The 72,089-nt window shown below is 41.6% G+C and overlaps 1 protein-coding gene across 8 annotated transcripts; it reads right to left on the minus strand.

Moving 5' to 3' along the window:
• Positions 1 to 10,447: 10,447 nt before the first annotated feature.
• ST6GALNAC6 (ST6 N-acetylgalactosaminide alpha-2,6-sialyltransferase 6) lies at positions 10,448 to 45,037 on the minus strand. Of its 8 annotated transcripts, XM_056812461.1 has the most exons (9): positions 44,817 to 45,037; positions 38,607 to 38,665; positions 35,832 to 35,966; positions 31,186 to 31,263; positions 22,537 to 22,620; positions 19,216 to 19,395; positions 15,822 to 16,228; positions 13,503 to 13,610; positions 10,448 to 12,663 (listed from the first exon to the last, which is right to left on the minus strand). In XM_056812461.1, the coding sequence occupies exons 5-9, from the start codon at positions 22,549 to 22,551 to the stop codon at positions 12,474 to 12,476; spliced, it is 900 nt and encodes a 299-aa protein (XP_056668439.1). In that variant the 5' UTR covers positions 22,552 to 22,620; positions 31,186 to 31,263; positions 35,832 to 35,966; positions 38,607 to 38,665; positions 44,817 to 45,037; the 3' UTR covers positions 10,448 to 12,473. The 8 variants fall into 8 exon arrangements, with proteins under 8 accessions (XP_056668439.1, XP_016283694.1, XP_016283695.1 ...); XM_016428208.2 differs by lacking the exon at positions 31,186 to 31,263; XM_016428209.2 differs by lacking the exons at positions 31,186 to 31,263; positions 35,832 to 35,966.
• Positions 45,038 to 72,089: the final 27,052 nt, after the last annotated feature.

Consider the following 72,089-nt stretch of genomic DNA (forward strand, 5'->3'; position numbering starts at 1 on the left):
GGGCTCTCGGAAAAGAGAATCAGTATTCACACTCTTCCACTCCCAAGGTCTAAAAATACTGCATTCATTCATTCATTCATTCATTCATTCATTCACAATTACATCTGGAGATGCCTGGTTGAACAAGTCAGGTCTGGGAAACAACTTGGAATAGAGATTGTTAGAGCTGGAAGAGTATTTAGAGAATATATATGTGGTCCAACTCCCTCATTTTATGGATTAGGGAAACAGGATCAGAAAGAGGAAATAACATTTCTCAAATCACAAAGCAAGTTGGTATTAGAACTCAGGTCTCCTCATCCTCCAGGGCAGTGTGAACTTACTTCCTAGAATTATGACTGTAATATTGTTAATGATGCTGATACTGGGACAAAATAGGATACTAGTCAAACCATTAATTCTCAGTCCTAACCAGAAACAAAAAATTCTAGCAGACCTAAGCTTCCAGGCTTGGAGCCTTGTCCTCTGACTAGGCTGAAAACAGCCTCATGAAAGAGTTTCCCTTTGAATTTTTAAAGAATTCTGCCTTTTCTGTTTCCCTAGCAATGGATCACCTCTACCATTCCACTTCTCCTCCCCTCCCTCCTTTCTGTGGGAGGAAAGAAGAATGAACAGGGTTAGAGAGGGGCATTCTGGGGCAAGGGAGGGAAATGGAATCCCATAATCCTTTCCTGAAACTCAAATTCCCAGATGCCTTTATAGGCTTGTCTTGGGAAGAGTTACTGGAGGTGTGCAGTCAGCCAAGTTCCCATTGTAATTGTTAGTGTATCGCCCTATCATGGCAAAGCACAATGTCAGAGAGCTAGCCTAACTTCTTCATTTGGCAGATGGGGAAATTGAGGCCCAGAGTGTATATGAGTGACCAGAGCAGCAAGGATTCAGATCTGATCTTCTTGACTTTAAATCCAAATCTCCTTCCATTATATCCTGGTACATTTCCCCTTCCCCCAAATAATGGCTCTTAAAGACCCTCATCAAGCTCTACTTACTGTTTCTGTCACCAGTGGGCCTCTGCCACAGCACAGATGGGGAGTATTATGGATTTCTCTAATGCCTGGGCTTCCATTCAATCCTCTGTCTGTGTGTCCCTTCTGTTTGTCCCTGTCACAAAGGCCTGGCTGATCTAAGACTCAAAAGCAGAGGGATTATCACTATCCTATATTCAGGGCTCTATTCTGTGCTCAGGGCTGAGTTTCCTTATCACATCACACAGGATCTGTTGCTCCTAATTGGATTCCCCATTGCCATTCTCTCTTCCAATCCATCCTGTCCAGGCTATCTGGTTATCTTCTTCCAGCCCAGCTTCCATCACGCCCCTTGCCCCTGCCTCAATCTGAGGCTTCCTATCGGCTCCAGGATATACTTCAGAACTGGTTTGTTCAAGACCTTCCAAAATTTGATCCCCAGTCTACTTCTACAGACTTACCCTCACCCCCAAATCCTGCACTAGACAAATACTATACTTCACCCAACTGGTCTCTCACTTTTGGTTTTTGTCTTTGTAGCCCTAGCATCTGGCACATAGCAGATTTTTAATAAATGCTCAAATTGATTTAAAACCCCCCCCAAGTATGTCTATGTGCCTTTGTTTGCCCTCTATTGGAATTGAATCTACCCATCCTTCGAGGCCTCACTCAAATCCTTCCACTTCTATGAAGCTATCTTGACTCCTGCCACCCTCACCCTCATGTCCCACTACCACACTGATCTGGTGTGCCCTGTGGCAAAGTGCTTAGGATCCTAGATATAAGAATCACGGGGACCTGAATTCAAATTATACCTTGGAACTTACTAGCCATGTGACCCTGGGCAAGCCACTTCTCACCTCAGTTTCCTTTTCTGTAAAATGGGGATAATAGTCTGTACTTCCCAGGGCTATAGTAAGGATTGAATTAAGATAAGGTATATAAAGTGCTTCGCAAATGATGACTAACCATATCCATGCTCACTTTTTTTCCATTTGAATAAGTTTATTTAGTCAATTTAGAACATTATTCCTTGGTTACAATAATCACATTATTTCCCTCCCTCCCCTCCACCTACTCTTCCCGTAGCCAATGTGCAATTTCATTGGGTATTACTTGTGTCCTTGATCAGAACCTATTTCCATGTTGTGGTTTACACTAGGATGTTCATTTAGAGTCTACATTCCCAACCATATCCCCTTGACCCATGTATTCAAGCAATTGTTCTTTGGTGTTTTTACTCCCGAAGTATTTCCTCTGGATGTGGATAGTGGTTTTTCTCATAGGTTCCTCCAAGTTGTTCTGGGTCATTGCATTGCCACTAATGGAGAAGTCCATTACATTCAATTGTACCACAGAGATCAGTCTCTGTGTACAATATTCTTCTGGTTCTGCTCCTTTCGTTCTGCATCACTTCCTGGAGGTCAGTCCAGTTCACATGGAATTCCTCCATTTTATTATTCCTTTGAGCACAAAACAATTCTATCACCAACATATACCACAATTTGTTCAGCCATTCCCCAATTGAGAGACATCCTTTCAATTTCCAATTTTTGGCCACCACAAAGAGTACGGCTATGAATATTCTTGTACAAGTCTTTTTCCTTATTATCTCTTTGGGGTACAAACCCAGCAGTGCTATGACTGGATCAAAGGGCAGACAGTCTTTTATCGCCCTTTGGGCATAGTTCCAAATTGCCCTCCAGAATGGTTGGATCAATTCACAACTCCACCAGCAATGAATGAATGTCCTAGCTTTGCCACATCCCCTCCAGCATTCATTACTTTCCTTTGCTGTCATGTTAGCCAATCTGCTAGGTGTGAGGTGGTACCTCAAAGTTGTTTTGATTTGCATTTCTCTGATTATAAGAGATTTAGAACACTTTTTCATGTGCTTATTAATAGTTTTGATTTCTTTATCTGAGAACTGCCTATCCATTTCCCTTGCCCATTTATCAATTGGAGAATGGCTTGATTTTTTGTACAATTGATTTAGCTCTTTATAAATTTGAGTAATTAAACCTTTGTCAGAGGTTTCTATGAAGATTGTTTCCCAATTTGTTGTTTCCCTTCTGATTTTAGTTACATTGGTTTTGTTTGTACAAAAGCTTTTTAATTTGATGTAGTCAAAATTATTTATTTTTTATTTTACATTTTGTGATTCTTTCTATGTCTTGCTTGGTTTTAAAGCCTTTCCCCTCCCAAAGGTCTGACATGTAGACTATTCTGTGTTTACCCAATTTACTTATGGTTTCTTTCTTTATGTTTAAGTCATTCACCCATTTTGAATTTATCTTGGTGTAGGGTGTGAGGTGTTGATCTATTCCTAGTCTCTCCCATACTGTCTTCCAATTTTCCCAGCAGTTTTTATCGAATAGTGGATTTTTGTCCCAAAAGCTGGGATCTTTGGGTTTATCATATACTGTCTTGCTGAGGTTGCTTTCCCCCAGTCTATTCCACTGATCTTCCTTTCTGTTTCTTAGCCAGTACCAAATTGTTTTGATAACCACTGCTTTATAGTATAGTTTGAGATCTGGACCTGCAAGTCCTCCTTCCTTTGTATTTTTTTTTCATGATTTCCCTGAATATCCTTGATCTTTTGTTCTTCCAAATGAACTTTGTTATGGTTTTTTTCTAATTCAGTAAAAAAATTTTTGGTAGTTCAATGGGTATGGCACTAAATAAGTAGATTAATTTGGGTAGGATTGTCATTTTTATTATGTTAGCTTGTCCCACCCATGAGCAATCAATGTTTTTCCAATTGTTTAGATCTAGTTTTAATTGTGTGGAGAGTGTTTTGTAGTTGTGTTCATATAGTTCCTGTGTTTGTCAGTAGATAGATTCCTAAGTATTTTATTTTGTCTAGGGTGATTTTAAATGGAATTCCACTTTCTAATTCTTGCTGCTGAAATGGGTTAAATATATATAGAAATGCTGATGACTTATGAGGATTTATTTTGTATCCTGCAACTTTGCTAAAATTGTTGATTGTTTCGATTAGTTTTTTGGTTGATTCTCTAGGATTCTTTAAGTAAACCATCATATCATCCCCAAAGAGTGATAGATTGGTCTCCTCATTGCCAATTCTAATACCTTCAATTTCCTTTTCTTCTCTAATTGCTACTGCTAATGTCTCTAGTACAAGGTTAAATAATAGAGGTGATAATGGGCATCCTTGTTTCACTCTTGATCTTATTGGGAAGACTTCTAGTTTATCCCCATTGCAGATGATGTTTGCTGAAGGTTCTAGATATATACTGTTTATTATTTTTAGGAAAGGCTCTTCTATTTCTATACTTTCTAGTGTTTTCAATGGGAATGGGTGTTGTATTTTATCAAAGGCTTTTTCTACATCTATTGAGATAATCATGGATTTCTGTTGGTTTGCTTGTTGATATAGTCAATTATGTGGATGGTTTTCCTAATATTGAACCATTCTTGCATTCCTGGTATGAATCCTACCTGGTCATAATGAATAACCCTCCTGATCACTTGCTGGAGTCTTTTTGCTAGTATTCTATTTAAGATTTTTGTATCTATATTCATTAAGGAGATTGGTCTATAGTTTTCTTTCTCTGTTCTTGACCTGCCTGGCTTTGGGATCAGTACCATGTTTATGTCGTAAAATGAATTTGGCAGAACTCCTTCTTGGCTTATTCTGTCAAATAGTTTGTATAATATTGAGATTAGTTGTTCTTTGAATGTGTGATAGAATTCATTTGTGAATCCATCTGGACCTGGGGGTTTTTTCTTAGGGAGTTCTTTGATGCCTTGTTCAATTTCTTTTTCTGATATGGGGTTGTTTAGGTAGTCTATTTCTTCTTCTGTTAGGCTAGGCAATTTATATTTTTGTAAGTATTCATCCATATCGCCTAGATTGCCATATTTTTTGCTGTATAATTGGGCATAATAGTTTTTAATGATTGCCTTAATTTCCTCTTCATTTGAGGTGTCAATTTGGTTTTCTTCTTTCCATTTTTTAATTAAACTGACTAGTACTTTGTCTATTTTATTTGTTTTTTCAAAGTACCAGCTTCTAGTCTTACTTATTAAATCAATAGTTCTTTGACTTTCAATTTTATTAATTTCTCCTTTGATTTTTTGGATCTCTAATTTAGTCTTCATCTGAGGATTTTTAGTTTGTTTGCTTTCTAGTTTTTTAATTTGCATGCCCAATTCATTGACCTCTGCCCTTCTTAATTTGTTAATATATGAACTCAAGGATATAAATTTCCCCCTGAGTACTGCTTTGGCTACATCCCATAGGTTTTGAAAGGATGTCTCATCACTGTCATTTTCTTCAATGAAGTTATTAATTGTTTCTATGATTTGTTCTTTAACTAACTGGTTTTGGAGAATAGTATTGTTTAATTTCCAATTCATTTTTGATTTACCTCTCCATGTACCCTTACTAATTATTATTTTCATTGCACTGTGATCTGAGAAGGTTGCATTTATTATTTCTGCTCTTTTGCACTTGTTTGCAATGTTTTTATGCACTTAATACATGGTCAATTTTTGTGAATGTACCATGTGCTATTAAAAAGAAGGTATATTCCTTTTTGTACCTATTTATTTTTCTCCACATGTCTACTAACTCTAATTTTTCTAAAATTTCATTCACTTCTCTTACCTCTTTCTTATTTATTTTTTGGTTTGATTTATCTAGTTCAGATAGAGGAAGGTTCAGGTCTCCCACTAGTATAGTTTTTCTATCTATTTCATCCTTGAGCTCCACTAGTTTCTCCTTTAGAAATTTGGATGCTATGCCATTTGTCACATACATGTTGAGTACAGATATTTCCTCATTGTCTATACTACCTTTTATCAGGATGTAATTACCTTCCCTATCTCTTTTAACTAGATTTATTTTTACTTTGGCTTTGTCAGATATCATGATTGCGACTCCTATCTTCTTTTTATCAGTTGATGCCCAATAGATTTGGATCCAACCTCTTACTTTCACCCTATGCTTCCTTATGAGTGTTTCTTGAAGACAGCATATGGTAGGGTTTTGGATTCTAATCCACTCTGCTATTTGCTTGCGTTTTATGGGTGAGTTCATTCCATTCACATTCAGAGTTATGATTACTAGCTGTGTATTTCCCAGCATTTTGATTTCTACTCCTGATCCTGCCTTTTCTTCTTTCACTATTTCCTTCTACACTAATGTTTGTTTTTAATCAGTCCCCCTAGTTCCCAACCTTATTTTACTTCCCTTTCTACCCCCCTCCCTTCTAATTTCCCCCCTTATTTTCCCTGTAGTCTTTCTAAAATTACCCCCCCCCACGCTCTCCCTCCCTTGTACTGCTTCCCTCCCTACCAGTCCATTTATTACCCTTCTACTCCCCTATAGGGTGCAAATCTATTCTCTGCCCCAATGGACTGGATTGTTCTTCCCTCTTTGGGTCAATTTCAATGCACGTAAGAGTTGAGTATTTCCTATCTCCAACCTCTTTACCATTCCAGTGTATTGATGTTCTACTCCTTCCCTCCATGAGCTTCTTTGTGACATATGAATTTACCCCCATTTGTTTCTTTTTCCATTTCTTTTAGTATTAACCTTTTTTTAAGCTCTAGTTGTATATATATATACATATATATGTATATATATATATACACACATGTATATGTATTTATGCATGTGTATATATATGTGTATATATATATATATATATATATATATATATATATATATATATATATATACCTATTTATGTCTTGTCCTTTCTTTCATCCTATACAGTTTGTCACTGTTCCCTCTAAGTATAATTCTTCTAGCTGCCCAGGTGATAACAACAGTTTTTAAGAGTTACCAATGACCTCTTTTCTTATAGGGATACATATCATTTTAACTTATTGAGTCTCTTAAAATTTTTGTTTTGTTTTGTTTTTCTTTTTTCCCTCTTTTTTAATTACCTTTTGATGATTCTCTTGAGTTCTGTGCATGGACATCAAATTTTCTGTTCAAGTCTGGTCTTTTCTTTGCAAATTCTTGGAATTCTTCTATTTTGTTGAATGACCATACTTTCCCCTGTAAGAATATAGTCAGTTTTGCTGGGTAGTTGATTCTTGGTTGTAAACCTAGTTCCCTTGCTTTCCAGAATATCATATTCCATGCCTTTCGGTCCTTCAGTGTGGATGCAGCCAGATCCTGCATTATCCTCACTGTGGTTCCATGGTATCTGAATGACTTCTTGGCAGCTTGTAATATTTTTTCCTTGGTCTGATAGTTCTTGAATTTGGCTATAACATTCCTGGGTGTTGTCAGTTGGGGATTAAGTACAGGAGGTGATCTGTGGATTCTTTCAATCTCCACTTTTCCCTCTTGTTCTAGAATATTGGGGCAGGTTTCTTGAATAATTTCCTATAGTATTGTGTCCAGGCTTTTTCTTTTGTCATGGTCTTCTGGTAGACCAGTGATTCTTAAATTGTCTCTCCTTGAACGATTTTCTAAATCCTCTGTTTTGTGAATGAGATGCTTCATGTTTTCCTCAATTTTTTCATTCTTTTGGTTTTGTTTTATAGTGTCCTGCTGCCTTGTGAGGTCACTTAATTCTAGTTGTTGTATTCTGGTTCTTAAAAACTGGATTTCATCCCTGGCTTTTTGGTCATCCTTTTCTTTCTGGTCTGATTCTCTATGGAGGTCATCTTTCATCCTCTCTACCTCATCTTTTATCTCCTTTATCTCATCTTTCATCTCCTTTGCCTCATCTTTCATCTCCTTTGCCTCATTTTCCAACTAATTAATTTTGGCTTTCAAGACACTGTTTTCTGTTTCCAGATGACTTATATCTTGCTGTTAAAGTTGTCTTCAGCCTCTCTTAATTGTGTTTTGAATTTCATTTTGAGTTCTTCCAAAGCCTGTATCTAATTCGCTGGGATTTCTGATTTATCGTTTGCTGATCCCTCCCCCTCTGTTCCATTTGCTGTATAAGCTATCTATTGTAATTTCTTTCTTCTTTTTCTGTTGTTTGCTCATATCCACTCCTTCCTTGCTCCCCGTATTTGTCTGTGCTCTTACTCCTCTCATTTTTTTGGTTTCGAGGGCTTCTGTCAGTCTTCCCTCTTGGAGCTTTGACAGAAGATATCTCTGTGCAGTCTCTGGGGGAGGGTTGTTGGGGGTTTGAGCTTCCCTGTCCTCTGGAGGCTTTTGATTGGATTAAAGTCCAGCAGTCCAGGAGGGAGGGGTATGGAGCCTGGACTTCCCTGAATTCTGAAGATTTTTGATGGGATTAAGTTCAGCTTGGTCGGGCTGGGTGTGCTCTGAGGCCAACACCTCCTGTAAGGCTGGAACAAATATGGAGTATCTCCACAGCTCTGGCCAGGCTGCCAGCTCTATTCTCCCTCTCTAGCTCCTTCCCTGCCATCTGTGTTCGATGCTCTGAGCTTGGCACAGCCCTGCCCACAAGGTACACCCTCCAGACCAGCACCTTTGCCTGCCCAGAAGTTCCCACTGCCACTGGAGTCTCAGTGCTCTAGGTGGGCAGGGGGAGAGGTCCAGGGACCTTCCTTCTTCCTTCCCCTTAAATCTAAGTGTTCTCCAATTCTGGCTTGGGGGGGGGGGCGTACCTTTTGAATTGAGTCCAGCAGGAGGGTTACTTGGCTCTGTCTTGTTGTTAGGTTTGGTTTTCAGTCCCCTAGGAGCATTCAATTTGTGATTGGTAAGGAAGGGTATTCAGAGGTCTGAACTGTTGCTCCTTCTAGGCTGCCATCTTGACTCCGCACCCCATGCTCACTTTTTTGCCAGCATTAATGAAGAAGTCAAAAGAAGCCTGGAGAGGAGGAACCCCAGTTCTATTGCCTTCCAACAGCTCTATCTTGAAATATTTCTGAACTCCTATAAAACTCTAACTGGATTTTATGATTGTTGCCCCTGCCCTTTTTCCTGTTGCCCCAAGACCTTTACAGGCCTAAGGGATGGAAATAACTGGAAGAATGTTAGCTGGTTCTCCAGTGGCTGGAGGACAACATCCCTGGGATCCAGGGTGGCAGGAACTGGCCAAGACCAAGACTTGTCCCAGGGTCCTGGGGTGAGGGAGGTTACACCAGTTTGAACCTCTGCTTTTTACAAGTGGGCACAGTATTGCCACTGGGCAGTCTGTATCTCCAGTCAGAATGGGAAACTGCTTAAGGACAGAGAGACACATAGTCTGCAAGGTTTGTTCCATGGCAACTAGCAAAAGGCTGGGCATACAATAGGTATGTAATAAATGTTTGTTGATGGATAATTTTGGGGATGATCACTGATCTAGAGCTAGAAGGGACACAAGAGAACACCTAGGCCATCTTCTTCAAATGATAGTTGAGGAAATCAAGGCCCAGGGGGTTCAAGACCTTAGGCCAAGACCAAGACTTGCCCAGGGTCACATGAAAAGTAATCATCAGAGAGAGGATTTGAACCCAGATCTGATTCCAAATACAGTGCTTTTCCCTATCTGCCTGAAGATAGTTCAGTGGTACAGTAGATAGAGTACTAGGCTTGAAGTCAGGAAGATGAGTTCAGAACTGGCTTCAGACCCTTACTAACTGTGTGATCCTAGCTAGGCAAGTGATTTAACTTCTGTTTGTCTCAGTTCCCTCAACTGTAAAATGGGGATAATAATGGCACCTTATCTCCACGGTTGTTGGGAGTACCAATGAGATATTTGTAATGCACTTAGCCCAGTGCCTACACATAGTAGGCACTATAAGTATTAGCTATTATTAAAGCGTTTAGTCCAAAATCTAGCACACAGTAGGTGCTATATTAATTTTTGTTTCCTAACTTTTCATCTACACCTGTTGTCCCTGGGGCAGAATTCTACTGTGTATGAGAATTCTGTTCCTGTCTGTGAAGCAACACTTTTTTTTTTAATGACTTTAAGTATATAAACTGAATGTTGAGCTGGAAAGGATCTCAGGACACAGGATATCGGGGCTGGAGGGGATCTTAAAATATTGAACTTCAGAGCTGGGAAGTCTTAGAAAACAGAACTGAGAAGTGAGAGAAGACTTAGATGCTATCTGGTCCAACTCCCTCATTTTCCAGATGAGAAACAGTTCTAGAGAAGAAGGCAAGAGGCAGATTTTAACATCCAATTCCTTGTTAAATTTGAACACCACTGACTAACAACCACATTTTTAAGTAACAGTCCAAGGTTCTAAGGTGGTATGTTAGAATGGAAAGGGAACTGGACTTGAAGACAGAGAAACTGGGTTCCAATCTTGTCTCTATCACCTGGTTGATTTTTGGCAAGTCATTTAACTTCTTGGTGCCTCTGACTCCTCATCTGTAAAAAGAGGGGGGTTGGACTATATGGTTTCTAACATCCTTTTTTTCAAGTTCTAGATCTTGGCCTGAGGACACTGTTCTAAGATTTACCTAATGTCGAGGTATTGGAGAGTTCCTAGTTCTAAGGACTGGAGCCCAGAGAGACCACCCAGAGACCCCACTGGGATTAAGCCTTGATTGAGTTTTCAGACACAAGAAAAAAAGATAGTGAGAGCTTAGTAATATTTATTCCTATACAAACCATTACAAAACCACCTTTCAGGGCTGCGGGAATTGGGGGGTGGGGATGGGGATGAGGGGAAGGCTCGTGCTGACACCCAAGAGCAGAATGAAGACCCGCTGTCCCAAGCACTAGCCTGACCTCTGTCCTCGACTTGCCTTGTGCTACATGTCACTCCCAGATAGCCCGGAAAGAGACTGGTCCAAGAATGCTTTATCACATATCCTAAGTCCTTCAGCTTGAGGCTTGGGAACAAGAAGGCATACTGAGTAGCTAAGGACACCCACTCTATCCTCACCAGCTCCTTTGGGGCTGCTCTCTTAGGGAAGAAACCTGGTCAGCAATGAAGTGACAGGTCAGAAGGGAGGGAACCTAGAACCCAAGGGTTCTCACTCCTCGTTCCCCCCTCTGCTACTTCAGCAGCCAGTCGGTTTTTTGGTTAGTAGGGCTCTTAGCCCTTTCATATAGAAGGGACATATAAAATTCCAATGCAGTTAGAATCCCCATTTCCTTTTTCTGGAATCTGGGTATCAGTAGAGCCTACTGCCACAAGATCCATTCCAAGCTAGTGGAAAACCACTCAGCAGGTGGGAAGGGACCTCACTTAGGCAAGACTGAGACATCACTGAATTGGGGGAGTGGGTGGGGAATAAACAGAGAAGAGGAAAAAGAGGCACTGTCGATTTAATTTTCAAGGAGATTAGCAGCTGTGAAGGGGCATGGAGGAGGGGATGAATACAGGTTGGATTTTTTTTATCCACTCAGGAATGGGGTACTCTCCCCTTCTCTGCCAATCACAGCCTTGGGAAAAGGGAGATATTGGAAGGCCAGGGGAACAGGGGGTTGGGAGAGGTCTTTGCCTATCCCGATAGGGCAGAGTTCTTTAGTCCTTAGGTGCCAACCCATGCCTGCCCAGAACCAGAAATAGAATGAGAACTGAAGAAGGGAAGGAGACTAAAGGGCATGGGGTCAAAAATAGAATCCTAAAATGTCTGGGCTGGAAAAGACCTAGGGAAATCATTGAGTCCAAACTTTTCATTTTATAGAGGAAGAAAATGAGATCCCATAGAGGGAAAGTCACAAGTGCCCAAGGTCCAATGATGAATTAGCAGCAAAGTTGAGACTAGAACCCAGGGTCCCCTGACCTTCGGGCCAAGAATCCTCTATGGCATACAACGATTTCTCTCTCTTCTTTTCTTCCCAATTTGAGTGCCAGGGGATGGGGCAAAGCAGATGCTTCCAAGCTCTAGGGAGTAAAGAAAAAGCCCCCTGGAAAGCACAGGACCACAGAAATGCTAAGGACTATCTATACTCCGTTTTCTCAACAATCTAGGACAAAACTAGAAACCAGCTATTGGAGAGAAGGGAAGACTAGGCCCTGTTTCACTTAGAGGACTTGCTGAGAGAGTAAGCCCAGGCTTTAGTGGGCAGGGGCACTGAGACCATTCAAAGTGATTGTTTATGCCTGGTGGCACAGGGCATGTTTGTGCCTCCCTTCCCAGGTCTTGGTCTAAGCCCCCAGTGTCTCTGGGCCCAGGACCTCTATCAAAGTCAACTGGAAAAAAACTGGAAGTTTTTTTTTTGTTGTTGTTTGTGTTTGTTTTTGTTTCTGGTGCCTCTTTAGGGAGAAACACCTCAGGGCCAAAGAAATCAGAACTAAGGCCTCATGAGGAGCATATGTCCTTGTCCTCTAACTCAGAAATGGGATCGTAACTCAAGTTGGCTAGAGGATACCCCAAGACCCTGATCATTAGGAAATGCACCCCAGACCCTGTTTAGCTAAGATATGCCTCCAAGACCCTGATTGGGCAAAAGATACCCTCAAAAGTGTCAAATAACCTGAAGATCCTGCCCTCCAGGCCTTGACTGACTGGAAGAGGCTCCCAGGACTGATTAGATGAGATACTGATTGGTCAGTAGAATTCTCCTGAGTCCTGATTGGCCAGGACCTACCCCCTACACCCTGATTGTCCAGAAACCTACCCTCTGAGCCCTTATTGGCCAAAAGATACCCTTATGTCCAGGAGGGATGGGAGAAGGTGATGTTGTAGGCCCTAGACCAGGAGGAGAAAACCCTCTTCTCAGTGATGAAGCGGTGGTGATTCCCCTTGCGGCTACGCTCATTCTGGATGTAGGTGACGCATTCATCTGGCCCTTTGGGCTCATAGTAGTGATAGGGCATCCGGTGGGGCTGGGGCCGCTGGCTATAGAGGGGACAAAGAAAAGAGCATGCTGCTGAAAGATGGCACGCCTCAAGGCCCTACCTGGAGAAAAGAGATGCTCCCCAGACCCTGACCGGATTGTTCCCCCTTCTAATAGGATAAAACCTGCCCCTAAAGTTCTGATTAGCCCCAAACACATCCCATCCCACTCCTAAACTGATCTAGTGAACTCTTGGTTGGCCCAGTCGATGGGGTCAAAATGAATCTAAAGGCAAGGTCAAATAGCTAGTTCATGGTAGAGATAGGAGAGAATGTGGGACTAGTGTTCTTGGACGTGTAACTGTTTCCTCCTCTTTAAAATAAGAGAGGAAGGGGCAACTAGTTGGCTCAGTGGATTGAGAACCAGGAAGTCCTGGGTTCAAATCTGACCCTGGATACTCCCTAGCTGTGTGACCCTGGGCAAGTCACTTAATCCCCATTGCCTAAGCTCTCACCGCTCTTCTGCCTTGGAACCAATACACAGTATTGATTCTAAAATGAGAGGGGAGGTTGGACTGGCTGACCCAGTAAGGTCCCTTCCAACTCAACATTCTGACTATCATCTACTGATTCATCTATTCAACAAACATTTATTGAATATTTTATCATGCCTAGGGAACACACAAGTTTAGGTTTCTACCCTCAGGAAGCTTCTAGTCTAGAAGAGGGATAATGGTGAAACGGTTCTGGGTTTGGGATAAGCTGCCTGCTGGGTTGGGTGAGGGCCATCATGGTGAGGCTACCAAGGCAGTTTAATATGCCCATTAATGAGATCATATAGGGGCATTTGGTCAGTCCCCGTAGACTCTAGCCAAGGGGTCAGGGAAGAGTAGACATCTCACCTGCAGTAGTTGGGTGGCACCATCCCATAGACATGGACCCGGTCGCAGAGCTCCACGGCAATTACCATGGTGAACCAGCCTGTGCTCAGCCAGGATCGAGACTTCTCCCTATGGGTCAGGTAGCAGAGAGTTAGGCAGGGGGAAGGGAGTCAGAGATCCAAGTGGGAAGAAGAGAGAGGCCATGCATTGTTGTCTACCATGTCTACACAACCACCTATTCTTCCACCTAAAACCTGCCCCACCCTTTCTCTGGCCAGTCACTTTCAGCCCAGAACCATCCAGAGAAACAAATTTGAAAAAATGTCCTTCCCTTAATACTCATGAGACCTTTCTTATACACACACACACACACACACACACACACACACAGAGCACCCAGGAGGGAAGGACAGGAGAGAAGGATTTACCCCCGAGCCCCCAGATCTTTCCCCACAAAAAGAAGTATGGCCTCATGGAAAGTGTGTTGAATTAAGTCCAAAGACCAAGATTCAGATCTTGGCTGTTTCTACCTGTGGAATCTCAGGCAATCAGTTTAACCTCAGCTGCTCATCAGTAAAAGGAAGGGATAGGATTAGATGATGTGTCTTGAGATTCTTTCTAAAACTGATGAGAATCCTAGGATTTCTTAGTCCCTAATAGGCACGAACAAATCCCACATTTATTCTTCTTCCTGAATACCAATTTCTCTTCCTAAATCTATTCTTCCTAAATACCAATTTCTCCCTCTCCTCAGGGGTACAAGAATTCCCCAAACCCTCCCCTGATCGAGCAAACATAGCCAGAGAGGATTACCCTCTTCAGCCTGGCCCTCTGAACTGGCCTTTTTTTCCTTTTTAATATCAAAGTGCTTCAGTCGAAAGAGAGCTGACCTTGAATTCAAGTGAATTCAATTGAATTCAAATTCAATTTACATTCAGAACTAATTTTGCCACTTACTACCTGTGTGACCTTAGACAAGGCACTTCAACTTTTCTTTATCAGCAAAATGAGGGAGCTAGATTAGAGGTCCTCTAAGGTTCCTTCTAAATCTATAACCCAACATCCAATTTTTCCCATGATTACTCGATAAACTTTGGTATTTAAACCAACAGTCATGTTGGATTATGGTTCAGTGGGTGGAAAGGACATACAGACTTTTCTGGCAGATCCTCCCAGACTCAGCCGTCCTCTGTACTTCCCTATTTGGCTTAAGGGCACCACTATCCTTCCAGTCACCCTGATCTGCAATTAGAGTCACCCTCAACTCCTCACTCTCCCTCAGTCCTCCCTAACTAAGTCATTGCCAAGCCTTGTCCAGTCTATCTCTACAAAATCTCTTATGTCCAACCCCTTCTTTCCAGGCATGCGGTTACCAGCCTTATCACCTCTTCTCCAGACCTAGAGTCTCCTACTGGTCTCCTTACTTCCGGGCTCTCCCTTCTCCACTCCATCTTCCACGATGCTGCCAAAATGATTTTTCTAAAGCTCAGGTGTGATCGTGTTAGCCCCCAGCTCAATAAATGGTGGCTCTCTATGGACACTATTAGGATTAAGCACAAATCCCTTCTTTTGGCATTTAAAGCCCTTCAAAATTTTACTCTCACCTACTTTTGCAGCTTTATTATGTTACCCCCTTTTATACACTCTATACTTACTGTTCACACAGACATACCATTTTATCTCTCCTTTCCATATCTTCTTTTTTTTTTAACCTTTATCATCAAGTCACATATGGATTCTAAAACAGAAGAGTGGCAAAGGCTAGGCAATGAAGATTAAGTGACTTGCCCAGGATCACATAGCTGGAAAGTGTCTGAGGTCAGACCAGGTCCTGCCAACTCCAGGTCTGGTGCTCTATCCACTGTGCTAGGAGCTGCCCCTCTTTCTCTATCTTCTTACATGAGCTTTCCCTGCATGGTTGGGACTCACTCCCTCACTTGTTTCTGGTTACCTTTAAAAGTCAGCTCAAGCATGGATACTTTCTTGATTTCTACCCTCTATCTTCCAAAACTAACATATTTATTTTGTATGTATTTATATAGGTAGATGCTATCTTGCCCACAGCCCCTCGAGAGCAAGGGACTGTTTATTTTCTCTATCTAGCATAATGACGCATATGGCATATAATTGATGATTAATAAATGCTTATTGATTGACTCATTGATTACTTAGAGGGGTTATACCCACAGAAAAACTGTATATGCTCCGAGGGCAAGGAGGGTGCACGAGCAGAATTCAGAGCAGTGCATTCCAGGAGCTGAGGGCTCAAGATAGAATTGCTGGTGTGAGGGAAGAGAAATACCAGGGTCAGGGAGCTTGAGTAGACAGGGAAGCAAGTACCTGTCCTTGCCCGTCTCACCCCGGAAGAGGTCATCAAACTGACGCATTCGGGTGGGCGAGACAGCGTAGGCAGCCATGTTGGGGAAGGCAAGACCCACACGCTGGATGACACGTAGCAGGCTTCCATTGGGTTTCTGCATTTTGCTGGGAGGTCCCCAGAAGATGAACACAGTCTCTGGTGTTTTATTGACAAATTCCTGGGGCCGCCGTAGAACGCGGTATACACTGGAGTGAGCCACAACTCGAAAGGTGGTCTTGCTCCCCACATCCACCTCATAGCCTGTGGTGGGTGCATCATTCATGCGTATGGTACACTCTGCCCGCTCAATCTCTGGTCCCAGCTTCGTGCCCAGAAGGTGGCTTGAGCTGGTGATGATCACACACTGATGACAGTGGGAGGTCAGTGTCTGCCAAGGGAGGAAAAAAAAAGAAGATTCTCTGATTTAATAAAAGAGAGTGAGATTCTGAGTTAGAGATCCTAGAGTCAAATCCCAGCTCTGTTATTCATTTTCTGTAAGACTTGAGTAGATGCCCAGCCATACCACTGCTGGGTTTATACCCCAAAGCAATAATAGGGAAAAAGACTTGTACAAGAATATTCATAGCTGCGCTCTTTGTGGTGGCCAAAAACGGGAAAATGAGGGGATGCCCTTCAATTGGGGAATGGCTGAACAAATTGTGGTATCTGTTGGTGATGGAATACTATTGTGCTAAAAGGAATAATAAAGCAGAGGAATTCCCTGGGGACTGGAACAACCTCCAGGAAGTGATGCAGAGCGAGAGGAGCAGAACCAGGAGAACATTGTACACAGAGACAGATATACTGTGGCACAATCGAATGTAATGGACTTCTCCATTAGTGGCAATACAGTGATCCTGAACTTGGAGGGATTTATGAGAAAGAACACTATCCACATCCAGAGGAAACACTGTGGGAGTAGAAACACAGAAGAAAAACAATTACTTGAATACATGGGTTGAGGGGATATGATCAGGGAAGCTGACTCTAAATGATCACTCTAGTGGAAATATTAATAATATGGGAATAGGACTTGATCAACGATACATGTAAAACCCAGCTGAATTGCTCATTGCCTATAGAGTGAGGGAGGGAAGTGGGAGGGGAAGGAGTGTGAATCATGTAACAGTATATGCTGTAATCATGTAACCACCGAAAAATATTCTAATATAAATAAAGAAAATTTAAAGAAAAAATCAAGGGAGGGAAGGAGAGTGTTCTTTTTTTTTTTTGCTTCTGCCTTTGAACAAATGGTCTCTGCAGCCTCCCCCTCTTCTCCTTATCTTACCCAGTAATCTTTGGCAAGCCTCAGCTTAAGCCATCTAAAAGGAGAATCAGATCTATTCCTAAAGTTAGAAAGACTGAGACCTTTCTCTCTATCTCTATTTTTTTCTCTTAGAAGTCTAGTAATAAGTCTCCAGATTAATTTTTATTTATCACAGTTACACAGCTAGGAAGTGTCTGAGGCCAAAATATGAATGCAGGATCTCCCATCTCCAGGCTAGGCTTTCAATCCACTGAGCCACCAGCTGCCCCCAGTAAATATTCGTTAATTGAGAGAAAAAAAAGGAATGTTAACTCCTTGAGGATAGAGACTATTTTTACTTTTTCAGTGTTTAGTACAGTGCTTAGCACATCACAGATGTTTAATAAATACTAATTAAATAATTGGTTTCCATCTGCAAATTTGGCATTAAAATCCTCCCATAGAACTGGGCGCAGATCAGAGCCCTGTGACCACAGTTAGAGCTTAACATCAAATGGGGGAAATGGAGACAAATGATTGGGCTCTTGACTGGGTCTCACACATTTCCTGGCCCAATGCCTACATCCCCATCCCTCTGTACCTTAGAAAGCCTAGGGAGAATCAGAACAAGTCTGCTACTACATCCACAATAATGAAAAGGAAAATCACTTCAAGAGGTGTTAGATCGATGATCAAAAGGTGATCAAATGGGGCTTCCAAGGACTGCCATGAAACGGTGTCTGTCACCTGCAGCTCAATAGAAAGATGACAGACTCCTGCAGATTTTCAGACAACAGACAATGTGTTGATTGGTTTTCCTTTTCTAAACTTTGTTACAGGGGAGGATAATGCTAGTGGGAGAAGGGGAGGAGGGAGGAGTCACTGAGAAATGATAGCAACATAAAATAGGAATAATTTAATATTTAAAAAAAAATTTTAACTCTTACTGTCCATCCTCGAATAAACAGTGTGTATTGGTTTCAATGAAGAAGAGAAGTAAGAGCTAATCAATGAGGGTTAAGTGACCTGACCAGCATCACACAGCTAGGAAATATCTGGAGTCAGATTTCTCCAGAACCTCCTATCTCTAGGCCTGGCTCTCTATCCTCTGAGCCACCTCAATGCCCCCTTTTAATTTCTGAAGGAATGTGCCAATGCTCCCATTCCTACTCCTCAGTGGAAGGATAAGTAAGAATAATCTTTGGAAAGGTCTTCCCCATAAGTAGAGGTACAATAAGAATACCAAGTCTAGAGTCAGAGGACCTGGGTTCAAATGCTGCCTCTCCCACTTGGGCAAATCACTTATCCCATTTGGGCTTCAATTTTCTTCACTGTAAAATGTAGTAGTTGGACTAGATGTTCCTTGAGATCTCTTCCATTCCAGCTCTATGATCTTTTACAATCTGGTCCTCCTAAAGATGCTCCTGCACTGGGCCCACCCAAGCATGGTTCTCAGCAGAAATAACTACCAGATGAAGGGATGCCCATCAGCTGGAGAATGGCTGAACAGGTTGTGGCACATGATAGAAATCATACTGCACCCTAAGAAATGATGAGCAGGTTGTTTTTTTTAATCCTTACTTTCTATATTAAAATCAATACTAAATATCTGTTCTATAAGGCAAAAGAGTGATAAGAGCTAGGCAATTGGGGTTCAGTGACTTACCCTGGATCACACAACTAGGAAGTGTCTGAGGTCAGTTTTGAACCCAGGACCTCCTGTCTCTAGGCGTAGCTCTCTATCTACTGAACCACCCAGCTTCCCCAAGCAAGATAATTAAAAAAAAAAACATGGAAACACATAAAATAATGAAGAGTGAATAAACAGAATCAAGGGAGTATTACATAAAGCAACAAAAATATCATTTGAAGAATAACTTGTATACGTCCACCTCCAGAGAAAGAAGTGATAAACAGGAATAAGCAAAACATAATTTTATGTATACATGTATCTTTTTGTCAAATGATATGTTCTCTAATGGAAAGAGGGGAAGGAGAGAGGGAGTTAACCTCAGTATCTTAATGTAACAAACAAACAAATTAATTAAATAAAAGGAAGAAAAATAAACAACTGCCAGAGAGTGATGGAGATTCCCCAAAGCTCTAGACAAACCAGCCTCTCTTCCTACCTTGTTGCCAAGGACTGGGACATAGCTGTCAGCGATGGCCCATTTCTTCAGGTTGGGTGGCCGGTGGAAGCGACCTCGAAGAGAACTATAGGGGAACGCGTCGTTGACGCTGTTGGAGCTGTAGAGGATGAGGAGGGTGATGAGCACAAACAGGGCCCCTAGCACCACTGATCGTTGGCCCTACAGGAGAAGGGAAGAAGTCCATGAAAAGTAGTCAAAAGTTAAGAAATCAAAGTCCTACACACACAAACACATGAGCACATACCCATTTCTTGGACCATAAAAGGGAAGAACAGCCAAGTCATACCTCTAACACATGAAGAAAGTCCAGGTACATGAACTGAATGAATGAATGAATAGAAAAGCTTTTACCAGGCAGAGTGCTAATCACAGAGGATATAAACTAAAAAAACTCTGCCCTCAAGGAACTTACATTTTCATAGGAGCCAGAGTAGGACAACTGATTGACACTGTCCTTTCTAGGAATAAGGAAATAAGAGCATCAAATTGATTATTTTTCCTTCTAGCATCTGTGCTCCTACCAGCACTTTTTGTAATGGCAAATAGTTGGGAACTAAGGAATTGTCCATTACTTGACAAATGGATCAACAAGTTGTGGTATATGGTTATAATGGAATGCTATTGCATCTTAAGGAAAGACAAACAGGATGAGTTCAGAAAGATTCATATGAACTGATGCAAAGTGAAGTGAGCAGAACCAGGAAAATAGCATATACAGCAATAGAAATATACAATGATCAACTGTGAAAGACTCAATAATTATCAGCAAAGCAAATCTCTAAGATAAGCACAAGGGATTCATCATAAAAGTGAGATCCACTGACAAAGAAGGAACTGTTAAAATCTAAGTGCAAATCAAAGCATGCCCTCTTCCACTATATTTTCTTCTTGAGATTTCTATTGTTCATGCAATATGTGTCTTCTATTACAACATGAGCAATATGGAAATATGTACTATACAGGTATAATCCATATTAAATTCAGGGAGGGGGCAGAAGGCAGCAGAGAGAGGGAGAAAATCTGAATTCTAAAATATCAGAAAACAACTGTCAAAAATTTTAAAATACTAGAAAAAATGAAGAATTTATGCTCCTTGAGGCAGAAGTTGGTTTTACTTTGCTTTGTAAGCACAGAGCTAAAACAGAGCCTGGCACATGGTAAGTACTTAATAAATATCTGTTGATTGCCTGAGGAATGGAGGATCTCAGGGCAAGAGCTGGAGTGCCAAGTCTTCTGAAGACCTCTTTCCTGCTACAGCTGACTGCATCTCACTACAAGACACTTCTTAAATACCTAATGATTACCGAACTTTGGCACGTCAGGTACATCTCCACAAAATCCCAACAATATTTCTTGAACACCTCTGCTATGCTCTCTACCCTTTCTCAGACTCCATTGTAAATGATGACAAAAGAGAAGACGATACAATTTCCCATCTCAAGGACTCAGACTAGTTGGGAGACAAATGTAAGGCTATCATACTCTAAAGCTCTGAGCGCCTTAGATAAGGTGAAGGAGAAATCACTATGGGCTACAATGGTCAAGGATGCTTTTTATGGAGAAAGGAGGACTTATTCGGGCTCTTGAAGGATGAAGAACATTTGGATGGGCAGAGAGAAGAGGGCATTTCAGACGGAGGTGATGGTGTGGGCAAAGGCATGGAGTCATGTGTTCAGGTCTACAGTGAAGAATTAGTCTGCTGGAGCAAAGGGCTCAAGGAAGAGAGTAGAGCATGGAGCTAAATAGTGGAGAGGCTTGACTATCAGGCAGAGAAACTTTTACTTTAGTCTGTGTTCATTCATTTTCAGTTGTGTCCAACTCCTCATGATCCCATTTCTTATGGTTTCTTGGCAAAGATACTGGAGGAGTTTGCCATTTTCTTCTCTAGCTCATTTGACAGAGGAGGAAACTGAGGATAACAGGGTTCAGTGACTTGCCCAGTCTCAGTGGGCTAGGAAGTGTCTGAGGCTGGATTTAAACTTGGGTCTTCCTAATTCAAGGCCTGCCACTCTGTCTACTGTTCCTGTGACTTAAAAGCCACAGAAGATATTTGAGCAAGGGAATGACACAGAAGGAGCATGATGTTTAAAACAGATGAACATGTTTCCAGGTACCAAGGAAATGGTACCAAGGAAAGCTATTAGGAGTCTGCTAAATGATTCCCAGTAATGAACACTAGACTAGGGTGGCAGCCAAAAGAATGGAAAGGAGAGGGGAATTATGGGTTTAAAAAAATAGGGTAATGGATGAGTAGGAATAAATCCAAGGTTTCATTGGATTTGTTCTCAGAAAAATGTAGCCCAAAGGAAGGAGATAGAGAAGATCTGAGTTTGAATTCTGGTTTTGAACTTGAGATTTTAGCTATGAGACAAGGCAAATCTCTTAACCTCTCTAAGCCTCAGTTTCCTCATCTGTAAAATGGAAACAACAATCTATTTTCCTTACCTCACTGCAGAAGTGTCAAACTCTAAACCAGCATAGCTGCTTATGTGATTGAGAAATGTTTAACAAAATAAATTAAAATACAATATAACCCAGATGTTAATTTGTGGTTTTCAGAAATCCTTTTCTGTGTCAATTGGATACCACTGCCTCACAGGATTGTTATGAGGAAAGTGCTTTGCAAATCTTACAGCACAACAGAAATTGGAACTATTATACCTGAATCCCCAGAGTCCTGACTCCAAGCCAGTAAGACCACATGCTGTTAGAACTGCCTTCTAATTGTAATGAGATTGAGGGTAATATATAGGCTTCCAAACACCCAAACCATTCTTGTATCTCCTGATCTCCTCAGCACCCACAGGCTTAGCTCACATAGACATCATTTAAGTGGCACCAATTGTCATTTTATTTGAATCCCACTTTTAGTCATTTGTATCTGACTCATATAGTGGGGACTTCTCTGATGGCATGGGCCAGATCTTTTCCTTCCTTGGTATTCCCCCAATGACCCAGTCTGGGCATCTCACTGACTTTCCAGAGTACTTTTATAACCATTTCCCAATTTGATTCTCCCCATAACCCTAAAAGTTAAGCATCCTTATCTCCATTTTACAGATGAGAAAACTGAGGTCCAGATGAATCAAGGCCCAGGCACCAAACCCACTCAAGCATCTGGACCTGTTGTTGGACAGAAAGGATAGCTGCAAAGGGCCCACAGTGCTCACAGGCTGCAGACCTGAGAATCAGGCAGATCCCTCCAGAGACAACTTGGAATTCCAGAAGTGCTGGTGTAGAGAGAGGTCAAGAGTCCAGCAAGATACCCAGGTAGGGAAGAGAGAAGGATGAGGCACTTACCTTATTTTTATTCATGTCTCTCTAGCAATCTTGGGATGGGGACAGCCTTCCAGTCACCCGGGGGAGGGGGAAAATGGGTCACACCTGCAAGTCAACAGGAAAAGGTTCAACTCTTCCCTACAGTCAGGACTTGATTCCCATGGGCTTTCTCCAGACAGAGGACCTGACCTGAAGAGAGCAAGACTGCTCAATGAGAGAGCTAAGATTTCCACCGACTAGCCCCATGATGAAAAATCAGCCAACCTCGATTCGCTCAGGGATAGTTGACATCATGGCCTCGAGCTAACCCTGGGCACTGTTTTCCCTTCTCTGGCCTCCATCCTTCTCTTTTCCCTTATTCAAGAATTGTGCCCCTGCTGCTTCCCTTTGGGAAGAAGCCTGTCCCTCTAGTACAGGGGAAACCCCCTAGATTAGGGCTGGTAGACCCTGAAGACACCTAGGAGGAGATAGTGTGACAAGCCTATATTTTAACTATGTGCCCCTCTTTCTCCATGCCCTCCATGTCCCTCCATGATTTCTTGATTCCTCTTTGCTTAATAAAGGACATACTTACTAGGTCTAAGTCAAAGGCTGAGAATACTCTTTCAGATCCATTTTCCAGAGGATTCCCATACCCTCTTATTCACCTCTCTTGGTTGGCCAGGGCCTTTGTGGTCAAGCCCTCATGCCCATCCCAAACAGGGTTCCACCCATCTTTCTAGGACTGGCCTTAATGCTTGACAAACCCTCAATGTAGACAGATGTCCACAAAGAATCAGAGAATGTCAGTGCTGGAAAAGACCTTAGAGATCATCTACCCCTCATTTAACAGGTAAGGAAACTGAGGCCCCAGAGAGCCGAAGGGACTTCTCTAATCATAGTGAGTAAGCATAAAAGTCAAGGCTGGAACCCCTGCCTGCCCAGGCTACCATCCAGAGCAGATCACTGGGAATCAGACACCAGCAGAGGACGCACTACCTACCTAAACAGATCTGCTCAGCTAAGCAACAATCAAACTACCAGGCATTGCACAGGGAAATTGAATTGGAAAGTGAGGGAAGGGAATGTAGGTGTGAAGGGCTCAAGGGAGAAGAATACCAGGCCCACAGGAGAAAGAGCAAAGAACACTCAGCACACAGCCTTTAATTGCCTGACCACCTGAAGGGAGGGTAAAGCAATTCAGGAGCCCTTCAAACACAGAATGTCAGACAGAAGGGGCCGCAGAGACTGCTAATGATCCAACCAGCTCATTGGACAGAGAAGCCCCCAGAAACAAAGTGCCCTGTTTAGAATCTTTCAGGTAGTGGCTAAATACCTAATAGGTGTTCGCTGAACTGGATCATATAGGATCAAGCTATTATGCCCCTATATAATTAGGGAATTGTAATACCTAACTGTACTAGGTTAGAGGCAGAAGTAAAACCTAGGTCAGGCGACATCTAGTTCAGTACTGAGCTCCCCTGCCAGCTGAAAGCAGTGTATGTTGGGATCACATGCACCATGCCTGGAAAGCAGGGCCCCCTCTCCCTCCCAGGTGGGGTGAGGGAAAAGCCAGGCTCCTCATGGTTCCCCTGGATTTCCCAGATGGACGAAGGCCTCTCTCTCCAGGGTTTACTGGCCAAGGCACCTCCCCGAAAGCCACTCTGCACAGCCCGTCAAATCCCTCATCCCTCCCCATCAATTCAGGGCTTCCCTTGTGTTAACAGGCAGGTAGGGCAAGGTTCCAGAGAAGGGAGACCAAGGAAGGCCAAGATGGGAAAATCAAAAAGGAGAACTGATGAGCCTGTATGGGACCCCAGGGTGGGTATGTGGCCCCAACCCCCACTCCACTAACAGAACCTACCCTTATTTTCTCTCCCCTCCTCCTCTTCTCCCTCTGTGCCTTAGGTGTGTGGGAGGCTGGAAGTGTAGACTCAGAACATTCCCTCCCATCACCGACCCAAGCTCCAGCTCCCCCCACCCCCCTATATCCTGTTCTCTCCCTTCTTCCCCCCCTCCCAAAAAGTGGAGGAGTACAAGGTCCCTGAGTGGGAGGGCTCAGGGAAAAAATAAAATAGGTAAAGGCAGAAGGCAGTTGGAAGGGGAGGTAGGATTTGGGAGGGGGAAGAAAGGATGGAGAACTAAAGCCACCCCCTCCATGAAGTGGCATCTGGGTCATGAGATTCCACTCCTTTTCCAGGCATGGGGTCGCTGGGAACCCCGACTCTGCGCCAGGACCTCTCCCTCATTCTCAGTGGCCCCTGTAAGCGTGGAGGGAGGGGGGTAGATGAGAGGGGGGCCCTAGAGCAGTGCATTCTGGGTTGTCACTGCCCACACTGCCCTCCCAGATCTTCCACCCCCAGCACTCTGGCCCCAGGGCACGTTCCGTCCACTCCCACTAGACACCCCTCCCCATCCACCCCCGGAGCTCCTCCCAGGGATTACCAGCTGCTAGCAAGTTTTTGGACTGCCTGAGGGCCCATCCGAAGCGCAGAAACGTCAGAACCTCAGTGTGGGGGCAAAGATCACAGCCCAGGAGCCCAGCAAGGCTGTCAGACTCTGAGGATCAGCCCCCACAGCCCCGAGGCGGGGGGTTGCATAAAGCAGCTTAGTCTGACCCAGGTTGGGGAGACTAAATAGAGAGGAGGAAAGGAGGGGGAGGGGGCAAGCTCCCTACCAGCCCTGGACTCCCCCAATTCTACCTGTCCCCTTACTCTCAGTAGGGGCCATAACCCTCTCCCCTCGCCCTTTTCCCACTCGGATGGGGGCAGGGTCCACCACCCAGTCCTGGCAGCTCTTAAGCTAGGGTGGAGGCTTACTGCTGCGCCCAGCACCTGGGGGATTCACAAGCGCAAATGGGGGAGAGGCACAGAGTTGGTGGGAGATCAGGGCAAAGGGGTCCCATTTACCACATTCCTGGACTACCCCCCCAAACTCGGTGCATCTTCTACCCCAGCTTCCCCCACCCCACCCCGTGCATCTTCGGCCCCCGGCTCACCTCCCCCGGGGAGCGCCCGTACCGGGTCCCGCTCACATGGCGCTGCAGATGGGCCCCCAGCGCCTCCGCAGCCCCGGAGCCGCTACTGGCCCAGGCCCCGCTGCAGCGGGAGCTGGATCCGGAGCCTGAGCCCGGAGCCGGAGCCCGAGCCCTAGCAGCGCGAGGTCCTAGCGCCGCCCAGACTATTCTGACCAGCGAGATCTGGAAGGGACAGAGCGAGGGAGGGAGGAGCGCAAAAACCGGTTGTATGGGGGCGGGGGGGGGGCGGGTTGCTCCGCCCTCGCCCCAGAACTGCCTCTTCTAGGCAGGATTCTATAGGGTTTAACCCATGGCTGGGTCGTCAGCTTCCGTTCCCCGCCCTCAAACATTCCTGGCACACAGCTAAGTGTCAATTAACAAACATTTATTAAGCTCCTACTGTGTGCAAGACACTGTGCTCAGAGCTAGGGGATAAAGGAAGACGATATGTGTGCCCTCCTCTCCATTCCTCCCGCCATGGCCATCATCGTAGTCCAGGTCCTCATCAGCTCTTCCCTGATAAATTTTCTCTTTTTTTTTCCTCAACTTTTCTCCCTATCTCTAATCTCTCTCTCTCCAGTCTCTCCTGCCAGACTAACGCTCCAGCTGCTCTGATATCCAGAGACTCCCCAGCTCAGTCACCTCTGGTGGCTCCCTGTTATTTACAGGGATAAACCTCCTAGAAGAGACAGCCAGGGCATGGTATCAAGCCTGCTGGACTTGGACTGGCATTCAAAGAAAAGGGTTCAGATCTCCTCTCTGACACTTCATGGACCTAACCACTGGGAACCTCAGTTTCCTCATCTATAAATTGAGATTAATACTATCCAGAGTACTTATCTCATAGTCGACAAGTACATACCTTGCAAAGCTTTAAAGCCATGAAATGAAAATTAGCTACATATAATATCATTAGCTAATGAACCACCTGTTTATGTTACCGTCAGATAAAGAAGTCTTTATTAAGTCCTGCTTTGTGCCAGTCTGGAAATAGGACTATGAGCCCAAAAGAAAGACAGTCCCTGCGCTTAAGGAATTTACATTCTAATGAGGGAAGATAACACATTTTTAAAAATGAAATAGCTAGGAGAAGAGAGATGAAGACAAGAAAGCTGTGGAGAAAGTGCCTGCACTAAGACTTTGGGAACACACGGTAAATACAAAAGGAATCAAATTAGAATGATAAAATTCCAGATCTGGAAGACCTTAGAATGTCATAACTGGAAGTGTCTGAGAACATAAAATGTCAGCTGAAAGAAACCTGAAACACCATTTACATTCTACAGATGGGAAAACTCAGTTCCAGAAAGGAAATAGAGGTTACCCAGAAAATTAGCTAGAAAATCAATGCTATGGAAAATAAATGCAACAAACATTTATCACGCTCCAACCATGTACCTGGTGCCATACTACACCAGGCCTTGATTTCTAGTGGGGGGCTAAACATGAACTTTGGGAGTATAGAAAATAGATACGAGAGAGCTGGTGAGAGGGAAGGCACTAGCATTCTGGGAGGATCAGGAAAGGCAAGGTGGTCTTGCTAACTTAGCTCAAGCCAAGCCTTGAAGGAAATGGATTGGAAGAAGAGGAAAGGAGGCTCTGTATTCTGGGCATAAGAGTTGAGCCAGTGCACAAAGACAGAAGACTGAGAGGCCTTCTGTGAGGAACAGGAAGAGCAGTTTGGTCAGGCCTTCAGGCAAGAAGGGGAGGCACAAGTAACAAGGCCTCTAAGGCAGAGTGGGGCTAGAACAAGGAGGATTGTAGAAGCTAAACAGAATCGTTGGTGTTTGATCCTACAGGTAACTGCCAACACTGGAGTTGATTCAGGAAGGGAGAGACGGAACTTGTGCTTGAGGAGTAAAATTGTCAGCCAAGTGTGGAGGATGGATTAGAGGGAGGAGAGGTTGGAGAATGGAGACTGGTTGGACATAGACTTTCACCGTCCAGATGAGAGATAAGGACTTGGTTCTAGGATGCTGTGCTAAGAGAGAAAAAGGGGCGGATGCAAGAGATGTTACAGAGCCAAGATGAGGCAGCTGATTGGCTTCCTGATACAGTTTTTCCACAAAGGCACAAATGACTAATCAAAGACCCTCTGCTGAGAGCCTGGGGCAGGAGGAATATTGGCAGAGAGGACAGATTGGCCACCAGCAGGGCTAAGGGAACAAACAGACATCTCCTCCACACTGCAGCTGGTCTGGTTCTAGTTCTGCCCACAGACAAAAGGCCAAAATGAAAACTTATGAAGGAAAACGAGAGGATGACACGTCCCACCTTAGGGTGGGGAAGCACCAAGACCTTCACTGGGTGGGCCTTGACCAAGTGCAGGAATACTTCATTCTCCATTCACCTTCCTTTCCCTTATTAGAAGTCTTCTATTCCCTGCCCTTCTCTTCCGGTCCTGTGCTAGGACCTGATTCTTCTCTCAGTGCAAGGAATATGAACCTGAGTGATGCTGTGATGTGAAAAGAGTACCAACTCCACCACCGTGAACTCGCTGGCCCAATCTCTTCGCTCTGTGAGTCTCATTTTCTCATCTGTACAACAAAGAATGAATTAAAGGATATCCAAGGTTCCTTCTAGCTCTGACAGTCTGGCCAACTTAAGATGCCTGAAAGGGCACCCACACCTGGCTGTGACCATTTTGCCAGGGAATTGGTGGGCTCAAATAACATCCATGTTGATCTCAGGAGTCAGAAGCTCTAGAACTCAGGTGTTGGGCAAGCAGAGGGGCTGCTGCTAAGGCAGTGAGTGAAAGAAGATCTTGAAATGTATGTTGGTTTGGGAAGGAGATGCTTGTCCTGCCAACTAAACTGAATTTGGATGCTCTCTATGGAAGAATGAATGACCACAAGTAGGCAGGGGAGAGATAAGGAGGTGCTACCTGGGAGGAAGAAGCCTACTTGGATGGCCTTAGACCTAGTTCAGTTACAGGATTTCCTGAAGGCAGGGATGGCTTTAAGAGATATTCAGAACACCCCACCCTTCCTGTCCCTCTTCTGACCCCTAGGTGACTCCGTCATTTTCAGTGAATCTTGATCCCTACCTGTCCTCACACTAAGGACTCAGCAAACAAACAAAAAGTAAGTGCCCAATATGTGTAAGGTACTATGCTAAGTGTTGAGTAGGCAACAACAAAAAAGAATATTCCCTGGCCGAACAAATTGTGGTGTCTGATGGGGATGGAATACTATGTGCTATAAGGAATGATGGTCTGGAGGAATTCCATGTGAACTGGAAGAACCTCCACGAATTGATGCAAAGCGAAATGAGCAGAACCAGGAGAACAATGTACACAGAAAGTGAAGCATTGTGGAACGATCCAATGTAACGGACTTTGCTACTAGTAACAATGCAACAAGCTAGAACACTCCTGAAGGATTTATGAGAAAGAATGCTATTCACATTGAAAGAAAGACATATGGGAGTAGAAATGCAAAAGAAAAACATGACTCATCTCTTAACACATGTATATATGGGGGTGGGATTTGGGGTTTAGGGTTTAAAAAATTGCTCTATAGCAAAAATGAAAAATAGGGAAATAGGTATCAAGTGATAACATTTGTACAACCCAGTGGAATTAACATCTGGGAGGGGGGAAGGGAAGAGGGAGGAAAAGAAAATGAATTGTGTAAACATGGAAAAATATTTTAAAATAAAAATTAAAAAAAGGATATTCCAGTCCTTAATGGAATTTCCATTCATTGTCAATGAAGATCCATGGTAAGTCTGCTTCTACAAAACCACATCCATCTTTTTCTCTCTGCTCATCCATTGATCTCACTCTTCCAAGTCCTTGTTACCTCTCCCCTCTCCACACCAGCCTTCAGGATGTATACCCTGATCTGTTGCCCTCTAGACCTGATGCTTGCCATTCCTGTGCTCAAATATTCTAAAAATCTTACCATTGCCCACAAAATCAAATAAAATTTGATAAAATAAAATCCAAGCCTCCTTGGTATTCAAGGCCCTTTTCAATTTGACTCTAACCTGTCTCTCTGCCCTTATTTCTCATTACTCTCCTACATATGTCTCTGCCCCAGACAAACTGGACCACTCTAGGTAGATTCTTTGATCTTATCTTGCTGTTTTCTGCTTCCTTTCATCTATGCCTGGGACAGCACTATACCTTTATTCTTTTTTTTTAAACCTATATCTTCTGTCTTAGAATCAATACTAAAGGGGCAGCTAGGTTGCCAAGTAGGTAGAGCACCAGGCATGGAGTCAGGAGGACCTGGGTTCAAAGGTGACCTCAGATACTTCCTACCTGTGTGACCCTGGGCAAGTCACTTAACCCCAATTGCCTAGCCCTTATTACTCTTCTACCTTGAAATGGCTACTTAGCATCCATTCTTAGACAGAAGGTAAGGATTTAAAAAAAAAAAAAAGGATGGATACCAGAAGAGTGGTTAGGACTAGGCAGACAGGGTTAAGTGACTTGCCCAGGGTCACACAGGTAGGAAGTGTCTGAGGTCACCTTTGAACTCAAGTCCTCCTGACTCCAGGCCTGGAATTATATCCACTAAGCTACCTAACTGTCCCTCCTACTCTTTAACTGTTAAAATCCTCCCCATCCTTTAGGCCCTAGTTTAGGAAACCCCACTAGCTAGAAATGATTCTTTCCAGCCTAATCTCTTAGCTACTCCCCACCTCCTTTTTTTGGTCTCCTACTTTAATTTTATCACAGTCTCCTTTGGATTTTGGCTATTTTTATATGTTCTTCTCCTACCTCCAACACTAGATTGTAACCTTTTTGAATGCAGATCTGTCATTTTTTTTTGTCTTTGGGAAATTGCTCAAAGTCTCACATGCCTGAACTTTCTAAACCATCACGCCTCTCTCTGTCCACTACTCCCTTTTATTGATTGACCCCCCAAAATATAGTAAGCTCCTTGAGGGCAGGGACTGTCTTAGGCTTCCCTATTTACATTCCCAGGCTTAGCAAAGAAGTTGGCACATAGATAAGTACTTAGTAAATGCTTTTTTACTCTTCTATCTTTGATTCTCCAGGGTCTAGCACATTTTGAGAGCAAATCCGAGCTTGGATTTCATTGGCCTAAAGAATTCTCAGTGGGAAAATTCCCTCTACCAATGCAGAATGGTACCTGTTTATGGTTTCAAGGGGTTTCCCAAGGGAAAATGAGAAGATAAATGACTCATTCAAGGTTACAGTTAGTATGCATCGAAAATGGGGCTGGAAGTCAGGTTTTCCTAACTCCCAGGCCAGTTCCATATTTATCCCCTTACACTGTACTGTCTGTCACATAGAAGAAGCTAAATTAATGTTTGTCAGACTCCATATGCCCAGCAAATTGCATCTATGTCTTCTGTCTTATATCTTGGCCTTTGGGAAGATATAGCAGTGTTTTGTTTTGTTTTTTCAAACCTTTACCTTCTGTCTCAGAATCAATACTATGTATTGGTTCCAAGGCAAAAGAGTAGGAAGGGCTAGGCCAGGGGAGTTAAGTGACAGCTAGAAAGTATCTGAGGTCACATTTGAACCCAGGACCTCTCATCTCTGAGGTCTGGCTCTCAATCCACTGAGTCACCTAGCTGCCCCATCCATGGTGCTTCTTGATAGGAAACTATAGGCTCTTAGAGCTGAAAGGCACCTAAGAGACCCTCTATTCCATTCTTTGTTTTATGAGGAGAATAAGACACATAAACTGACTTACCCAGGGACACACAGAGCTTGGCTGTGTAGTTCTAGAAGAAGAGGGTTAGACAGGTCAGGTTTTCTCTCTCCACAATACCTGCCAAGTACAGAGATGCTCAGCACCCTTTCTTTCTGCAGCTTCCAAACTCCAGGAGAAATCTTCAGAAATTCAAGGACTCCATTTAGTCAAGAAAAAGGCCCCCCAAAAGTCCTTAGCAGTGACTCTCATCCAGCCCAGGAATCTTCCTCTCTTTCCCTCCGGGCAATAGCACTAGCTTTATACCTGTTGTCAGAATTGGTTTAATGCTGATGTCTCAATGAAATGTAGCCAGTTAACCTAGTCATGCCACACCCTAGCAATGCCCCTCTGGTACAGAGGAGGAACTGGGAGCCTCCTGTTTATAGAGAAAAGAGGAGGAAGGCCACCTAGGCGGCTGGGTCAACATTCCCCCATGGCAGCAGGCGGCTCGTCTCCAGACTGGTCCCAGCCTCTGGGATCATGGCCAGAATGGTGTTCCCTCCATACCCCCACTCCTCCATGCTCCCTTCCCTAGAATTGTAAGTGGGGGAGGAATATCATGTCAATGCTCATTTCCAAACTCCAGTCACAGAGAATGGCATCACTTCCCAAAAACAAACATAGCAGCAGGATGTGACCAATCCACCTCCTCCAGGTCAAAGGCCAAAGAGCATTTGGCATTCACAGGGAAATGAAGAGGTAGCTGTGGAATGTGGTAAGAGATCCAGATTATGAGCTATAAAATCTGGGTTCAAATCCTAGCCCTGCTACTTGCTACATATGTGACCTTATCCTGGTCACTTAGCTAAGAAGTAAAAGAAAAGCCAGATGGTTCCTAAATCTTTTCTGGCATCTGAAGGAGACTATCCCTGGGACCCTATCTTCTCTCTCAAAACTTGAAGCCAGAAAACCAAGATCTCTCTTCTCTGTCACTGTCATTTGGTCATTTGGTCCAACTTTATTGTGACCCCACAGACTTTCTTTGTTCATGGGGTTTTTTTGGCAAAGATACTGCAGTGGTTTGCCATTTCCTTTTCCAGTGTGTCCCCATTTTTCAGATAAGGAACTGACGCAAATAGAAGTTAAGTGACTTTCCCAGGGTCACATAGCTGGTTATGTGGTTGGATTTGAACTTGGGTCTTCCTGACTTCAGGCCCAGGGGTCTATCCACTGAACCACTTAGCTACCCTCTTCTCTGTAGTTCTCACCAACTCAGCAGCATTTCCCATTAATTAGGAGAATAAGTGAATGTCTATGCCACCATATGGATATAAAGACATATATCATTTTCCTCAGATCTAGAAGAATGGAAACTCTTTGAGAGCAGCAACCATTTCTGTTTTTTTCTTCAAATCCCCAGCACCTGGCACATGGATGTCACTTAATAAATGTTTATTAAACTGACAAAGGTCTAATTACTCAAATTTATAAAGAGCTAAAGCAATTGTACAAAAAATCAAGCCATTCTCCAATTGATAAATGGGCAAGGGACATGGATAGGCAGTTCTCAGATAAAGAAATCAAAACTATTAATAAGCACATGAAAAAGTGCTCTAAATCTCTGATAATCAGAGAGATGCAAATCAAAACAACTCTGAGGTATCACCTCACACCCAGCAGATTGGCTAACATGACAGCAAAGGAAAGTAATGAATGCTGGAGGGGATGTGGCAAAGTTGGGACACTAATTCATTGCTGGTGGAGTTGTGAACTGATCCAACCATTCTGGAGGGCAATTTGGAACTATGCCCAAAGGGCGATAAAAGAGTGATCCAGCCATAGCACTGCTGGGTTTGTACCCCAAAGAGATAATAAGGAAAAAGACTTGTACAAGAATATTCATAGCTGCGCTCTTTGTGGTGGCAAAAAAAACTTGGAAAATAAGGGGATGCCCTTCAATTGGGGAATGGCTGAACAAATTGTGGTATATGTTAGTGATGGAATACTATTGTGCCCAAAGGAATAATGAACTGGAGGAATTCCATGGGAACTGGAACAACCTCCAGGAAGTGATGCAGAGTGAGAGGAGCAGAACCAGGAGAACATTGTACACAGAGACTGAAAGAGGCTGAAACTTTGTGGAACAATACAATGTAATGGACTTTGCTAATACAAGACAATCCCAAGGAACTTCCTGCTATCTACATGGAGAGAAAGAACTGAGAGTAGAAACTCAGAAGAAAAATAAATGACTTATCATTTGTTTATATGGGTATATGATTGGGGGGTTTTGGTTTTGAATGATTGCTCTATTGTAAAAATGAATAATAAGGAAATAGGTATAAGTGGTATAACCCAATGGAAGTGCTTATTGGATCTGGGAGGGAGGAGGGAAGAGGTGAGGGAAAGAAAATGAAATATGTAAGCATGTAAAAATATTTTTTAAATTAAAAATAAATAAATAAATGCTTGTTAAATTGGTGTAATGGCTTAGGTGTCTACACTAAGTAATAGACTCGGAGTTGAAGGGATCCCAGTAGCCAGCTAGACTAATCTTTACAGGAAAAGAATCCTTGCCATTTACATTTCCCAAAAGACACTGTCCAGCCCCTATTTGAAAAACTTACCAGAGTTATTGCTACTTCTCAGAGTATCACATTTCACTTTGGGGCAGTTCTAATTGTTAGGAAAGGGCAGCTAGGTGATGCAATGGATAGAGTGCCAGTCCTGGAGTTAGGAAGACTCATCTTCCTGAGTTCAAACCTGTCCTCAGACACCTGCTAGCTGTATGACCCTGGGCAAGTCACTTAACCCTGTTGGACTCAGTTTCCTCATCTGTCCAACGAACTGGAGAAGGAAATGGCAAACCACTCCAGTACCTTTGCCAAGAAAACCCCAAAAGGGGTCACAGAATCAGACATGACTGAAAAACAACTGAACAAAATTTTAAGAAAATTTTCCTGACATCAGGTCTAAATTTGCTTCTTTGAAGCAGCCACATTTTGTTCCTGCTTCTGCCCTCTGCCCACCAAATCACAGCCTTTTTAAATACTGGAAGACAGCTACCTCATCCCTCTTGAGTCTTTCCCTTCTTCAACCTATGTATGCCCATTTTCTTCAACTAATCCTCTCATGCAATATGGTTTCAAGATCCTTCCCTATTCCAGTTTATTTACTTTCCTTTCTCTAGCTTAGCTCCAGTTTATCAATGTTCATCTTAAACTATGGTGCCCAGAACTGAATTTGCAAATCCCCCAGATTAGACCCGTCAAGTGTAGAGTCCTAGGGGACCACTACCTCCTTGTTCCTGGAAGCCCAAGATGGTATTGGCTTTTTTTTTTTTACTCCTACATCACATGTTGACTTGTGGACTACTTAGAAACCCCAAATCTTTTTCCAGACCTGCCCTCTAACCAAGCATTCCTCATATTCTACTTTTGAAGGTGATTTTTTGTATCCAAGCTCAAAACTTTATATTCATCTCTACTGAATTTCATCTTATTAAATTCAGCCCAGGGCTCTTGCCTATCAAGATTTTTTTGGATCCCAGGATAATCCTGAGGGACTTATGAGAAAGAACACTGTTCACATTCAGAGAAAGAACTGTGGGAGCAGAAACACAGAAGAAAAACAACTGCTTGATCACATGGGTCGATAGGATGTGATTGGGGATGTAGAGACTAAATGATCACCCTAGTGCAAATGTTAATAATATGGAAATAGGTCTTGATCTTTACGTATGTAAAACCCAGTGGAACTGCACATTGGCTATGGGAGGGGGGTTGGAGGAGGGGAGAGAAAGAACATGAATCATGTAACCATGGAAAAACATTCTAAATTAATTAATTAAATTAAAATGTTCAGATCAAAAAATAAAAATAAAATAGGTAGTTGGAAATAATAATTTTAAAAAAAGATTCTTTTGGATCCTAACCATTGTCCACTGGGTTAACTATTTCTCCCATCTTTGTATCATTTGTAAATTCAATTAGAATGTCATCGAGACCTTTATCCAAGTAATTGATAAAAAATGCTTAACAGCACAGGATCAAGCTTGGATCCTTAGAGATACTCCCCCACAGACTTCCTGCATTGACCATTCAACAACTACTCTTCCAGTCTAGCCATTCAACCAATTCTAAACCCAACTCTATCTCCATCCACTCCACTAGAATAGAATGTGAGACATTTGATCAAAAGCTTTGCTAAAGGGGGAAACTGGGGGGGGGGGGGGGCTTAGTGGATTGAGAGCCAGGCCCAGAGATGGGAGGTCCCTGGGTTCAAATCTTGCCTTAAACACTTCCTACCTGGGTGACCCTGGGCAGGTCACTTAACCCTGAAGCCCTTACCACTCTTCTACCTTAGGGCCAATACACAGTAGTGATTCTAAGATAGAAGGTAAGGGTTTAAAACAAAAAAGAAAGGTTTGCTAAAATCCAGTAAATTCTATTTACAGCATGCCATTCATCAACTGGATGGTTGTTCATCTTATGTTTTGATGAGAACCAATGACCAATTTTTGATGACCAATTTGATGAAGATCAATGACGTTGTGATGCTGGGATGAGGGTATGTACGGTGTGTCCAACTGTGGCTGATCAGACCAATGTGGCTGATCAGAGCTCAGAAGGCTCTACCACAGGTCAGGCACAGCCAGCCTTTAGGAACATTTGGGATGGAGATATCTCTGGATTTGTGCATCTCACCGTTCCTTTGCGGCACTGTGATTCTGCTTGATGGTGGAGCACAGAGCCTTCTTTGAGGGGGGCAGGCCACGCTGGATGGTCCTGTGCCAACAACGTCCCACGTCTCGCAGTCAAGCCTATGTTCTTCAGAGAGACCTTGAAATGAAATGAGTCCAACAGGATTTGCTCTTGAGGGAGCCACGTGGGCCTTCTGTAATCGCTTGCTTTCCTTCCAGATGTCTGGCAGCTAGCAGCCCCGGCACTAAGGAGAGTGGTATCTGGCAAGCCCACAAGTGGGACTTGGAGTTCCAGCTCTCTCCTCCAGTCCTGACAGAGCCAGCCACTCTCCGCTGGGCATGCTCAAACCATACCCATCCCTACTCGCCTCTTCCAGGTTTCTGTCTAAAACTGTGAATTATTTCCCTCAATATCTCATCTTATCAAATCTGCCTAGTCTCTATTCCCACAAGCTTCTAATCTCTCTGCTCCTCAAGGTAATCCCTAAAGCACTATTAGAAGATAACACAAAGTTAAAAATAGATTATACTGATACGAAATTGAAAGTAAAAGATAAACCATTAAAACCCATCACAAGGGATAGCCAGGTGGCTAGAGGGATAGAGAGTCAGGTCTACAGATGGGAAGTCCTGGGTTTAAATATAGCTTCAGACATTTCTAGCTGTGTTACCTTGGACAAGTCACTTGACACCCCCCCGCCATTGTCTAGCTCTGACCACTCTTTTGCCATGGAAGGGTTATTTTTTTTTTTAATGTTTTTAAATCCTTACCTTCCACCTTAGAATCAATACTGTGTATCAGTCCCAAGGCAGAAGAGTGGCCAGGGCTAGACAATGGGGGTCAAGTGACTTGCCCAGGGTCACACAGCTGGAAAGTGTCTGAGGACAGATTTGAACCCAGGACCTCTCATCTCTAGACCTGACTCTCTATCCACTGAGCTTCATAGCTGCCCCTAAGGGTTATTTTTTTTTTTTAAAGCATCACATTTTGAGGCAGCCATAACTTTTTGTGAGTCAATCAATAAGTATGTATTAGCATCTACTATGTGCCTGGAACTATGTTAAAGACTAGGAATACAAAGAAAGGTAATATATAGTCCCTGCTCTCAAGGAGCTCCCAGCAAATTCCTCCCACTGTGTTCAAAGGTGCTGCCTCTCAAAGGCTTTATTGGGGCTGTAAAAGAAGGCATCCCCTTTGATCCAATAATACCACTACTGTGCATTGGTTCCAAGGCAGAAGAGTGGCAAGGGCTAGGCAATGGGGGTTAAGTGACTTGCCCAGGGTCACACAGCTGGGAGGTTTCTGAGGTCACATTTGAATTCAGGACCTCCCATCTCTAGGCCTGGTTCTCCATCCACTGAGCCACCCAGCTGCCCCCTGCTTAAAATCTTGAAAATGATTTGAAATCCTTTTTTAAATGGTGCCTTGAGATCTTATGCTTTTTACTAGTCAACAGATATTACCAGTTAGAATATAGACTTAAAATGTGTGCTTTCCCTGTGCCCTTCCTCCCATTTGATAAGGGTTTGCCTGACACACCAAGCCTGGAGTGTGGAAGAGGGAGCACCAGAGCTAACTTGAAGGATTTTATGACTTTCTCCCCTTTAATAAGAGCTGAGAAAGGACTCCTAAACACCCAGAAAGGGAGCACCACACATGTGCACTGGGGATCTTTGCAATTAAGGGAAGATCTTTTTGATTAGAGGAAATCCCCCAAGACACCTACCTATGCCCCCTTCCTCTTTTCGTGCCCAGAGTCACCTTATGACAAGTCAGTCTCTGAAACACACCCCCATGGAGATCCCCATGGAGATGTTCATGCCCTTTCTCTGCCCTTTACTCATTTTTTAAAAATCCTCATCTTTCATCTTAGAATCAATACTGTGTACTGGCTCTGAGGCAGAAGAGCAGTAAGGGCTAGGCAATGGGGGCTAAGTGACTTGCCCAGGGTTACACAGCTAGAAAGTGTCTGAGGTCAGATTTGAACCCAGAACCTCCAGGTTCTAGGCCTGGCTCTCAAATCACTGTGCTACCTAGCTGTCCCCCATAATATCTTTGACTAAACACTTTCATGCCTTCTGATGAAAGGGTCTGAGCTGCCAAGAATCAGCATTTGCTCTCCCACCACAACAAGAGCCAGAAGCCAGAACAAGGAAAAAGAAGGTTGGGAGGACAGCCCTGGGACTAGGATGCTGTCCCCCAGGATTACCCTGAGATGGGGCAAGGGACCAACAAAACTGTGACTACTGCACTGCATTCCCTAATGACCGGCTCTGTGGCTCTATACTCCAGTTCATAATGTAAGTGTATGTCTATTTTTTAGGACCCCTAAAACTTCCAGGGCTATCCTGAATTGACATTACGATGTCCAAGACCATCTGTAACTCCTTAAAGCAAAGACTCCTTTGCTCTCTTTCAAGGTGCAGACTTCAGAGTTCTTTCTTTGTCAATGGAAAAGCTCGTTGAAGAGGAGACACTTGAAGATACTTTCATTTTATTTTGTTGCTCACCCATGCAATTTTTTGCAAATTCACTATTTTGCCTTATATCCCTAAGCTGTTAGAGTCTACTTATTTCCAGATTTAGAATAATGCTTGCCTCAGCCTTAGTGAAGTAGTATTTTTGGGAGCTCCCCATTTCCTAGAAAGATAACAGATTTCTGCATCCTAAACAGAGATAAGGAGGCCCAAAATCCCATTCTGTCCCAGCCAATTACTGCCCAAGAATCTCTGGGAAGTGGAAAATTGAAACACATTAAATGTATGCCAAAGATGGTACCTTTTTGTGAAAAAGAAAAGCCCTCATCTGAGGGCAAACTGCCGCTTTTCCTCTTCTCCCTGTCGGAATAGAAATTAGGGATAGAGTTATTTGAAGGGTTAGCTATAAGAAGAGAACAAAGGAATTTGGATACAAGCCCTGGGAGAGGATTCTGAGGAGAGAAGGATTGTTGGAGTTTTACTAGCAATTAACTGTCATTTTCACTCTTTGCCTGGATTTCCAGCAAGCTGGAAGGAGGTTTTTTGCTCTTACAGAATTTCCCTTGGAAGTCTACTAGCCATCAGAGGGACTGGCACATGATAACAATGCTAGCACCACTGCTTCCCAGGAGATCATTTGAAATCACAGGCTTCCATTGTCCAGGAGACCAGTTTTTTGACCCTATCAGGACCCTGGGGGGTTCACAGAGTTGCCATCTTCTCCCTCACACTCACCTTGCCCTCACTAGTTAGTCTGAGAGGGAAGGCCTCTGCAGTGCTAAGATAGTTGGTAAGAGACCCAAATCCAAACACAAACTCACCTCCAGCCTTCCTGAGTCCTCCATCTACAGACTTCTAGCTCAGTGACTGCTGTGGTTTCAAGAACCACCAGAACTGCCTTTTTTATAATTTGAAATTTTTAAATTTAGAATATTTTTCTATCGTTACAAGATTCATGTTCTTTCCCTCCCTTCCCCCCCACCCCCTCTCATAGCACATGCACAATTCCACTGGGTTTTACATGTTTCATTGATCAAGACCTATTTCCATATTATTGATAATATTTGCACTAGGGTGGTCATTTAGAGTCTATATCCCCAATCATATCCCATCGACCCATGTGATCAAGCAGTTGTTTTTCTTCTGCCTGTCTACTCCCACAGTTCTTCCTCTGCATGTGGATAGTGTTCTTCTTTGTAAATCCCTCCAAACTGTCCTGGTTCATTGCATTGCTGCTAGTGGAGAAGTCCATTACATTCAATTGTGCCACAGTGTATCTGTCTCTGTGTACAATGTTTTCCTGGTTCTGCTCCTCTCACTCTGCATCACTTCCTGGAGGTCATTCTAGTTCACATGGAATTCCTCCAGTTTATTATTCCTTTTAGCACAATAGTATTCCATCACCAACATATACCACAATTTGTTCAGCCATTCTCCAATTGAAGGGTATCCCCTCATTTTCCAATTTTTTGATACCACAAAGAGCGCAGCTATGAATATTCTTGTACAAGTCTTTTTCCTTATTATCTCTTTGGGGTACAAACCCAGCAGTGCTATGGCTGTATCAAAGGGCAGACAGTCTTTTATCACCCTTTGGGCATAGTTCCAAATTGCCCTCCAGAATGGTTGGATCAATTCACAACTCCACTAGCAATGCATTAATGTCCCAACTTTGCCACATCCCCTCCAGCATTCACTACTTTCCTTTGCTGTCATATTAGCCAATCTGCTAGGTGTGAGGTGATACCTCAGAGTTGTTTTGATTTGCATTTCTCTGATTATCAGAGATTTAGAACACTTTTTCATGTGTTTATTAATAGTTTTGATTTCTTTATCTGAAAATTGCCTATTCATGTCCCTTGCCCATTTATCAATTGGAGAATGGCTTGATTTTTTGTACAATTGGTTTAGCTCTTCATAAATTTGAGTAATTAGACCTTTGTCAGGGGTTTTTTAATAAAGATTTTTTCCCAGTTTGTTGTTTCCTGCCTAATTTTGGTTGCATTGATTTTGTTTGTACAACCCCTTTTTAATTTAATGTAAGCAAAATTATTTATTTTGCATTTTGTAATTTTTTCTAACTCTTGCTTGGTCTTAAAATCTTTCCTTTCTCAAAGATCTGACAAGTATACTATTCTGTGTTCACCTAATTTATTTATATTTTCCTTCTTTATATTCAAGTCATTCACCCATTCTGAGTTTATTTTGTTGCAAGGTGTGAGATGTTGATCTAAATCCAATCTCTCCCATACTGTTCTCCAATTTTCCCAGCAGTTTTTGTCAAATAGTGGATATTTGTCCCAAAAGCTGGGATCTTTGGGTTTATCCAGAGCTACATTTTGAAAAGTAACTTCCCCCTCCCAGGAATGTTCCTTTTAGAATCAATATTATGTATTGGTTCCAAGGCAGAAGAGTGATAAGGGCTTGGCAATGGGGTTAAGTTACTTGCCCAGGGTCACACAGCTAGGAAGTGTCTAAAGCCAAATTTGAACCCAGGACCTCTCATCCCTGGACCTAACTCTCAATCCATTGAGCCACCTAGCTGCCCTGGCCCCCCTAGAATGTTTTCAAAGTCTCTGGCTGTTCTGGTATAAATGGAGCAGAATGGCTAAAAAAATGGGACAGCAACAGGCCTGGAGTCAGAAAGACATCTTCTGATATCCAACATTTATTAGCTGTGTGACTCCGGGCAAGTCAATTAACCCTGTTGGTCTCAGTTTCCTCATTTGTCAAATGTGCTGGAGAAGGAAATGGCAACCCATTCCAGTATCTTTGCCAAGAAAACCCCAAATGGGGTTATGAAGAGTCAATACAACTGAAACAACTGAACACAAACAATGTGAATACAACTGAAAAAACACAAACTGAGCAACAATAACTAAAACAAAAGGCAACAAGCACCTCCACTCAAACTCTAGGTAAAAAAAACCTCTGGGACAGGGGACAGCTGGGGGGCTCAGTAGATTGAGAACCAGGCCTAGAGACAGGAGGATCCTGGGTTCAAATGTGACCTCAGACACTTCTTAGCTGAGTGACCCTGGGCAAGTCACTCAACCCCTAACCTTTCCTGTTCTTCTGCTTTGGAAGGGAAGGGGTTCTTAAAAAAAAACCTCTGAGACAGACAAACACAGCCTGACCCATCATTGTCAAGGCCAAGGAGAATATGCCCCTTCTCCTTCCCCACCCTCTCCTGGAGAATTTCTCTTAATTCAATTCAATAAACATTAAACACCTGACCAAGTGCCAGCTATTGTGGTAAATGCTGAGAATATAGAAAAGAAAAAAGTTCCTGCCCTCTAGAAACCTGAATTCTACTGAGAGGAAAACCAATAGAGAACAATATAAGGAACTTCTTGGGGACAGAGAGTATTTTTTTTTAACACTTACCTTCCATCTTGGAATCAATACCATGTATTGGTTCTAAAGCAGAAGAGTGGTAAGGGCTAGGCAATGGGGGTCAAGTGACTTGCCCAGGGTCACACAACTGGGAAGTATCTACAACCAGATTTGAACCCAGGACCTCCCATCTCTAGGCCTGGCTCTCAATCCACTGAGCCACCCAGCTGCCCCCTAGACTGTTTTTGGTTGTTTTTTTTTAAGCCTTTACCCTCTGTCTTGGAATCTATTCTAAGACAGAAGAGTGGTAAGGGAGTGGAGTTAAGAGTAGAGTTAAGTGATTGGCCCAAGGTCATACCACTAGAAAGAATATGAGGCCAAATTTGAACCCAGGACCCCTCATTTCTAGTCCTGGCTCTCTACCTATTATGCCATCTAGCCATCCAGGGGCAGAGACTATTTTCACTCTTGTCTTTTTGTATGCTCAGTGCCTAGTACACTTTTTGTTGTTCAGTCTTTTAGTTGTATCTGACTCTTTTTGGACTTTTCTTGGCAAAGATAACTGAAGAGGTATACCATTTCCTTCTCCAGCATGTTTGACAAATGAGAAAACTGAGGCCAACAGGATTCAATGACTTGTCCAAGGTCACAAAGCTAGCAAGAGCCTGAGGCCAGATTTTGAATTTAGAAAGATGACTTCCTTGACTACCAGGTTAAGTGCTCTAGCCATTGTGTCACTAGCTGCCCTTGGCACATAATAGGCCCTTATAATACTTGATTGATTGATATTGAAAACAGTTTCAGGAAAGCATCTTTTTTTTCCACATTTCATTTTTTTAATTTATTTTTAAGAATTTTTCCATGGTTACATGATTCATGTTGTCTCTCTCTCCTTTTCCCTCCCCTCTCCCAGAGCTGACAATCAATTCTACTGGGATATACATCTATTATCTCTCAGAGGCCATTTCCATATTATTCATTTTTACAATAGAGCAGTCTTTCAAAACCAAAACCCCAAATCATATACCCATATAAATAAGTGATGAGTCACATATTTTTCTTCTGTGTTTCTACTCCCACAGATCTTCCTCTGGATGTGGATAGCGTTCTTATAAGTCCCTCCGAATTGTCCTGGATCACTGCATTGCTATTAGTAGCAAAGTCTACAATGTTTCACTTTCTGTGTACAATGTTTTTCTGGTTCTGCTCATTTCACTCTGCATCAGTTCATGGATGTCTTTATAGTTCATATAGAAATCTATTGATTCATTATTCCTTTGACATAATAGTATTCCATCACCAACAGATACCACAATTTGTTCAGCCATTCCCCAATTGAGAGACATCCTTTCAATTTCCAATTCTTTTCCACCACAAAAAAGCAGCTATAAATATTTTTGTACAAACAGATCCTTCCCATTTAAAAAAATCTTTTGGGGCTACAAACTGGAAGTGCTGTGGCTGGATCAAAGAGCAGGCAGTCTTTTAGCGCCCTTTGGGCATAGTTCCAAATTGCCCTCCAGAATGGTTGGATCAATTCACAACTCCACCATGCATTAGTGTCCCAACTTTGCCGCATCCCCTCCAGCATTCATTACTTTCCTTTGCTGCCATATTAGCCAATCTGCTAGGTGTGAGGTGTACCTCAGAGTCTCTAATCAGGAGGGATTTAGAACACTTTTTCATGTGATTCTTGATAGTTTTGATTTCTTCATCTGAAAACTGCTTGACCTTTTGTCAGTTGGGGAATCATTTGATTTCCTATACATTTGACTTAGCTCCTTATATATTTAAGAAATTAGACTTGTGTCATAGAATTTTGTTATAAACCCCCCCCCCCAGTTTGTTGCTTCTCAGGGAAGCATCTTTAAATTGGACCCAAAGAAAGTTTCCAAAGAGGATTCCATGAGTAGCCAGAGCCAAAATCAGTCACTCCTCCCAAGGAGGCAGTCTTGGGTTCTGGAATAGTTGACCCAGTTACAACTTGGGCTTCCAACCCTTTGGACCCACCTTCGGTCCCCAGAGAGGATTTCAGGGATTTTGGGAAGCAGTGGTGGCCACAGGTGGGCAGCACAGTAACACCCTAAACCGCAAAGCCTTGTAGAAATGTGTCCTTTTTTTTTCAAGCTCAGGGACAGAGACTATATAATTTTTCCATCTTGAAATCCCCAACTTTCAAGTTAAGGCTTTGCCCACAGCTGCCATTGTTGATTAGAACAGGACTGGGTAGAATTGATCCCTGCTATGCTACTTTGTGGTCACAGTCAGTATTCAAAAAACAAAACAAAACATGAGAGATGTTCCCTTCCATGGCCACAACCAATATAGGCTTAGCCTGAGACAGCTGACTGGGGATGCTGCCTTGCCTTGGCTGGTATTTAGTGGACAACAACTGGTAGGTACTTCCTCAAGGAAGCTGGTGAGCTTTACTCAGCCTTGAGACTGTGCCCCTGTGGCCACCATTCATTCCGCCATCACTGAAATCTCTAGGAATGTCCTTCAGACATAGGAAAAGTCAACTTCATTCCTCTAAAAATCATTGAGATCCCACTGGGAGTCAAGTACTGCCAGAGATGTGAAAGAGACACCCCAAGGTGCAAAAGCATGTGACCTCCTTTGGGGTCCCCAATGTCCCCCCAATCATAGGATTATAGATTGGGTCCCTAGTGGGATGGCTACTTACCTCAGGCTCAAAGATATAGTTTGAGAGTCGGTACTCCTAAAACTACAGATCAGGGGCTCCCCCTGATAAATTTCCCTTTTATAGTCATCCAGTAGACATAATTTTTTTTAAACTTTACCTTTCATCTTAGAATCAATACTGTATATTGGTTCCAAGGCAGAAGAGCAGTAAGGGCTAGGCAATGGGGGTTCAGTGACTTGCCCAGGGTCACACAGCTAGGAAGTGTCTGAGGTCAAATTTGAACCCAGGACCTCCCATCTCTAGGCCTGGCTCTCAATCCACTGAGCCACCCAGATGCCCCTAGTAGACACAATTTTATCCAACAATGATCAGTACTAAAATGATGTAGGAAGAACCCTAGCTACAAAATATTTTCTCCATAAATCTGGGGCATGCTCTGTCATAAATATACTCAATATTCACAGGAAGAACAAGCATAAACTTAGAGTACAATGTCGTATGTAGGAAACGCAGGTGGCCAATGCAACTCACCTCTCCCAAACTTCAGGGTCTCCGTGCCTTTTCCCCTTGAGAACACCCACTAGGTGCAGGGCTTACAGTTTCAGCTATTTCCAGGTTCTGCTCCTTCTGGAAGCTGAAGGTCATTTCCTGATTAGCAAGGCTAGTCCTCCTTTGAATCTATATTATTTCTCTTCTTTTCTACCAGGAGTCACGCTGCTTGAAATTGCTTCCATCTTCAAGTCATTGCCTTTTTGTATCTGTGTCTGCCTGGAAAGTGTGTCTCTGCTCCCTGTACCTTGCACTCTCTTAGACTGACTTCTCTAGAATTAGTCAACTGTCTTTTTTTTTTTAACCCTTACCTTCCATCTTAGAATCCATACTGTATATTGGTTGCAAGGCAGAAGAGTGGTAGGGAGTAGGCAATGGGGTTAAGTGACTTGCCCAGGGTCACACAGCTGGGAAGTATCTGAGGCCACATTTGAACTCAGAACTTCCCACCTCCAGCCTGACTCTATCTACCTTGCTGCCCACTACCAACAAATTTTGAAGTGCTCTCCTTCCCACACATTCTTATTTCCCCTCCCTTGTGACGGTAAGCAATCTGACATGGATTTTATGTGTGCAATCATGTAAAACATTTTTCCCAAATGAAGATATTTTGTATGTTGCAAATGTTTGTTTACTTTCCAGAGATATACCCATAGATGTTGAGTTTGACTCACACACTTCCAGAACTAGCTCAGCATTTGATGTGAAAATAATTTTGATACCCCTACTCAATTTAATTCCTATTCACTCAATTCTATATGCTTTAATTTATCAGTGATTATATTAGTGACTTAAGCAGAATAAACTTAAACCTGAGTTAATTGTTAGTTAATACTGTAGGAATAAGAATTGTATAGGCTAGAATTAATTAAAACATGGGGATAGACTATCTAGGTGGCTCAGTGGAGAGTGAGCCAGGCCTGGAGATGAGAAGTCCTAGGTTCAAATCTGGCTTCAGATATTTCCAGCTGTGTGACCCTGGGCAAGTCACTTAACTTACTATATTATAAGTTAGACCCGTTATAAGGATTTATTTAAACTTGTGCACTATCTAGCACGACCTCCCTCAATTCCCAAGTATGTGATACTTCAGGTTCATGTGCCTTAGCAATCCCCTTCATACCTATGAATCATTATTACAACTCCTAAGTTACCTTAGCTTTAAAAGCCCAACTTCATAAGGACCCCTCTTACAGTGCTCTTGAATCCCAGAATGTTGTTGACTAAGCCCCAGCTGAGATGGCTGGATGGCCTACAGAAAGCCCAAGAATTTGCTAATAAAGTCTCATGATCTTTGGAAAGTCTTATGACAGGGTAATAATAATTGATGATCTGTGAAAAGACCTTCTGACCAAATGGTTGTGATTGCTGTAAAAATCCTTGAGTCAATCACGGGGTGCCTCATCGCCCACCCGCCCCCTTCTGAAGATGACCAATCATGCATAACCCTGTTCTATTTTTGGTAACCTTCCAGATGCTGTTAAACCCTTGCCTCCCACCCTGAGGAGTATGATCCTTCACCACGAGGAAGGTCTTACACACAATTTCATAGGGACTCTCTGGTTTCCCTCGTTAAATTGAAAATACTCTGAATTCTGCCTCACTGGTTTTTGTTACAGATTGGACATTTTTGGCTCCATATTGGGACACCCCAAAGGAAAGTGTGGGAGAATCAAGGTATTGGGCTGCCTACCAAACTGATTGTCCACAGAACCATTGTGGTGACCTCTTTGTTGTATGCCTGTGAAACCTGAACGTCTACCAGGACCATGCCAGGAAAGTGAGCTGTTTCCATCCGAACTGTCTTAGGAAGATTCTGAAGATCACCTGGCAAGATAATGTTCCTGGACACGGAGGTCCTTTCTCAGACTGACCTGCCAAGCCTTCAAACTCTGCTGCAGTGAGCACAACTCCTACAGAACACCAAATTCACATCTTCCTAAAAAACTATTTTATGTGATGAAAAAGGCTATCCACTGCCAAGGAAGGAATGAACTGATGAAGTCTATGTATAGACTGAAGCGTGCCATTCTCCCTTTAGTTCTTCCATGAATTTTTCTCTAAACAAGCAATATGTGTCTTCTTTCACAACATGATGAACATGGAAATGTGTATTGTATAATAGCACACGTATAACCTATATCATACTACCTGCTATCCTGAGGAGGGATAGGAGGGAAAAAGAGAATATGGAACGCAAAATATCTGAAAATGATTATTGAAAATTGTGCTGACATGTCATCTGGAAAAATAAAATCAACTTTTTTTTTAAAAGACTATTTTGTTGGGGGACCGCTGGATGACTCAGTAGATTGAGAGCCAGGTCTAAAGATAGGAAGTCCTAAGTTCAAATCTGGCCTCAGACACTTCCTAGTTGTGTGACCCTGGATAAGTCACTTAACCTCCATTGCCTAGCCCTTACCACTCTTCTGCCTTGGAATCAATACACAGTATTGATTCTAGGACAGAAGGTAAAAGTTTAAAAAAAGACTATTTAATGAATGAGGGGGTGTGCATTGATTGGGGAATGGCTGAACAGATTGTGGTATATGATGGGGATGGAATACTATTGTGCTAGAAGAAAATGATGAACTGGAGGAATTCCATGTGAACTGAAAGAACCTCCAGGAATTGATGCAAAGTGAAATGAGTAGAACCAGGAGAACATTGTACACAGAAAGTGAAACATTGTGGAATGATCATATGTAATAGACTTTGCTACTAATAGCAATGCAATAATCCAGGACAATCCTGAGGGACTTTTGAGAAAGACACTATCCACGTCCAGAGAAATAACTGTGGGAGTAGAAACACAGAAGAAAAACATATGACTTAACATGTAATGGGTATATGATTGGGAGGTTTGGTTTTTAAAAGATCACTCTATTACAAAAATGAATAATATGGAAATAGGTTTTGAGCAATAATACATATATAACCCAGTGGAAATGCTTGTCTGCTCCAGGAGCGGGGATGGAAGAGGGGAGGGAGACAACATGAATCATATAACCATGGACAAATATTCTAAATCAATCAGTAAATAAATTTAAAAAAAAATTTTAAAGACTATTTTATGGAGCACTCACATGGATGTCAGAAGAAGCAATACAAAGAAATTTTTAAGGTCTCTCTGAAGAACTTTGGTATCGATTGTGTGGCAAGGGAGACCCTGGCCCAGGACCATCCAGCATGGTGAGCCTGCACCAAAGAAGGCGTTGTAACCTATGGGCAAAGCAGAATTGCAGTAGCTCAAAAGAAATGAGAGATGTGCAAATTTTGAGACATCTCCAATGTCTCAATGCAAAGGGGTGGGGCATGTGAAAAATGTCATCAGGCTTGGTGGAGAGAGGAAGGGGAGCAGCCCCACCCAAGCCCTCTGCCTTTCTAGTAAAGAATTGGAGGGGGGAAGGTAGCCATGAGCCCATAGAGAGAGCTTTGCATGCCATCTTTGGCACCCATGCCATAGGTTCACCATCACTGCCCTAGAGTAAGAACATCTGTTAAAGTCTCTCAAGACTCTGGTTCAGGCAAAGAGAAAGGCTCAGAAACGCCCAGACTTCTCTGATAGTAAGGTAGGCTAAGTTCATTGCTCATGAGGTATGTTCTCCTCTCTCACTGTAATATGATCTCTTGCCCAGAGATATTTTTTCCCTGATGATCTTCTGCTCCAAAGGATAGCCTAGAAACAGCATGATCAACAAGGCTGAATGGCCCTATAAAATCATTTACCCTCTCGCCGTAGAAGTTTGGTACACTTCTTTCTTGGACCTAGAATGCTGTGATGCTGTTATCCAAGGCCTTCTCCTCCTTGGAAGCTGAGTGGCTGCTCTGTCCTTCACTCTATCTTCTACTTAGTCTCTACTAAGGATTAAATAACATATCTATTAACAAACTTGGAATAAATCATTTTAAAATGCTACAGATGCTTTTGAGGTGATTATCCCAGCTCATATAAGTAAATAAGTCAGGTTCTCAAAGACTAGCTACCATGCTGTCTCAGAGCCCTAAGGCTACCCCTGAGGAATTAAGGGTAAGAGGAAGACTGGCTTCAATTAGGTGGCATAATGGTCAGAGTGCTGGCCTGGGATCCAAGAAGATTCACATTTGAACTTAGTCAATTATTAGCTGTGTGACCCTGGGCAAGCAACCAAATCTCTCTTAACTTCAGTTTTCTCATCTATAAAATGAGGCTAATAGTAGCATCCACCTCACAACATAATTTTAAGGATCAAATGAGATAATGTATATAAAGTGCTTTGCAAAACTTGAAATGCTATGTAAATGCTTGCGATTATCGTCGTTCTTTTTTGTCATTGTTGTTGCTATTGTTCTCTGGTGCTTACAAGTTCCCACTAGAGTGTTTTCCCTGCAAAGTTATCAGTTGAATATTATTCATTTAGACAGACAACTCAATTAATTTTTAGCAAGAAGTATTTGCTAAAGTAATAGAGTAAGAAGAGTTAGCATAAAACATTATCCCAAAAGTCATGGCATATCCTTCCATGAGTACATACACAGTGAGAGGAAAATGGAAAATGGAGGGGATTAGGATAAGTAGTTAATTGTGGGAATTGAGTGAACCACACTGATTCCATCTTGTAACTCAATTCTGGAACTAGCTCAGTTCCCTTTCTATTTAATTATGGTCCTAGTCCAAATCCTGTCTTGTGAGAAAAGTTTATTCAATTATAGGAACTGGGAGAAAGTCTAGCCCTGCTTGTCTGGGAAACTGGACTGCCTGTACCTGCTGTTTACACTCTTACCTAAGGACCCAGGTAATACTGACTAGAAACCAGGCAGATCCTAGGATGGATGCAAGGAGTTTTCTCACAGTTGTACATCTCAAGCAAACCATATGTTATCTGAAAACTGTTCCAATGCTGATCAATTAATTATTGTTTCCATGTTCCTTTGATTGCTTACAGATACTGGCGGGGGGCGGGGAGGGGAATGGAACATGTCTTTTCCTGAATTCAGACCTGTTCATTCTCTTCCTCTCAACTTAGAAAGTCTAATCTTTTATTTTGTCTTTAAAATGTTTTAATTAATTAATTTAGAATATTTTTCCATGGTTACATGATTCAAGTTTTTTCCCTCCCCCCAGATGATGTGCAGTTCCACTGGGTTTTACATGTGTCATTGATCAAGATCTATTTCTGCATTATTGATATTTGCACTAGGGTGATCATTTAGAGTCTACATCCCCAGTCATATCCCCATCGACCCATGGGATCAAGCAGTTATTTTTCTTCTGTGTTTCTACTCCCACAGTTCTTCCTCTGGATGTGGATAGAGTTCAGAAAGTCTAATTTTTCATCCAATTAGAAATCAGATTACCAGGGGCAGCTAGATAGCTCAGTGGATTGAGAGTCAGGCCTAGAGACAGGAGGTCCTGGGTTCAAATCTGAGTTCAGAAAGTCTAATTTTTCATCCAATTAGAAATCAGATTACCAGGGGCAGCTAGATAGCTCAGTGGATTGAGAGTCAGGCCTAGAGACAGGAGGTCCTGGGTTCAAATCTGACATCAGACACTTCCTAGCTGTGTGACCTTGGGCAAGTCACTTGACCCCCATTGCCTAGCCCTTACCATTCTTCTGCCTTGGAGCCAATACAGAGTATTGGTTTAAAAAAAAAAAAGAAAAGAAATCAGATTACCTAACATTGTATTATTTCCTTTTAATTAATGGGCCTTATTTGATTAATTGTTTTTAATGTATAAAAGCCTGTCTCCTCCATATTCAGAATTGAGTCCTAAACTGAGGAAGGGACTTGGTCCTGATTTGTTGGGCAATTGGCATGCATTGCTTAAAAAATTGATATTCTCAGAAGATCAAACCTTTGTTTCCCCAGTCATTTCATCTTTTGCTCATTACCAGAGTCTAGGAGAAAGTGGGCTCCAACCTGGAGAGCATGTATCAAAAGGGTAACTCACAGCTTCTAGTTACTGCAAGTCTTTTTTCTCGCTTTCACAATTTGTTCAAGAAGTTCCCCTTAAACACAGTGTCCCATATTCATCCTTTAAAGCTTTAAATCAGCATCCTTGGCTGGAAATGCAGACATTGCCATCAGCTGATCCAAGGATGCCACTAACACTGATAGGAATAGAGGAAGCCTCAAATCCAGCAAACCCTTCAGAGTTTGCAAGATCCTCCTATTGTCCAAAAGGGGACTTCAGACACAGATCTAGGACAAGGCCAAAATTGTTTTGTTTTGTTTTTACTGGAAATGCCACATTCACTGACACATTCACTCCAAACTCTAGAATAATCTTGGCCCTAACCTAGCTTGTTATTGTATAGAGAACTCAAAGAACATGACCAAGTTTCTTCTATCACTTTGAACACAATTAATATACAGCCATTCTTATTTGGAGGACTTTTTCCACTTAGTCTAAAATCTATGATTCGCTGATTGATTGAAACTAAAGTCTATAACTGAGATGGATTAAGACTTGTTTTTACCTCCTTAAGGTATTAAGGCCTTATCACTTTTAATGGGGTGGGGTCACTTATTTGATTTCCTGAATAAACCCTATCCTCAATTTAATGAAATATATAAAATGTATAGTAAATAAGAGATTTCCTCATTGGGAGTTCCCATTCTAATGAAATTACAGATCTAGGACATAAAAGTAAAATTTGAATTGAAAAATGATTGAGGCTACTAAATACTAAATGCCATGTTTTAAATAAATGAAAGTAATCAATAAATGTTTATGGAATTGAATCAAATGAGCCCAGAGAACATTGAGCTGGCGATGTGCTGTGTGAATCTTGTTTTTTGACAATTACTAGAAAAGTGATCATGGATAAATCACCTAATTTCTTTTTTTTTTTCCAACTACTAGGTGTCTGAGGCCAGATTTAGAGAGTCTTTCTGACTTCAGGCTGGGCACTCTATCTGCTGTGCCACTTAGCTGTGTGCAAGTATTTTCTAAATTCTATAGATAGGGGACAGTTGGGTGGTTCAGTGGATTGAAAGCCAGGTTTAGAGACAGGAGGTCCTGGGTTCCAGTCTGGCCTCAAACACTTCCTAGCTGTGTGACCCTGAGCAAGTCACTCGACCCCTATTATGTAGTCCTTCCCACTCTTCTGCCTTAGAACCAATACACAATGTTGATTCTAAGATGGAAGATAAGGGTTTTTAACAAAAAATAAAATAAAATAAATTCTATGTACAATAGAGACTTCCCATACAGGTTCCCAGAGCCTAGACAAAAATGGAACCACACTGTTTCCAGCTCACTTTCCTCTACCAAATGACCAAATAAATGTCTAAATTTCTAAAACTATTTCAGACCTGGGAGTTTGTTCTCAGTAATAATTATCTGATCCCCTTCCTGCCTTGTTTCAAGTTCCAGTTAAAATACTACCTTTTACAGGCAAACTTTTGCATACTTCAAATTCTAGTACCTTCTCAGTGTTTATTTCCTATTTCTCCTGTATATAGCGCACTCCTTTGTTGTGGTTCATCTATTGTCGCCTCCATTGGTTTGCAAGCTCTTCAAAGACTGTCCTTTGCCTTTCTTTATACCCCAAGCACTTAGCATAGTGAATAGTTACTTAATAAATGTTTATTGATCTACTGATTGGACCTGGAGGCTTCTAGGCTTGATGAAGATGCCAGCAGCGGCCAAAGAACACAAGACCCTTCCCACATTCCCCTTCTAGATCCCTTCCCACTGCCAGGCAATCTCATCCTTCATCTTACAGAAATATCCTCATTAGAGACCTTGGGAAGGAGAGAGAAGCTTCCTTGATCCAGGAAGCTGATCAGGGCTCATGGACCAGTAACCAAACAGAAGAAAATCATCTCATTTCTGAGACCCAGTTTCCCCATCTGTAAAATGGAGATAATGTACCTATAGTGTTATTGACAAACTCTCAGGATTGTCTGTAAGCTTCAAATGAAATGACATAAATAAGATGCTTTGTAAACCTTAAACAACAACAAAAGTGTTAGCTATTGACCCTTAGCTACACCTCCTGTCTACAGTCAATATTGATGGTGAAATAGACCTAACTCAGAGATTCTGTTCCAATGCTTCCATCCTGTGGTCATTGTTGGTACTGCAGGCCTCCAAGCCTTATTAATTAATTAAATTTATTACAATTTATATTTTAGAAAGATTTTCTATAAGTATTAAATATAATATTTTATATTATAGAATATTTATAAGTATAAATATAATGTTTCATATAAGTATAAATTTTTATATTCTACAAATAATAAATTAATAAGCACTTCTATGCCAGGCACCATGTTAGGCTCTAGAAACATAAAAGGCAAAAATAAGACCATGTCTGCTCTCAAAGACCTCAGTGTAGGAGGGGTTTATTACTGACACTTTTTTGTTTTTTTAAACCCTCACCTTCCATCTTGGAGTCAATACTGTATATTGGTTCCAAGGCAGAAGAGTGGTAAGGGCTAGGCAATGGGGGTTAAGTGACTTGCCCAAGGTCACACAGCTGGCAAGTGTCTGAGGCCAGATTTGAACCTAGGACCTCCCATCTCTAGGCCTGGCTCTCAATCCACTGAGCTACCTAGCTGCCCCCTATTACTGACACATTTTTTAAACCTTTGCCCACTGTGATTTTTTAAATTCTCTCCATCTTGCTTGGTCTAGCACCCAGGAATGTGCACACCCACACTACACAGGCATGTGCTAGCAATTAACAAATCAGAAACAACTGACTGCCCCCCTGGGCTGCCCTAAGCCAAGCTTGAGCCACCATTGGCATATGTGAGATGCAGGAAGTGAGGTAGAGAACTGCCTTTGGAGTTCTCATCACTTCCTGTTGTTAAAATTAGTTTCTCTGCTAAAAGTATTATATTTTTATGAGGTTTATTAAAAATTAAGAAATAAAGAAAATACAAAATAAGAAAAGCACATGCCTAGGCCCAGAGCCCATTCACAACCACTTACTCTACATCTTGAGAGATGCGTGTGCTTAGAAATAGAAGCAGGGAGAGAGAGCAGGTAGGTGGTAGTCAAGTTTAAATACCCATTGTGTTCTCACACTCAGGTGAGGACTCAGGGAGATTACAGGACATTCTAGTGACTTCAAAGGACTTCTGGGAATTGAAGTCTGGGGTTCAAATCTCCATTTTACACTGTGGAGAAGGCTAGACTCCAGTTTGATCCTGGAGCTCGAGCTTAGAGGAGCCCCGCAGACAGCTTTCCTTCAGATCAGTCACGTGAATGATAAGGACTGACTCCCTTGTCTGCCTTTGCTCTCCAAGGCCTTAAACTCCCGCCTTGGCTCAGCCTGAGCCAGAGTGGTTTTGAGTTAAACACCTTTCCTTCTTTCCCTCTCTCTCTCTCTCCGTCTCTTAATTTCTTCCTCCTGTTGTAATTAAATCACCATAAAATTCCATTCTGACTTGAGTGTTTCATTTACTTGGCGACCAATAATTATTATATTCAGTCTCAACCCCCTAAATTAACCTAACAGTTTGGCTGACCACGTAGGTTGTGACGAGTGCCCTCAAAAATTTCCTGAATTTTCTTGCCTCTTACTCTACTTTCCTCCTCACTCAGTCAGTCCTTTTAACAGCTAGCTAACTTGGCTTAAAGATACAGCTGCTAGAACAGGTGAGTATAAAACAATTTTTTTCTCTTCTCTTTTCTCCTTAAGTTAAATTGAAAACAGCAGTTTTTTTCTTTTTAACCTTAAGGGACAGCTGGGGAGAGCCAGGCCTAGAGACGGAAGGTCCTAGATTCAAATCTGACCTCAGATACTGCCCAGTTGTGTGACTGGGGGGAAGGGAAGAATCTAATTATCTGACCCTTGCTGATTAGCAGTAAGGAAACTCTGGGAAAAGGAGCCCTTGCTTTAATCTCTCTCAACAAAAACGGCTAGATTAACAGAGTAAAGGTAGTGAGCCAACTTAAAGCCCATTTTCCTGCTTTTCAACCTCTCTAGTTTTAAAAATTTAAGTGGGCTTTGCTCAAAAGAGGATAGCACATGGTCCTAGCAGTTTTAGCTTAAGGGATAAGGGAAGATCACTTGTGACCTCTCCCAAACTTACTTTTAAAAGGAGTCTTAGCCTTAGGCACAAGGCTTTGTTTTGACTACCTTCTTACTTGTGACCCCTCCCAAACTTTTAAAGAGAGCCTCAGTCCCAGGAAAAAGACTACTTTTTGTCTTCCTTATACACTGAAGAACTGGATAGATTCATACCCCAAAATTCTAAAGCCTAAACAAAAAGAAAGAAAAGGAGAATTTACAACAAAATAAGACCCTTGGCAGTAAGGAGAGCCATCTACTGACAAGGAGCAAAAGTTACAGGCAACTTAGTGATTGACTTTAGAAAAATGTGGTAACAGCCGATGCATGGTCTACTTAAGAATTGGCTTATAGGGGGCCTCTGGGTAGCTCAGTGGATTGAGAGCCAGGCTTAGAGACAGGAGGTCCTAGGTTAAAATCTGGCCTCAGACACTTCCCAGCTGTGTGACCCTGGGCAAGTCACTTGACCCCCATTGCCTAGCCCTTACCACTCTTCTGCCTTGGAGCCAATACACAGTATTGACTCCAAGACAGAAGGTAAGGGTTTAAAAAAAAAAAAAAGAATTTTCTTATGACCTCCATGACCTCCATGACCAAATCTGTAAATGTACTATTCCTTGTCTCTCTAAAATGGCTCATCCCAGAGGATTTATGACTATACCTGATCTCTGCAATACTCCTCCTTGGGATTGTAATTGTTGGAGCTGTAATATTGTATCTAATTTTCTTTAAGAGAGCCTTGGAAAATACCATGCATAAGCTGGAAAAACAAATAGGATTATGTCAGTCTCCTCCTAAAGAACATGTTTTATGACCAAACCAAACAATTGTTCCTTCTACTACTCAACAATATGAGGAACTAAATACTCAGCTTGAGCTTCTAGAGGAAAATATGGGGGAGATCATAGCTTCTATACAAAGAACTAAAAGAGACTTAAGGGCATCCTGTAATAGGAGTGATTTATCTCTCCATACTCCATCATTATCAGATTCCCTGTCCCACCCTGCCCTACACAATTTGGCTCCTAGTTCTCAAATAGCATCCCCCACTCCTAACCAACCCACTTCTCCCCCTGCCCCCTTGGCTCCCACTCCTGACCAACTGGCTCCTCCACTCCTAACCAACTCACTTCTCTTCCCACCCCCTCAGCCCTAGAACCTCCCACTCCTAACCAACCCTCTCCTACCCATGCCCTCAGCCCCGCCCCCACCTATGCCTCCTACCCCATCCCCTCAGTCCTTCCCCCCCACCCATGCTTCCATCCCCAACTCCCTTGCCCTGACACCTTTTAACCCTGACGATTTAGATAAATTCAAGTTAAATGTTCCATCATTTGAGGCAGAACCAATATTAATTATACAAAAATTAGAGAATATATTCAGAACCTTTGACCCCTCTTGCAAGGATGTTGAAAATTTGTTAGATAAATTTCTGACAAAGAGAGAAAAAAATGTCATCTCTCTGGCTAATCAGAAGAAAGGTAAAAGAGCACACCATTGACCAACTGCAGATCCACACTGGAACCCCAATGTTGCACCAGATCACACAAAACTAACCCTGACCAGAGAAGCATTATTGTAAGCCATGAGAGATTGCTCTAATAGACCTGAAACATGGGGAAAAATTTGAACTGTCCCGACAGGAAATTGATAAGACCCCCTCCCAATTTATGGACAGACTTATTGATGTAGGAAATACATACATGGACCTTGATTTGACCAGAGAAAGGGACATTAGACAACTATGCAGGCAATTCATTAAGAATTGTTGTTCAGTGGTAAAAGACTACTTTAAAACTAGCTGTCCTGATTGGGATTCTATGGACCTCAAAGAACTGAGGAAAGTAGCGACCTGTGTCTATAAGGGTCGTGCAAAAAGACCTGAGACACACAATACCTCAGTGGAAGACTTAAGAAAAGAAATTGAAATGTTAAATGGACAATTGAAAAATAAGGGAGGGACCATAGCCCCTTTGCAGGAATCCACAGATAAATCATTAACATGCCTTTTCTGTGGGAAGAAAGGCCATGCAATGATGGTCTGTAGGAACTGGCTATGGAAAAAAAACAAATAATAACAACTTTAGGAATAATAACTATAGGAACCGTAATGCCAATCAAAATAATGACAGTGCTCCAAATGAGGAAAATGATAATACCCAACAAAATGCCCAACAACAATATATAAAAAATGGAACTCAACCATGCTATGCTTTGGGTGACTACCCCTAACAGCATAGGGGATCCCAAAAAACTGTCCAAGAATCTTTATGAAGGTGTGAAGGGGGGGGGGGGGGGGTGAGGGCCTTGTAATCAAAGAGTGAAACCTTTGGAGGTGGAGCCAAGATGGCCACATAGAAGGAGCAGAAGTTCAGACCTCTGAAAACCCTTCCTTACCGATCACAAACTGAATGCTCCTAGGGGACTAAAAATAAAACCCAACAACAAGTCAGAGCCAAGGAACCCTCCTGCTGGACTCAATTCAAAAGGTACACCCCCCCCCCCGAAAAGCCAGAATCCGAGAACACTCAGGTTTAAGGGGAAGATAGAAGGAAAGTCCCAGGACCCATCCCCCTTTCCTAAAAATAATTAACAGTATATATCTAAAACCTGATTAGACAGGGGGGCAGCTGGGTATCTCAGTGGATTGAGAGTCAGGCCTAGAAATGGGAGGGCCTGGGTTCAAATCTGACCTCAGACACTTCCCAGCTGTGTGACCCTGGGCAAGTCACTTAACCTCCATTGCCTAGTCCATACCATTCTTCTGCCTTGGAACCAATACACAGTGTTGATTCTTTTTTTTTTTAATCACAGTGTTGATTCTAAGACAGAAGGTAAATTAGTAAAAATTAAATTAATCTCCTCATTGTTCTTACATCACAGTAGTATTCCATCCCAATCATTTACCATCATTTTTTCAGCTATTCTCCAATTGATGGATATTCCCTCAATTTCTAGTTTTTTGCCACCACAAAGAGATCTGCTATAATTATGTTGGAACATATACTTTTTCTTTTATCCCTGATCTCCCTGAATCTAAGGATATGTAGTTTTATAACTCTCTGGCTGTAATTTCAAATTGCTCTCCAAAATGGTTGGGTTATAGCCATTCTAGAGGGCAATTTGGAGCTATGCCTAAAGGACTATAAGACTACACATATCCTTTGATCCCGTAATACCACTATTAGGTCTGTGTCCCCTAGAGATTTAAAAAAAAATAGGAAAGGGCCTTCTTGTACAAAATTATTTAAAGCAGCACTTTATGTGATGGCAAAGAACTGGAAACCAAAGGGATGTCCATCGGTTGGGGAATGGCTAAATAAACTGTGGTATATGATGGTGATGGAATACTATTGTGCTGTAAGGGATGATGAACCAGATAGTTTCAGAAAGAGCTGAAAAGACCTATGCAAACTGATTCAGGATGAAATAAGCAGAACCAGGAAAACACTGTAAACAATAACTGCAATATTGTGGAATGATCAACTGTGACAGACATAGCTATTCTAGACAATACAGTGATCCAGGATAATTCTGAGGGACTTATGACAAAGAATGAATCAGAATGCAAGTGAACACAGATGATTTTCCAGTTGTTTATTTGGGCTTATGTTTGGGGATTTTGGTTTTATAAGATTACTCACAGTTCTACCAACAGTGTATTAGTGTCCTCACTTTTCCACATCCCTTTCAACATTTGTCATTTTGCCCTTTTGTCATTTTACCCAATCTAGTGGGTGTGAGATGATATCTCAGAATTGTTTTAGTTTGCATTTCCCTAATCAGTAGTAATTTAGAGCATTTTTTCATAAGGTCTTGTCTTTGGGGAAAGTTTCCAAATCATCGGTTACTCCGGGGAGGAAAAAGCAGAAAGCCTGAACACAGGTTAGTGTAAGAAGGGGAAGACAGTAGGAGAGACAAATGATGAGAACAGTGCCTTTTGAAAGTTATTCTTGGCAGCTGTATAAAGAATTCACCAGAAAGGGGCAAGACTCTAACAGGGGAAATCAATTAGTAGATTTTTACAATAGTCCAAAGAAGAGGTATACTAGAATGATAGTCATGTAAGTGGAGAGTTGAAGGAAGAGCCAGAGACTGTGGAGGTGGAATTAAGGAAATTTGGTAACTTATAGGACACAGAAGATAAAGAGAAGAAATAATTAAAGGTAACTCTAAGGTTGTAAACTTGGGTGACTGGTAGAACCGTAGAGAGAAGGAAAATTGGAGTGGGGCATGAATTCCGGGGAGAAGTGATGAGTTGGATCTATAGTACCAACAGCACGTTTGGGTAGAGGTGTGTTGCTGGCAGTGGGATTCAGGAGAAGGATCAGATCTGTATATGTGCGTGTGACAGGATGATTAACAGGAAGATGAACCCATGAGATTGATGGGGTTTTTTTCCTCCAAAGTTACAGATGAAATCTTAATTGCTAAATGGAAGGGCATTACTCAGGCTTCATCCTTCTCAGTCACTGAAGCATTTGACCCTGAAAACTCTCCTGCCTGGATTTTTGTAATACTTGTTTCTCTTGATTCTCTTCCTACCTGTCTGGCCACCCTTTTTGGACACATTTGCTGAATCATCATTCCCATCTCACCCCCTAAGAGGGAGTGTCTCCCAGTGCTCTGTCCTGGTCCCTGTTCCCTCTAGTCTCTCAATGATCCTGGGTCCTATGAATTCAGTTATCTCTATGCACATGAATCCTGGATCATCACCTACTACCACTACTTGTTTGGGCATGTCCCACTGATTGTCCCCATTTGGGGTGCTTTTGGCAAAGATATGAAGTGGTTTGTTGCTGGGAGCCATCAGGCCATGACACCTTGACAGAGTCAAACGTGGTAGCTAAGGAGGCCACAGAGTGGCCCTTGGCAAGATGTGATTGCCCACTCAGTCCCCCTTACATGGCCTCTCTCATCAATGCCCCTTACCTATGAAATTGACATGATTATTTTTCCCCCCTAGTCTGAGAAGGAATAATGCAAGAGCAAAATACCTGTACCCTAATTCTTCAAAACATCACCAAAAGACAGGCCCTCAAACCCTATTGCAAAAGACTATCATGGGTTAGCTTTTACTTAGGTACATAATCCCCAGTGAAACTGTAGCTACAGGCCAAGTCCCAAACTTTCCCACTTACAGAAACCTATTCTCATGGAGCCAACACACAAATCAATCATAAAGGCCCATACAAAACATACAAGTACATTAAGCTTCAATATGCCTCAGTGACTCGATTACACAAATCAGTAACTCACCAGTAGGAAATTTCCTAGTAAACCCTGAGAAATGACCAGTCTAATATTAAATTTGAATTGTGTTCCCAGTACCCCTCAACCTCAATGATACAATTGTTGGATTGTCTTTTAAGAACTGTTGATTAGTTATTCCATTTTATTAAAAGCAATAAGTAATTTTTTTTGATTGTTTGTAAGCTCAAAACTTCTCACAGGGTAATGAGAAAATTAAGCCACCCGTGACAAAATCATTTATCTGGTATGCTGTCTGTAATCACAATATAAGAATATAGAATGTAAATCAAGTGATTTGTTAAAAATTAATGTATCACTTTTCTAATTATCTCTCTTTGAACATATGTGTTGGGTAATGTATCTGCATGCCAAGAAAATGGGTATAAAAATAAACACCAGGCCTGGGGATGGTGGAGCAGCTATCAGATGCAAAGCAGTCCCATGGCCATAATGATTAAGTTGTCTTCCATTTGTTGTTTTTTTTTTACTGATCCTTCGCCACTTGTCAGGAACCTCTGGAGTCGCAAGTGAGGCTGGACCTCACCCGTGGCAGTTTGTCATTTTCTTCAGCTCATTTTACAGATGAGGAAACCGAGGACAACAGAGTTAAGTGACTTGCCCAGGGTCACACAGTCAGTAAGTGGCTGGGGCCAGATTCGAACTCAGTACGAAGAGTCTTGCTGACTCCAGACCTAGCACTCTATCCACTGAACTACCTAGCTGTTGTTGCTCCTGCTGTTGCTACTACTACTACTATTACCACTACCACTACCACTACTACTACCACTAGTATCACTACTGCTACCACTACCACTACCACTACTACTACCACCACTACCATTACTACCACTACCACTACTACTACTATTATCATTACTACTATTACCACCACCAGCACCACCACCACTACTACTACCACTATTATTTCTATTACTACCACTACAACTTCTACTACCAACAACAGCAACAACAATAAAGATAATCAGAGGTATGCTGTAACCAGCTTGATAGGATTTTTACGTTTTAAGACCAAGCATTTACTTCTGTTTGTATTGTTTTGTTGATTATCATGCTATACTTAGAAAAGTGTTAATGATCCTGATTAAACTTAAAAAAGGCATCATTTGTACATTTTTGAAGAGAGTCAGTTGTTTACTGGCACAATCCTGAAATAATAATAATAATAATAGCTGATATTTATATGGCATTTGGAGGTTCACAAAGCACTTAACAGATATGATTTCATTTTCCTTTCACAACAACTCTAAGAGGTAGATGTTCTTATTAGTGCTATTTTACATGTGAGGAAACTGAGGCAGACAGAAGCTAAGTGATTTGCCCAAAGTCACATACCTAGTTAGCTGAAACAGATTTAAGCTTGTCTTTTTTGTTTCTAAACTGAGTGTTGGTTCCAAAACAGAAGAACAATAAAGGCTAGGCATTTGGGTCAATGGACTTGCCTAGAATCACACAGCTAGAAAGTGTCTGAGATCAGATTTGAATCCAAGATCTTCCCTCTCCAGGCCTGGCTCTCTATCCACTGAGCTTCCCCTAAACTCAAGTCTTCTTGACTCCAGGCCTAGTGCTTTATACTACACCACCTAACTGCCATATCCAGCCCTCATCTATTTCTCCAGCTTTAGTACATCACTGACAATTGGATATCTCCCTCTGAATGACTTCCAATCAACTCACCAAACTCTCCAAATCACCATGTCCAAAACAGAGGTCATAGTCTTTCCCCCAAACCCACTTTTCTTCCTAACTTACTTCCTTCCAAGCCCTGAGATTTGCAAGCTTAGAGTTCTCCTTAACTTGATCTTCCTATAGATACCTGGAAGGAAGGAAGGAAGGAAGGAAGGAAGGAAGGAAGGATGGAAGGAAGGAAGGAAGGAAGGAAGGAAGGAAGGAAGGGAGGAAGGAAGGAAGGAAGGGAGGGAGGGAGGGAGGGAGGGAGAGAGGGAAGGAGGGAAGAAAAGAGAAGCAAGGTAGCAGAATGGATAGAGCACCAGATCAGAAGATGGGAGGTCCCAGTTTTAAATTTGGCCTTAGACACTTCCTAGCTATGTGATCCTGGGCAAGTCACTTAACCCCAATCACCTAGCCCTTACCACTCACTTTTCTGCCTTGGAACTTATACTTAGTAAGAATCTTCTTTCTTTCTTTCTTTCTTTCTTTCTTTCTTTCTTTCTTTCTTTCTTTCTTTCTTTCTTTCTTTCTTTCTTTCTTTCTTTCTTTCTTTCTCTCTTTCTCTCTTTCTCTCTTTCTCTCTTTCTCTCTTTCTCTCTTTCTCTCTTTCTCTCTTTCTCTCTTTCTCTCTTTCTCTCTTTCTCTCTTTCTCTCTTTCTCCCTTTCTTCCTTTCTTCCTTTCTTTCTTTCAGATGACAACAAGGATTCGGATAGAGTGATGTGAGATTTAACTAAGGCAGAGCATCTGTACTTTGACCCTCAGAAGAAAATTCAGAGGATGTTGCTAGCAACTCCAAGTCACTAATAATTAGAGAAATATAAAGTAAAACAATTCTGAGGTTTCACCCAATATCCATGACAAAAAATAGAAAATGACTACCCACTGGCTGCACCCCAGGTAAGCTTGTTTGTACCAAACGAAAAAATCGATAGATGTGTCTCTGAGGGTAATGTGGACAGATGGAGGGAACCTGAAAGGTGATATTTCTTTTTTAATTAATATTTTTTCCTTAATTACATGAAAAATAATTTTTTTACCCTTTGTTTAACGTGAAAGCCAAATCTCACCCTCCCTCCTTCCCCCTTTCCTGAGATGACAAACAGATATTTTGCATGTGTGATAGTGTGAAACATTTTTCCATATGAGTCATTTTGTGAAAGAGAACTCGAACAAAGTGAAAAGTGAAGAAATACAGTATGTCTCAGCCTGCATTCAGACTGTCAGTTCTTCCTCTGGAGGCAGATGGCATTTTTCATCATGAGTCCTTGAGGATTGTTTTGGATCACTGTATTGCCAGGAAAAGCTCCGTCATTCATCAGTGTTCCTCACATAATATCGCCATGGCTGTGTACAGGGTTCTCCCGGTTCTACTCACTTCACTTTGCAAAAGGAGAGATTTTTTTTTTAATCCTCAGTCTTAGAATCACTACTGTATATTGGTTCTAAGGCAGATGAGCAGTAAGGGATAGACAATGGGGGTTAAGTGACTTGCCCAGGGTCACACAGCTAGGAAGTATCTGAGGCCATATTTGAACCCAGAACCTGCTTGATCCAGGCCTAGAGAGGCCTGGATCTCAATCCACTGAGTCACCCAGCTGCCCTGAAAGGGGAGATTTCTTAGAGGGAAACAAGCAACAGAGAGTCTGAAAGTGCTCACAGGGAGCAAAGAATCCTCTTAGCCTCCCTCATGTGTTGAGAGCATAAAAGAGCAACTAGTCCTGAAAAGGAATGCAAAAAATAAAGCTGTTTTTGAAGGAAATCCAGGCTTCTGTGTTCCAGAAGTTGAAAAGAGCAAAAGAGAAAGAGACAGGGTGATGTGGAGTTTATTAATGCTGGAGCAGGAATTATAGAGGGCACTATGGAAGGAGAAGGCTTAAAGAGAATAAGGACTAAGGTAGGGTAGGTTTGAGCTGGATTAAAGATTACAGCATGGGGATAGGTTGAAAGAAAAGGGGTTGGAAGAAGTTGGTGACTCAGGAGATTGAGAGCCAGGCCTGGAGACTAGAGGTCTTGAGTTCAAGTGTGACCTCAGACACTTCCTATTGGTGTGACCCTGGGCAAGTCACTTGTAACATACCAGGCATGAAAGTATGGTTGATGTATTAAATACTTGATCAGATCAGTTAATGATCAATGTATAGGCAGTTCTAAGGGCAAGAGAATTACTGGGCCTAAGCCACAAAGGCTCATCTTGTCAAACCTCATTCCTCTGAAAAGCGGGCATGTCAGGTGAATCCCCACCTCCTCTGATCTTGTCATTGTCTATTCAACCAATGTTAAGACCTATGTGCTATGTTTCATATTTGTTGATGACCTCTCAATCCATAATAAAGGCTGGGGTGAGGCATGCTGCTCTTCCTCTTGATTTCCTGCAACCTTGGAGTTCTTCCTTCTAGCTCTCTTTATCTTTCCTAGCGCCACTCTTGGCCACGTGCTTTCTATCTCGGAATTCTTACTTCCACGGGTTCTCTTATTTCTCATATTTTCCTTTAATTAAATTTCTAAGGAAAATATTATCAGGGGCTAGCACTGCTCCCCATATCAATTAACTTGTCTGTGTCTCTTGATTTATCACCCATTTTTCTCAGACTCCTTCCTCCTCAAGTTATATCCCACAAAGAAAAATTATATAGCAACCGCTGGACGGACTGCTATATCACTTAACCCCTCATTGTCTAGCCTTTGCCATTCTTCTGCCTTGGAACCAATACAAGGTATTAATTCCAAGACAGAACAAAAAGATTTTGTTTTTTAAAGAAAGAAAGAAAAGGGGTTTCCACCTAAGCAGACCAGTTCCTAATCACAAGAGTTATGGGAACAGAAAGCTCCGGTGTTTGCTAGCTGTAGGACAGGGCAAGTCTAATGAATTGGAATCCACACTCAGGGTTGGCATGCTGTTTAGAGCAAGGAACTTGGACTGCTTGAAAAACCACAGCTGCCTTGTCATAAACGTTTTTTAGACATTGTGGTCCCAGAATCTTGCTGAACATCCTGTGGAAAGCGCCCAAATACTGCTGACAAGACAATGATGGTTGATGATGTAGACAGTCCCCTAACAAAGTACCAATGGACATCTCCTTTTTCCAATCATAAGATTTCCCTCCCTTCTGAAAGTGACCAATGATGAGCTATAATGCCTTATTCTATTTTTAGTACTCTCTCAAACAAGAGTGCCAACATAGGGATCCTGGACTCCTGGGAAAGTCTTCAACACCACCACCACCCCATCTCACTAATAAATTGTTTTGTGTTTAGAGTTCTGATTCAGTTTCCTTTTGTTGTGGATTAGATTTTTGCAGCCCACAGTTTGTGTCCTAGAAGGAATTTGATGGAACCCCTTCTTTTCCTATTTTTTTCCAAACAGTTTATATAATGTTAGAATTGATCATTCTTTAAATATTTGGTAGGAGAACTATTTTGAGGGACTTATGAGAAAGAACGCTATCCACATTCAAAGGAAAAACTGTGGGAGTAGAAACAGAAGAAAAACAACTGATCACTTGGGTTGATGGGGATATGACCAGAGATGTAGACTCTAAATGATCACCCTAGTGCAAATATCAATAATATGGAAGTAGGTCTTGATCAATGACAAAATGTAAAATCCAGTGGAATTGTGCACCAGCTACAGGAGAGGGGAAGAGGGAAGGGAGGGAAAGAACATGAATCTTGTAACCATGGGAAAATATTCTAAAATCAACTAATTAAATACAATTTTAAAAAATAAAAATAAAATAAATAAATAAATATTTGGTAGGATTTGCTTCTAAAGACAATTCCAAAGGACCCATGTTGAAAAATGCTAGCTACCTCAAGAGAGAATTGATGAACTCTTGAGTGCAGATTAAAGCATACATCTTAATTTTTTTTTCCTAGGAACTTTTGTGTGTATTTTCTTTTACAATGTGGCTAATGTGAAAATAGGTTTGGCATGACTTTACATGTATAACTGATATCATAATGCTTGACTTCTCATGAGTCAGAAGAGGAACAAGAGGGAGGGAGAGAATTTGGCACACATAATTTTAAAAAATGAACACTGTACTGTTGTGTCATAAGAAATTAATAGAATGAGTACAGAAAAACCTAGAAAGGCTTATATAGACTGATGCAAAGTGAAGTGAAAAAACCAGGAAAATAGCAAATATAATAACAGAATATTGTATGATGATCAACTGGGAAAGATTAAACTATTATCAGCAAAACAAGGTACTAAATAACCCCAAAGGACTCATGATAAAAAATGCTATCCAAAGCCAAATAAGGAATTGTTGGAATCTGATTGCAGATCAAAGCATGCCATCTTTCACTTTATTTCCTTGGTGAGGTTTTTTCATTGGATTGTGACATGTATCTTCATGGGGAATATGGAAATATATAGTGTATGAAAGCATTGATATAATCTATAACAGACCAATTACAGGAAGTAGAGAAGAGAATCTGACTTGCAAAATGTCAGAAAACAATTGTCAAAAATTTTTTACATGAAAATTTTTAAAGAACATTTAAAAAGGAATATTTTAATGAATATTAAAACTCATACCCTAAGAAAAAATCCCCAGGGCCTGATGGATTCACTAGTGAATTCTATCAAACATTCAGAGAACAGCTAATCCCAATACTATACAAACTATTTGACATAATAAGCAAAGAGGGAGTTCTACCAAACTCCTTTTACGACACAAATATGGTACTGATTCCAAAACCAGGCAGGTCAAAAACAGAGAAAGAAAATTATAGACCAATCTCCCTAATGAATATAGATGCAAAAATCTTAAATAGGATATTAGCAAAAAGACTCCAGCAAGTGATCAGAAGGGTCATCCACCATGATCAAGTAGGATTTATACCAGGGATGCAGGGCTGGTTCAATATTAGGAAAACCATCCACATAATTGACCACATCAACAAGCAAACCAACAAAAATCACATGATTATCTCAATAGATGCAGGAAAAGCCTTTGATAAAATACAACACCCATTCCTATTGAAAACACTAGAAAGCATAGGAATAGAAGGGTCGTTCCTAAAAATAATAAACAGTATATATCTAAAACCATCAGCTAATATCATCTGCAATGGGGATAAACTAGACGCATTCCCAATAAGATCAGGAGTGAAAAAGGATGCTCATTATCACCTCTACTATTTGACATTGTACTAGAAACACTAGCAGTAGCAATTAGAGAAGAAAAAGAAATTGAAGGCATTAAAATAGGCAAGGAGGAGACCAAGTTATCACTCTTTGTGGATGATATGATGGTCTACTTAAAGAATCCTAGAGATTCAACCAAAAAGCTAATTGAAATAATCAACAACTTTAGCAAAGTTGGAGGATACAAAGTAAATCCGCATAAGTCATCAGCATTTCTATATATTTCCAACACAGCTCAGCAGCAAAAACTAGAAAGAGAAATCCCATTCAAAATCACCTTAGACAAAATAAAATACCTAGGAATCTATCTCCTGAGACAAACACAGGAACTATATGAACACAACTACAAAACACTCTCCACACAACTAAAACCAGACTTGAGCAATTGGAAAAACATTAACTGCTCATGGCTAGGACGAGCCAATATAATAAAAATGAACATCCTACCCAAACTTATCTATCTATTTAGTACCATGCCCATTGAACTTCCAAAAAATTTCTTTACTGATTTAGAGAAAACCATAACAAAGTTCATTTGGAAGAACAAAGGATCAAGGATATCCAGGGAAATAATGGAAAAAAAATACAAAGGAAGGGGGCCTTGCAGTCCCAGATCTCAAACTATATTACAAAGCAGCAGTCATCAAAACAATTTGGTACTGGCTGAGAGACAGAAAGGAGGATCAGTGGAGTAGACTTGGGGTAAGTGACCTCAGCAAGACAGTATATGATAAACCCAAAGATCCCAGCTTTTGGGACAAAAATCCACTATTCGATAAAAACTGCTGAGAAAATTGGAAGACAGTGTGGGAGAGATTAGGTTTGGATCAACACCTCACACCCTACACCAAGATAAATTCAAAATGGGTGAATGACTTAAACATAAAGAAGGAAACCATAAGTAAATTGGGTAAACACAGAATAGTATACATGTCAGACCTTTGGGAGGGGAAAAACTTTAAAACCAAGCAAGACATAGAGTCACAAAATGTAAAATAAATAATTTTGACTACATCAAATTAAAAAGTTTTTGTACAAACAAAACCAATGTAACTAAAATCAGTAGGGAAGCAACAAATTGGGAAACAATCTTCATAAAAACCTCTGACAAAGGTTTAATTACTCAAATTTATAAAGAGCTAAATCAATTGTACAAAAAATCAAGCCATTCTCCAATTGATAAATGGGCAAGGGACATGAATAGGCAGTTTTCAGATAAAGAAATCAAAACTATTAATAAGCACATGAAAAAGTGTTCTAAATCTCTTATAATCAGAGAGATGCAAATCAAAACAACTGTGAGGTATCACCTCACACCTAGCAGATTGGCTAACATGACAGCAGAGGAAAGTAGTGAATGCTGGAGGGGATGTGGCAAAGTAGGGACATTAATTCATTGTTGGTGGAGTTGTGAATTGATCCAACCATTCTGGAGGGCAATTTGGAACTATGCCCAAAGGGCGATAAAAGACTGTCTGCCCTTTGATCCAGCCATAGCACTGCTGGGTTTATACCCCAAAGAGATAATAAGGAAAAAGACTTGTACAAGAATATTCATAGCTATGCTCTTTGTGGTGGCCAAAAATTGGAAAATGAGGGGCTGCCCTTCATTTGGGGAATGGCTGAACAAATTGTGGTATATGTTGGTGATGGAATACTATTGTGTTCAAAGGAATAATGAACTGGAGGAATTCCATGGAGACTGGAACAACCTCCAGGAAGTGATGCAGAGCAAGAGGGCAGAACCAGGAAAACATTGTACACAGAGACTGATACACTGTGGTATAATCAAACGTAATGGACTTCTCCATTAGTGGCAATGCAATGTCCCTGAACAATCTGCAGGGATCTAGGAGAAAAACACTATCCACAAGCAGAGGACAAACTATGGGAGTAAAAACACCGAGGAAAAGCAACTGCTTGACTACAGGGGTGGAGGGGATATGACTGAGGAGAGACTCTAAATGAACACTCTAATGCAAATACCAACAACATGGAAATGGGTTCGAATCAAGAACACATGTGAAACCCAGTGGAATTGCGCATTAGCTATGGGAGAGGTGGGGGGGGGGGGGGGAGAAAATGATCTTTGTCTCCAATGAATAATGTTTGGAAATGATCAAATAAAATATTGTTTTAAAAAACTCATGTAATTAGAAATTATTATTTTAAAAAATTAAAATGTATTCAAAAACACAAAAATATTTTGCTTGCAAAACCATATAGTCTTGGGCATTTTTTCCCTGTTAGAGTTCATTTATGGCTTATGCAGCTTCTTTTTCTAAGATAGGATTATTTAAGTTCTCTTCTGTTTTTAGTTTTATATTTTTGTGAATACTCGTCTATTCCATTTAGATGATCAGTTTTAATGGCATATAATTAAGCAAAATAGCTCCTAAATTTTTCTTTTCTTTCCTAAGTGAAAACATTTTTTATTTTTCCTTTTTTAATTTTTTTCACTTACATGTAGAAACAATTTTTGACAATTGTGTTTTCTGGCATTTCATGATTCAGATTCTCTTCTTCCTTCCCTCCTCCCCACTCTGAGGCAATATTAATAAATATCTTTTAATTTCTTCTTCATTAATTGTAAATTATCTTTTTTGACACTGGTAATTTGGCTTTACTTTTTTTTTAATTAGGTAAGCCAATGGTTTATCTGTTGTTGTTTTTTAGGCTCCTTGATTTATTCATTAATTCAATGGGTTTTTATGTGGCTTTACTTTTAATTTTGTTCATTTCACCTTTGATTTTTTAGGATTTCTATTTTGGTGTTTAACTGGAAATGTTAATTGATTGGCTTTCTAGGTTGTTTGTTTTAGTGTTTATACCCAATTCATTGATCTGTTCTTTCTCTTATTGACAGGAAATTTGGAAAAATATAAATGATCTTCTATCTTTATGCCATGACTACATCCCCAAAATCTTATTACATTGTCTCACTGTTGTCACTGAAATTATTGATTGTTTGATCCACCCATTCTTTAGGGTTGTTAAGTCTCCAGTAAATTTTTTAAACCCTTACCTTCTGTCTTAGTACCACAATATAGTCCATTTAATGACTTTGAGGGCATAATTCTGATTGAAAATATTTCCTAGCTGTGTGACCCTGAGCAAGTCATTTAACCCCCAATGCCTAGCCTTTGAACTAGGAACACCATTTAGTGACTTGCTCAGGGTCACACAGCTAGAGTATTTGGGGCCTGATATGAACCCAGGACTTCTCAGCTACAGGCCTGACTTGCTATCCACTGAGTCACCTAGTTGCCCCCCCCCCAATATATTTTTAATCTTTCTTTTAAAGGCTCTTTATTGAAGAGAATTTTATTGCATTATGATTAGTAAAAGATGTATTTGATATTTCTGTTTTTCTGCATTTGTCTGCAAGTCTTTCTGCCCTAATGAATGTTCTATTTTTGTGAAAATGTCATGCAAGCTGAGCTATATGAATACTCTTTTTCTGTTCCCATTAAATAATTTCCAGATATAATAAACTGGAGGAATTCCATGTGAACTGGAACGACCTCCAGGAATTGATGCAGAGTAAAAGGAGCAGAACCAGGAGAACTTTGTACACAGAGACTGATACACTGTGGCACAATGAAATTAGTGGCAATGCAGTGATCCTGAACAACTCCAAAAGAACACTATCCACATTCAGAGGAAGAACTGTGGGAGTAAAAACACTGAAGAAAAACAACTGCTTGATCACATGGGTTGAAGGGATATGATTGGGGATGTAGACGTTAAATGATCATCCTAATGCAAACAGTAACAACATGGAAATAGGTTCTGATCAAGGACACTTGTAATACCCAGTGGAATTGCGCAGTGGCTATGGGAAGGGCGAGGGCTGGGGCCGGGGTAGGGAGGAATAGAATATGATTCTTGTAACCAAGGAAAAATGTCCTAAATTGACTGAATAAAATTTTCAAAAGAAAAAAATAAATAATCTCCAGATGTCTATCATATCTAACTTTTCTTAAAATTCTATTCAGGTCCTCTATTTTTTGTTAGATTTGTCCTCTTCTGTTTTATGGGTTCATTCACAGTTATGATTGTTAATTGTATACTTACCTCTATCCTAGTCTCCTTCACTTTTCCTTCTCTTTGTTTCCCTTTCCCTCTCTGTTTATTTTGCTTCTGACAGATTCCACCCTAAATCTAGTCTTCCTCTTCCCTTTAACCTCTTTCCCTATTTTCCTTTGAATGAAATACACTTCTGTACCGAACTATCTTTCCTCCTTTGACCTGTTCAGATGAGAATAAGATTTACTAGTCAGTCCCTCCCTTCACACACATTACTTTTTCCTTGTTGTACTTTTTACTGTTGGTTTTCAGTAATGTCCGACTCTTCATGACCCCATTGGGGTTTTCTTGGCAAGGATACTGGAGTGGTTTGCCATTTCCTTTTCATTTGACAGATGAGGAAACTGAGGCACACAGGATTAAGTGACTTGTCAAGGGTCTCACAGCTAGTAAGTGTCTGAAGCAAGATTTGAACTCAGGAAGAGGAGTTTTCCTGACTCCAGTCTTGACACTATCCACTGTGCCACCAACTGCCCTTAAACTTCTACTTGTGCACCTTGTTTATATGAGATAATTTTTCCCTTGCTTCCTCTTCCCTTCCCTTTTCATTCTTTTAAAATTATTAATTATTATGATCTATTATTTGTTTTCAATTAATTTAGCAAAAATTAATTACCTATTATCAAAATATCATGGTTACTTATAAACAACATCTTGTCAGATTCTGTCAGATACTTTCCTCTTTCATTTTATAACTAAGTTCATTCATTCATTTACATTTATAGTTATGCTTGTTAATTGTGTATTTCTCGCTATCCTATTCTCATATGCCTTTTGCTCTATTTACCCCATGCTCCCCCTTTTTTTAGACCCTTACCTTCTGTCTTAGATTCAATACTGTGTATTAGTTCTAAGGCAGAAGAGTGGGAAGGGCTAGGCAATAGGGGTTAAGTGACTTGCCCAGAGTCATACTACTAATCTCCTTAAAAAAGAGGAGTGTGAAGAGAGAGAAGCATACAGTGCTTCTATGCTTGATTCAACCTGCTTCTGCCCCCACTCTTCTCTTCTCCTCACCCCAAATCCAATCACACATTCCTTCCCTTTTTCTTTCCCTTTAA

This window comes from Monodelphis domestica, chromosome 1, assembly GCF_027887165.1.
Source record: "Monodelphis domestica isolate mMonDom1 chromosome 1, mMonDom1.pri, whole genome shotgun sequence".
NCBI lineage: Eukaryota > Metazoa > Chordata > Mammalia > Didelphimorphia > Didelphidae > Monodelphis > Monodelphis domestica.

Excerpts from the sequence above, each read along its gene's own strand:
- ST6GALNAC6 (XM_016428209.2), bottom strand. Across the intron at positions 13,611-15,821 it reads GGTGAGACGGGCAAGGACAG|GGAGAAGTCTCGATCCTGGC; the intron begins GTACTTGCTTCC and ends CCTGACCCATAG. Across the intron at positions 12,664-13,502 it reads GTGCCACCCAACTACTGCAG|CCAGCGGCCCCAGCCCCACC; the intron begins GTGAGATGTCTA and ends TCCCCTCTATAG.